The sequence below is a fragment of the Arachis ipaensis genome, chromosome B1, assembly GCF_059453495.1.
Source record: "Arachis ipaensis isolate K30076 ecotype BB chromosome B1, ASM5945349v1, whole genome shotgun sequence".
NCBI classification, from domain to species: Eukaryota; Viridiplantae; Streptophyta; class Magnoliopsida; order Fabales; family Fabaceae; genus Arachis; species Arachis ipaensis.
In genome coordinates, this window is record NC_142436.1 from 21,756,209 (window position 1) to 21,828,297 (window position 72,089).

General features: G+C 35.9%; 3 protein-coding genes across 10 annotated transcripts; all 3 read right to left on the minus strand.

The window, feature by feature from the left end:
* Positions 1–31,329: 31,329 nt before the first annotated feature.
* On the minus strand, positions 31,330–55,849 carry LOC107627172 (ADP-ribosylation factor 1). Of its 8 annotated transcripts, none has more exons than XM_016330034.3 (8): positions 55,734–55,849; positions 55,474–55,648; positions 54,824–54,894; positions 54,605–54,724; positions 54,419–54,537; positions 52,003–52,084; positions 50,944–51,029; positions 31,330–31,536 (listed from the first exon to the last, which is right to left on the minus strand). In XM_016330034.3, exons 2-8 carry the CDS (start codon positions 55,619–55,621, stop codon positions 31,491–31,493), a joined length of 672 nt encoding a protein of 223 aa, XP_016185520.1. In that variant the 5' UTR covers positions 55,622–55,648; positions 55,734–55,849; the 3' UTR covers positions 31,330–31,490. The 8 variants fall into 8 exon arrangements, with proteins under 8 accessions (XP_016185520.1, XP_088357359.1, XP_088357358.1 ...); XM_088501233.1 differs by having other exon boundaries at positions 50,917–51,029; XM_088501232.1 differs by having other exon boundaries at positions 50,913–51,029.
* A 392-nt stretch (positions 55,850–56,241) lies between these two features.
* LOC107647989 (uncharacterized) lies at positions 56,242–56,938 on the minus strand. Its single transcript, XM_021118885.2, has 2 exons — positions 56,795–56,938; positions 56,242–56,642 (listed from the first exon to the last, which is right to left on the minus strand). Exons 1-2 carry the CDS (start codon positions 56,807–56,809, stop codon positions 56,409–56,411), a joined length of 249 nt encoding a protein of 82 aa, XP_020974544.2. The 5' UTR covers positions 56,810–56,938; the 3' UTR covers positions 56,242–56,408.
* A 1,100-nt stretch (positions 56,939–58,038) lies between these two features.
* On the minus strand, positions 58,039–60,355 carry EB1C (end binding protein 1C). Its single transcript, XM_016330042.3, has 6 exons — positions 60,180–60,355; positions 59,912–60,067; positions 59,700–59,803; positions 58,799–59,012; positions 58,600–58,713; positions 58,039–58,513 (listed from the first exon to the last, which is right to left on the minus strand). The coding sequence occupies exons 1-6, from the start codon at positions 60,285–60,287 to the stop codon at positions 58,244–58,246; spliced, it is 966 nt and encodes a 321-aa protein (XP_016185528.1). The 5' UTR covers positions 60,288–60,355; the 3' UTR covers positions 58,039–58,243.
* Positions 60,356–72,089: the final 11,734 nt, after the last annotated feature.

Sequence of the window (72,089 nt, forward strand, 5' to 3'; positions counted from 1 at the left end):
TTAATTTAAGAATTTAATTTTAATATATTATTAATAAAAAATAATTTTACATATAAATTTAATTATATAATACTAAGTTAGTAAAATAAATATTTTATATTAAATATATAAATACTCATCTAAAAATAAATATAATTGATAATTGTATAAAATATTTTATATTATCAATAAATTAAAATTAAATTCTAAATTTAAAGATGGAAAAATAAGAGTATCAAATAACTAGTAATTTTAGTTATGCAAATAACAATGATCCAGTTATAATATTCAATATTGGTAAGGGTTTAAATGAATACCAACGTTTGAATTTAATATGCAAATATTATTATGATAATGTTAGAAAAATAAAAAAAATAGACAAAATTTATTTTATTTAATATTTATTAATTATTATAATAATTAATAAATATTAAATAAAATAAATTTTTGATTATTTTTAACAATTTCTTTTAATTACTAAATACTTTCGATACCCTTATTAGTTACCAGCATGGGGCATAATAAAGCCTTGGCATCCCTAACTTATTTTTACTTGTGTCCAAACTCCAAATAGAGCCTTGGCAACGGCATGAATAGGGGAGGGAAAAGGACTCATCTACAGTGAACTATTGTCTGATTATGCTGACCTACGTGGTAAGGTGCCAATGAATTGTCCACACCCAAGTGGTTATAATACCGTCACGTCAACCAAATACACAAGTAACAAACGAAATTGATAGGGAAAAAATTGGTAAAATATTATTTTAATTGTTAATATTTAAAATAAATTTTAATACAGTTGTTTAAATAGAAAAAATTTATCGAATTATTCTGTTTATCTATTTAAACAAATAATTTTTTTAAATTAAATTTATTTAAATTTTGAATTAAATTTAAAAGATAACAATTTAAACAAATTAGTTCGTAAATTAAATAAGTGATTCATTTATTTTCTTTTCATATTTTCTTAATAAATTAGCAATTTATTGTCAATATTTCTTTTCATTCAATATGAAAAATCGATTCATCAAATAAAAAAACTATTAAATACGATTTTAAGGTTAACTCAATTTTGATTCATATGGTTTAGTCTGAAAATAAAATCATCTATAAAATTTTTTTGCATCCAAATTTATTTCTAAGGTTTAGTTTGGTTTTAAAATTATCCTTTTTACCTAAATTTTAAAATTTTAAACCAAATTACTCCTAGCAAAAAAAAAAAAAAAAATAGAAAAAGAGAGAGAAGCACAGGAGAAGAAGGAGGAGAGAAAGACACTGTCCGACACCGTTGTCTCCTTGCCGCTCCTTTCGTTGTGCTCGTCCTGGAGCAAGAGAACGATGGGAGAGAGACCAAGATGAGAGATAGAGGAACGAAGTAAGAGATCTCCAGAATAGAAACAACGATGCCAACATCAAAAGGAGAGATACAGAGAATAGGAAGGTGGTGACGACGCCGATGAAGGAGGACGTCGCGCACTGCTGCGCGTTCATGAGCAGGCAGAAGAATGTAGCGGCGAACAACATCGTGAAGACAACATCGACGCATGTAGATCAGACGGTAGAGTCAGAGTCGCGTAGGCGGTTGAAGCATGATTGCGATCATCTTGGACAAAACTGGAGCTAGTGCGTTGTCGTGGAAGCACGTGAGGAGTTTTGAGGATGTTAACGCATTGCCTCCGGACTGGTGATTTGGAAGAAGAATCGGTGTTGTGGATGCAAGAGAGAAAGGAGGAGAAGGATTCAGGGATGAGAGTTCTGGTGATGGATGTAAGATCCGGTTAATTAACGGCTAATTAACCCATAAATGAGAATTTATTCTAGAAAGCCAAAAATGTTATTTTTATGGCTTAATATGATAGAGGAAATTGAGACGAGAATTTCGGTACCAATTTTATAGAAATCGGACCAAGATTGGACCGAACGGGCCAAACCGGGCCAACCGGACCCAAAGTGGGCCCTTGGCCCAACTAAACTAAACCAAAACCCTAGTTTTCAGCACTCTCTCTCCTCATTTGAGACACTAAACACGCTGAAATGGAGGCCATGGAGGGAAGAACACTCTCTCAACTTCCTTCTCTCACTTGATCTTCAAACCACCATAACTTTTGATCTAGAGCTCCGATTGCCGCTCCGTTTGCGGCCACGCGTTCACCGCGGAGAGCTCTACAAAACCCATACAATCAATCTTGAGGTAAGCCACGTTTTACTGTTCGAAATTCCAGCCCTTGATTTCGAGTTTCATGAGCAAAAATGTTGAGATTTTGGGTTCTTTGATGTTATAGGACCCAACTCTCTTGAAGGAGAAGGTTAATCTTGTCTCCTTGGACCTTGGGTGTGGTAAGATTCTCAACCCTAGTATAATTTGTTGTTCTATGATGTTTGGGTATTGAGATGTTGTGTATGGGTATGATGATTGTGGCTTAGGTTGTGTATATGTGAATATTGGAGCTTGATTGGTGATTTTGGAAAGCTTGGAAGAGGGTTTTGTGTGATAAAATCTGTTCTTGGAGGTGTTGATACCTTGAGAGCTTGTGGACAAGTGGTCTGGAAGTGCTCCGGTTGAGCTTGGGGAATCGGCTAAGGTATGGTTTTAGTTTCCCGTATCTAATATGTAATGTGGTAGGAAATACTTAGGCTAGAGGCCCTAAGATAGGCATTGAATTGTTGGTATTGTTGAATGGTTGAAATATATGATGTGTTCATATATGTGATTATGAATATTGATGCCTTGATTGTGTGAAATATGAGAAATGCATGTTGTGATATATGCTTGATGGATGATTGAGGTTGAATTGATGGGTGGTACCATGTTGATGGTGAGTATGATGTTGATTATGTATAATGATGGTTAATTGGAAATGGTATTATTGGAAATTGGGATGAGGAAGGATGTATGACATGATATTGTGTTTGTCCTTTAGCCATTTGATTGAGAAGTGTTAAAATGGTTGGATGTGGTTTTGGAAACCTTGGTAAAGTGTCAATGTGTGAGTTGAGGATGGCTTGTTGTTGATTTTGGTACATTTTGAATGATTTCAAAGAGAAGGATTGAAATTGGCATGTTTGATTGATTTTGAAAAGAGTTGAAAGTGGCTTGTTTTGAAAATGGCACCTTGTGGTTTTGTATGAAAACATGGTTTTTGGGCATACTTTGACGGGACATAACTTGAACTACGGATCTCTGATTTGTGCCAAATCTATTTAGAAATGAAATTGGATCCGGGATGTCCATGCCGTTCGAAGAACGAGTGAAAAACGATTTAAAATGAGGAAGTTATGTCCGTCGGAAGATTGGGGTTTGAATCTGTAAATTCTGCAGCTTTTAACTTAGAAAATTTTTAGCAGAATGACCCCTCGCGCATAGGCGCACTTGGTGCGTACGCGCCGTTCTTCGAGAAAGCGCCATCCACGCGTGCGCGTGGAGTGCGCGTACGCGTGGACCTGTTTTCATCCCAAAGTTGATTTTTGAGTTTTAAAAGCCAAATTTCATACTTCTAAGCCTCCGATCTCACCATTTATGTCTTAAATCATTATGACATGCCTAGCTATTAAAAAGGGGCTAGTGAATGAGGTAACTTGCGAGTGAAGCAAGGGAAAAATGAATGATCAATGAGGATCAAGATGATTATGTGAGATGCGGAGGATGGTGGTGGAAGTGCTTGTTAAGCCATGGGCCGAAAGACTATAATTGTTAATGAAACGGCTGGTTATGGATTTAACCGTGAGCCGGAAAGGCTGTGTATAATATGAATATTGGCTGGTTCTGGACTGAACCGTGAGCCGGATGGCTGATATGGATGTTGATCCATGGATGAGAATTCATGCATGCTTATGCTGAATTATTGATAATTGAGATTTGCACTTCCACTATCAGAGGCACGAGATCCCTGGGAGGAAGCAGTGGCTAGCCACCACGTGCTCCAGGTGGAGGCTCGAGACTCTGTTGACCCTATGTCGTAAGTGTGGCCGGGCACTGTGAAAGACCCGGATGAGCTCGCCCCCGAAATATTCACCAGTGAGGGTGATGGATATAGATCATGTTTATGATCAAGTTTATAACGAGTATAACTCGAGTTGGGGATGCGCGACAGAGGGACAGTCCAATGGTTAGCTACCAGGACTTGTCGGGTTGGCTCTATAACCGACAGATGATATCATCAGCCACTAGGGACAGGCATTCATCATATGCATACTATGTGAATTGTTTGAGATTGCCTATTTGACTGCATATTACTTGCTAATTGTCTAAATGTCTTAACTGCTCCTATTTGTATATTCTTTGTCTGATATAACTGTGTTTGCTATAATATACTCCTGCTGGTGGTTGGGAGGTTTGAAGGAATTGGAAAGGGAAGTATTAGTTAGACTGAAGAATCTTTAGTCAGATACCCTTATATGGTTTAGCTTGTTTATAAGCTTTGATATTATCTGGAGGAAGTTCTAGGATTGCCTTTGGCTTTCCTCTATTATTATGTATTATATATGTGGAAGCTGTTACCGTGCTGGGGACCTCTGGTTCTCACCCATGCGGATTTTGTGGTTTTCAGATGCAGGACGCGAGGCTTCTCGTTGAGGCATGCTGGAGACTTCTGGATTAGCGAAGATCCTTTGTTCTTGGGACTCTGTTTTGGGTTATATATCTTGTTTAGATACTTTTATCTCCATTAAATAATACAAACTGTGATGACTCTTTCTAGAGGGGATTTTGGAGAATAGGTTGTATGTATTTGTGTCCCTTTGGGTTTCCTTTGGGGTTTCCTTATTTTATTATATGTATATATTATTATGCTCGGACCGGTTATCTTCGCAGCCGGATTTTGAGTCTTGATATTCCCGTTTTTGACACTCTTTATATATATGATCTTGCGTTAGCTTATCCTTTGCTCGTTACGTTATCGATCGGAGTGTTGCGCGTTTGAGTTACGGTTTTTGTTTACCCCTTTTTCTTCAAAGGCTCCTAGTTATAATCAATCATTCATACTACTATACGTACTAAATTTTTGTTTTAGAGGTCGTAATACCTTGCCATCTCTGAATTATGACTTAAGCATAAGACTCTGTATGGTAGGGTGTTACATTATGGTATCAGAGCAGTTCGTTCCTGTAGAGCCTGAGGAATGGACTGACTATGCTTCTGTGCATTCTCTGTATGTGTGTTATGTGCTGTTAGTATATCTACTTGATATAGTTGGCATAAACGTTCATGAGCATGCATTTGGGACTTTGAAGCACTAAACTTCCGATATTGAGACTGATCAACTTAATATCGATTGTTTGGTGTGTATAGGAACCAGATGGCGCCTCGTGGACGCGGTAGAGGCCGTGGGAGAGGACATACGAATGCTCGTGCGCCGGAGACTAACCCTAATAACCCGGTGAACTTTATGACTGCGTTAGAGAACATGGCTGCTGCTATGCAAGCCACTGCTGAGGCTCTTGGTCAACAGATGAACAACCATGGTAATGACGGAGGTGGAGTTTAGGGTCCGATGACACTGGCGAACTTTTTGAAGGTTAATCCACCGAAGTTCAAGGGAACTACTAGCCCGACTGAAGCCGATACATGGTTTCAGGCCATGGAACGAGCATTGCAAGCGCAGGTGGTGCCTGAAAGGCAGCGTGTAGAGTTTGCTACCTATTTGCTCACTGGGGAAGCGTCGCATTGGTGGCAAGGAATCCGACGCCTTCTGCAGCAGGGTGATGATTATATCACCTGGGATGTCTTCCAAGAGGAGTTCTATAAGGAGTACTTTCCGACTTCTGCTAGGACGGCCAAGGAGCTTGAATTATTGTAGCTGAAGCAGGGTACTATGTCCGTATCTGAGTATACTGACAAGTTTGAGGAGCTGTTCAGATTCTCTTGTATGTGCCAAGGGACTCCGGTGGAATATGAGGAATGGAAGTGTGTTAAGTATGAAGGAGGACTCTGTAGTGATATCTTCAGTTCAGTAGGACCAATGGAGATTAGGACTTTCTCCGAATTAGTGAACAAGTGTAGGGTTGCTGAGGAGTGTGTGAAAAGGGCAACCGCTGAGAAAGGGAGTCACAAAGGTTCATTTCCACAGAACCGAGGGAAGGGCTTTGCACCTAGAGGTCCGTCTTTCAAGAGGGGAAGCTCTTTCAGGAGGCCCAACAACAACAACAATTTCCAAGGGAAGAAGTTTGGGAAGCAACCTCAGAATGAACAAGCTTGTACTAGGTGTGGGAGTCACCATCCGGGAGTACCATGCAAGGCCGGATGGGGTTTGTGCTACAATTGTGGAAAGGCGGGGCATAAAGCCGCAAGTTGTCCAGAGAAGCAAAAGCAAGGTGCTGGGAAAGCACAACAGACTGGTCGGGTGTTCACCACCTCAGCTGTGGGTGCAGAGGGATCCGAGACACTCATTCGAGGTAACTGTGAAATGGCTGGTCAAACTTTAAATGCTTTATTTGATTCGGGAGCATCGCATTCATTCGTTGCATTTGAGAAAGCCCATGAGTTAGGGTTGAAGATCGTAACCTTAGGTTATGACTTAAAAGTGTATAATGCTACCCATGAAGCCATGGTAACTAGACTAGGATGCCCGAAAGTTTCGTTTAGGTTCAAGCAGCGTGATTTTGTCCATAATCTAATCTGCTTACCGATGATCGGTCTTGATCTTATCTTGGGATTGGACTGGTTATCCGAAAACCATGTCATGCTTGATTGTTCTACCAAGTCGGTGTACTTTATGCCGGAGGATACAGAAGGGCCGGTTGTGGTGAATAATTATTACTTGAATTCAATGATGGTGAACTGTTCTGGAACCGAATGTCAGGGTATCCTGTTGTTAACCGCGGGTGTTTCGGGTGATGATCAAAGGTTGGATCAGATTCCGGTAGTGTGTGAGTTTCCGGAAGTGTTTCCCGATGATATTGAGGAATTTCCACCTAACCGAGAGGTCGAGTTTGCTATTGAATTGGTGCCTGGGGCGGGACCAATCTCAAGTGTTCCTTATAGGATGTCACCGTTAGAGATGGCCGAGCTAAAGTCTCAGTTAGAGGAATTGTTGGGTAAGAACTTTATTCGACCAAGTGTTTCCCCGTGGGGTGCTCCAGTGTTACTGGTAAAGAAGAAAGATGGAAGTATGCGACTCTGTGTGGATTACAGGCAGCTGAACAAGGTCACCATAAAGAATAAGTACCCATTGCCGAGGATTGATGATCTCATGGATCAGTTACAAGGAGCTGGGGTTTTCTCTAAGATTGATTTGCGATCCGGTTATCACCAGATAAGGGTGAGGGGTGAGGATACCCCTAAGACCGCTTTCAGGACTCGTTATGGTCATTACGAGTACACTGTAATGTCCTTTGGGTTGACGAACGCTCCTGCAGTATTCATGGATTACATGAATAGAGTGTTCCGTCCGTTTCTGGATAAATTCATGGTTGTCTTCATTGACGATATACTAATTTACTCCAAGACTAAAGAAGAGCATGCGGAACACTTGCGGACCGTGTTGCAGATTTTAAAGGAGAAGAAACTCTATGCGAAACTGTCTAAGTGTGAGTTCTGGAAGGGTGAGGTGAAGTTTTTGGGTCACGTGGTGAGTAAGAAGGGAATAGCCGTAGATCCAACCAAGGTAGAAGCTGTGATGGATTGGAAGCAACCAACCACAGTAACTGAGATAAGGAGTTTTCTGGGTTTAGCTGGCTATTACCGAAGGTTCATCAAAGGCTTTTCGCAATTAGCTTTGCCGTTGACAAAGTTAACTCGCAAAGACACTCTGTTTGTTTGGACTCCTGAGTGCGAGGAGAGCTTTCAGGCATTGAAGAAAAAGTTGACCACTGCACCTGTGTTAGTGTTACCTGAGCCGAACGAGCCTTTTGAGGTGTACTGTGATGCATCGTTGAAGGGTCTAGGGTGCGTGCTGATGCAGCATCATAATGTGGTGGCATATGCCTCACGACAGTTGAGACCTCATGAAGTTAGTTACCCTACGCACGATCTGGAACTCGCTGCGGTCGTATTTGCCTTGAAGGTGTGGAGGCATTATCTCTATGGGGTTAAGTTCCAAGTCTTTTCCGATCACAAGAGTTTGAAATACCTCTTTGATCAGAAAGAGCTTAATATGAGGCAAAGGAGGTGGATGGAATTATTGAAGGACTACGACTTTGAGTTGAATTACCATCCGGGAAAAGCGAATATAGTGGCAGATGCGTTAAGTCGGAAGTCGTTATATGCGTCTTGGATGATGCTTCAAGAGGAGAAGTTGCTCAAGGGATTCGAGAGTCTAAAAATTGGTGCTCGAGAAGTATCTGGAAACTTGTGTTTGAGCCGATTAGAAATCTCAAGTGACTTTAAGTCCGAACTCCTAAAGGCTCATGAAAATGATGAAGCATTATGGAAGGTGTTACCGGCTATCGAGCAAGGAAAACAGTGGAGAGTGTCGGAAGAAAAAGATGGGTTATGGAGATTCAAGGGTAGGATCATTGTGCCGGATGTTGGTACTTTGAGACAAGATATCTTAAGGGAGGCACACAAAAGTGGATTCTCCATTCACCCGGGAAGTACTAAGATGTACCATGATTTAAAGGTGATGTTTTGGTGGCCGGGTATGAAGAATGATGTGGCGGAATATGTTTCAAAGTGCTTAACTTGTCAAAAGGTAAAGATTGAACATCAAAGACCTTCCGGGATGTTGCAACCCTTAGAGGTTCCGCAATGGAAGTGGGAAAGTATTGCAATGGACTTTGTGTCGGGATTGCCAAGGACTAGGACTGGTTTTGATGCTATCTGGGTGATCGTGGACCGACTGACGAAGTCAGCTCACTTTTTGCCCATTCGGATGACTTACACCCTTGAGAAGCTAGCACGGTTATACATAAAGGAAATTGTGAGACTCCATGGTGTACCTGCTACTATAATCTCTGATAGAGATCCTCGTTTCACTTCGAGGTTCTGGGGTGCATTTCAGAAAGCTTTTGGAACCCGATTAAGCTTGAGTACAGCTTACAATCCTCAAACAGATGGTCAATCCGAGAGGACGATCCAAACACTAGAGGATATGTTGAGAGCTTGTGTTTTGGACCAACCGGCGAGTTGGGATCGGTATATGCCGTTAGTGGAGTTTGCATACAATAATAGTTACCATGCGAGCATCGGAATGGCTCCGTATGAGGCTTTGTATGGGAGAAAATGTCAATCTCCGCTATGTTGGTATGAAGCTGGAGAGAAAGGCTTGTTGGGGCCGGAGATGATAGCTGAGACCACTGAACAAGTGAAGAAAATCCGAGATAGGATGCTTACGGCGTAGAGTCGCCAAAAGAGTTACGCCGATCAGAGGCGGAAGCCCTTGGAATTTGAGGAAGGAGATCATGTTTTCCTTAAGGTTACTCCGACCACAGGAATAGGTAGAGCGATTAAAGCGAAGAAGTTGAATCCTCGATACATTGGTCCATTTCAGATCCTGGAGAGGATTGGACCGGTGGCATATCGGATGGCTCTACCACCTCATCTTTCGAACCTGCACGACGTGTTTCACGTGTCGCAGCTTCGGAAGTACACCCCTGATGCTAGCCATGTGTTAGAACCCGAATCGGTTCAGTTAAGGGAAGATTTGACGCTTCCCGTGGCTCCAGTCAGAATTGACGATACTAGTATCAAACGATTGCGTGGAAAAGAGGTTTCATTAGTCAAAGTGGCATGGAGTCGAGGCGGTGTTGAGAAACACACTTGGGAACTTGAGTCGGAGATGTGAACGGATTATCCGCACTTATTCTCAGGTAATTGAATTTGAATTTGAATTTTGTGGGCAAAATTCCCAATTAGGTGGGTAGAATGTAAGATCCGGTTAATTAACGGCTAATTAACCCATAAATGAGAATTTATTCTAGAAAGCCAAAAATGTTATTTTTATGGCTTAATATGATAGAGGAAATTGAGACGAGAATTTCGGTACCAATTTTATAGAAATCGGACCAAGATTGGACCGAACGGGCCAAACCGGGCCAACCGGACCCAAAGTGGGCCCTTGGCCCAACTAAACTAAACCAAAACCCTAGTTTTCAGCACTCTCTCTCCTCATTTGAGACACTAAACACGCTGAAATGGAGGCCATGGAGGGAAGAACACTCTCTCAACTTCCTTCTCTCACTTGATCTTCAAACCACCATAACTTTTGATCTAGAGCTCCGATTGCCGCTCCGTTTGCGGCCACGCGTTCACCGCGGAGAGCTCTACAAAACCCATACAATCAATCTTGAGGTAAGCCACGTTTTACTGTTCGAAATTCCAGCCCTTGATTTCGAGTTTCATGAGCAAAAATGTTGAGATTTTGGGTTCTTTGATGTTATAGGACCCAACTCTCTTGAAGGAGAAGGTTAATCTTGTCTCCTTGGACCTTGGGTGTGGTAAGATTCTCAACCCTAGTATAATTTGTTGTTCTATGATGTTTGGGTATTGAGATGTTGTGTATGGGTATGATGATTGTGGCTTAGGTTGTGTATATGTGAATATTGGAGCTTGATTGGTGATTTTGGAAAGCTTGGAAGAGGGTTTTGTGTGATAAAATCTGTTCTTGGAGGTGTTGATACCTTGAGAGCTTGTGGACAAGTGGTCTGGAAGTGCTCCGGTTGAGCTTGGGGAATCGGCTAAGGTATGGTTTTAGTTTCCCGTATCTAATATGTAATGTGGTAGGAAATACTTAGGCTAGAGGCCCTAAGATAGGCATTGAATTGTTGGTATTGTTGAATGGTTGAAATATATGATGTGTTCATATATGTGATTATGAATATTGATGCCTTGATTGTGTGAAATATGAGAAATGCATGTTGTGATATATGCTTGATGGATGATTGAGGTTGAATTGATGGGTGGTACCATGTTGATGGTGAGTATGATGTTGATTATGTATAATGATGGTTAATTGGAAATGGTATTATTGGAAATTGGGATGAGGAAGGATGTATGACATGATATTGTGTTTGTCCTTTAGCCATTTGATTGAGAAGTGTTAAAATGGTTGGATGTGGTTTTGGAAACCTTGGTAAAGTGTCAATGTGTGAGTTGAGGATGGCTTGTTGTTGATTTTGGTACATTTTGAATGATTTCAAAGAGAAGGATTGAAATTGGCATGTTTGATTGATTTTGAAAAGAGTTGAAAGTGGCTTGTTTTGAAAATGGCACCTTGTGGTTTTGTATGAAAACATGGTTTTTGGGCATACTTTGACGGGACATAACTTGAACTACGGATCTCTGATTTGTGCCAAATCTGTTTAGAAATGAAATTGGATCCGGGATGTCCATGCCGTTCGAAGAACGAGTGAAAAACGATTTAAAATGAGGAAGTTATGTCCGTCGGAAGATTGGGGTTTGAATCTGTAAATTCTGCAGCTTTTAACTTAGAAAATTTTTAGCAGAATGACCCCTCGCGCATAGGCGCACTTGGTGCGTACGCGCCGTTCTTCGAGAAAGCGCCATCCACGCGTGCGCGTGGAGTGCGCGTACGCGTGGACCTGTTTTCATCCCAAAGTTGATTTTTGAGTTTTAAAAGCCAAATTTCATACTTCTAAGCCTCCGATCTCACCATTTATGTCTTAAATCATTATGACATGCCTAGCTATTAAAAAGGGGCTAGTGAATGAGGTAACTTGCGAGTGAAGCAAGGGAAAAATGAATGATCAATGAGGATCAAGATGATTATGTGAGATGCGGAGGATGGTGGTGGAAGTGCTTGTTAAGCCATGGGCCGAAAGACTATAATTGTTAATGAAACGGCTGGTTATGGATTTAACCGTGAGCCGGAAAGGCTGTGTATAATATGAATATTGGCTGGTTCTGGACTGAACCGTGAGCCGGATGGCTGATATGGATGTTGATCCATGGATGAGAATTCATGCATGCTTATGCTGAATTATTGATAATTGAGATTTGCACTTCCACTATCAGAGGCACGAGATCCCTGGGAGGAAGCAGTGGCTAGCCACCACGTGCTCCAGGTGGAGGCTCGAGACTCTGTTGACCCTATGTCGTAAGTGTGGCCGGGCACTGTGAAAGACCCGGATGAGCTCGCCCCCGAAATATTCACCAGTGAGGGTGATGGATATAGATCATGTTTATGATCAAGTTTATAACGAGTATAACTCGAGTTGGGGATGCGCGACAGAGGGACAGTCCAATGGTTAGCTACCAGGACTTGTCGGGTTGGCTCTATAACCGACAGATGATATCATCAGCCACTAGGGACAGGCATTCATCATATGCATACTATGTGAATTGTTTGAGATTGCCTATTTGACTGCATATTACTTGCTAATTGTCTAAATGTCTTAACTGCTCCTATTTGTATATTCTTTGTCTGATATAACTGTGTTTGCTATAATATACTCCTGCTGGTGGTTGGGAGGTTTGAAGGAATTGGAAAGGGAAGTATTAGTTAGACTGAAGAATCTTTAGTCAGATACCCTTATATGGTTTAGCTTGTTTATAAGCTTTGATATTATCTGGAGGAAGTTCTAGGATTGCCTTTGGCTTTCCTCTATTATTATGTATTATATATGTGGAAGCTGTTACCGTGCTGGGGACCTCTGGTTCTCACCCATGCGGATTTTGTGGTTTTCAGATGCAGGACGCGAGGCTTCTCGTTGAGGCATGCTGGAGACTTCTGGATTAGCGAAGATCCTTTGTTCTTGGGACTCTGTTTTGGGTTATATATCTTGTTTAGATACTTTTATCTCCATTAAATAATACAAACTGTGATGACTCTTTCTAGAGGGGATTTTGGAGAATAGGTTGTATGTATTTGTGTCCCTTTGGGTTTCCTTTGGGGTTTCCTTATTTTATTATATGTATATATTATTATGCTCGGACCGGTTATCTTCGCAGCCGGATTTTGAGTCTTGATATTCCCGTTTTTGACACTCTTTATATATATGATCTTGCGTTAGCTTATCCTTTGCTCGTTACGTTATCGATCGGAGTGTTGCGCGTTTGAGTTACGGTTTTTGTTTACCCCTTTTTCTTCAAAGGCTCCTAGTTATAATCAATCATTCATACTACTATACGTACTAAATTTTTGTTTTAGAGGTCGTAATACCTTGCCATCTCTGAATTATGACTTAAGCATAAGACTCTGTATGGTAGGGTGTTACAATGGACTCGAGCTCTACTGTGGCAATGGCGAGCGTCTCAAATGATATGGAAAAAGGGTGGTGGTAGCGGTAAAGATGATGGTGAAGAGGTTTGTTAGAGAATGGTGGTGATGTTGGATGAAGACGAAGAAGAAAAAAAAAAGAAATACTGGGTATTTTGACGAAAAAGGTTGTTTGAGAAGAGTATTTTGGTCCAAAATATTATTTTGAAACAAAATTGAACATTACAAATGTATATTGTGAATAACGTAAACAACAGTTTAAAAAAAAGATAAATTTAAATTTAAAATTCAAATTCTTAATTAATTAAATAATTATTAACAGATTCTCTTTTTTATTCATCTCCTTCTTCTCCTCTCACCTAATCCTCAAATCCCTCTCTCTCTCTCTCTTTCTTTTCCAATCCAATGAGCCATTCTCTCCTCTTTTTGCTCTCAGCCTTCCTCGCCATCCTTGTCTCTGCCGTCCGGGACCCCGATGAAAAAGTTATTTTCACCTTCCTTCCAAAGCTTCCAAATTTTTCAAAGTGCCTTTTGACGACAGTGACAATGTAGAGGAAAGAACTCGTTGGGCCATTTTAATCGCTAGTTCCAATGGCTACTGGAATTACAGACATCAGATATTGTCATTCTGATACTTCTGTTCTTTCAGGCTTCATTTTTTTTATGCTTTCCTTTTCTCAACGCTTTCCCTTGTCAATATTTTGTTCCTTCTTTATTTGACTGTTTAGTATGAAATTGATAAACTATTATTGAATGTTCATTTTATTAGGTATGTAGATGGTTATTTTTCATTCTAAAGTGGACGTTTATTTAATTTGAATTGGATTTAAGTAGATATAATAAAATTTGATGGATGTTCATTTTACTAGATATGTGGATTGTTATTTTCATTTTAAACTGACGGCTTGATAGAGAAAAAGCTCGGCGGCGCTGAGACTGGCTAGTGAGGGAGGGACCGACGGCACAATGAGGGTTTGGAGAGAGGTATGCGGTGGTAAAAAGGTTAGAAGGTATATGGTAAAATGTAAAATGTGAAAGTAGAATTTTTAAAAGGGTAATTTGTGATGGGCTGTTTTTTTTTTCACCTTCTATAGACCAGAAGTACAGCCCATTGTTCACGTTGTTCAAATTTTCCGTTGTCCACCTAGCGGAATCGTACGATGAATTTAAACAAAAAAAAATTGTAGAAACGATTTTGATTTTTTGACTAAACCATAAGAACTAAAATCATACTTAACTCTAGATTTTAATTTAGTCTCTAATATTTATAATATTTTAATTTTATTCTAAAAATCTTATTTCGTCCTATTTAGTCTAATAAAAAATAATTTTCGTCCTATTGTTAAATGTTACACACTAATTGTCTCCTTAGACATGAATGGTATTGTCTTGTCTTTTCGTCTGTCTCCATTGGGTCATACTTGACAGATTTTTCGTTTGAGGGGGAAGATAAAGGGAAAATGAGAATAATATTTAATTTAAGAGTACCATTAATTAGCGCATGGTTCACAAGGTTTAAGGGAGATATTATATATTATTTAACATTTAACATTTAACACACGAAAGGCAGAAAGAAAGAAAGAAAAGAGGAGTTCACATGTGAAATATAACAGATGAAAGTGAGTAGTGGTTGAGCAACAGCTATAAGAAATTTGTTTCCTATGCATTAAGAGACAAAATGTCAAAGAAGCTAGTACTTCTCTTTTTTGCAATGGGTGTGAACTGAAACAGGGAAGGTCCTGAGAGTATGAACAGAGCAGGAAATTTCGTAAAAACTTGTCTTGACTCTTCATCATCAGCCATCACTGTGTATTTGTTGCGTACTCGCTTCAAGCCAAAAGTAAATACTTCATTAAGTATCAATAAATTCTCAACTTTTAAGTATTTAAATTGATTAAAGAAATTATAGAAAAAACATTAAAATTGTACATTTTCTATTTTAAAATTGTCACTTTCAAAATCTTGTATATATTAAGATTGTGAAAATCTAATTGATCATGAAATTGGTGAAATTAAAGTTTCAAAAATTTAAAAGTTTAATTTAAATTGAACTGAATATGATAGAATATATGGTATATTTGTAAAATATAATTTTTTTTAAAAGTAATTTTATATTATTTTTAGAACAATGTTCCACAATTAAATTAATTATTCAACTAAATCCAATCAAGTTCGTATAATTTAATTGACATCCACCTGTCATTATTTCTAATTGTCTTTTGACTAAACATACCACTATGACGGTTTCGTTCTGCATTCTTTTTCTTTTTGCTGTAGTGCTGCTGTTTTTTCTCCTCCTTCTTTTCTCTCATCTTTCTCTTTTATTATTGTTATTATCATCATCACCACGCCACCACTTCCATCTCTTCCTCCTCTTTTTTTTCTCATTTGAATTTCTTCGATATCCTCTTTCTTTTTCCTCCTCCTCCACCTCCTCTATTATCATTATTGATATTGTCATTATCGTTGTCTTCTTTTATATTTATATATATATATATATATATATAACAATTTAAATCCAGAATATATTGAAATTCCTTAACGATGATAACGGACAAACTCAATTTAAAACAAGTTAAGACTAGAATGCACCAAAATTAATTCTAGAATGCACTAAACTCAAAACTCATCCTCCTCTTTCTTCTTCCTCTTCATTATTATCATTATCTTCTTCTTTCTTGTTTATCATCTTCTTCTTGTTTTACACTTTTACCTTCTCATTATTCTTCTGGTTTTACTCTTTTAACAAAAATAAAAACAAAAAAAATTAAACAAAAAAGAAACGCATAATGTTGCAAAATCACTAGAAAGAAAAGGAGGAAAAGAAAAAAAAATGCAGCAACAATAACAACAATAAAAGAACAACGATGAGAAAGGAACACACGAAGAAAAAGAAATGTGAAAAAGGAGGAGAATTGCAAAGAAGGAGGAGGAGAGGAACATGGGAACATTCACGTAGTTAGAACGTGTATTCACGTTCTCACTAATGAAACTGATTTTTATTAGATTTGGACCAACTTAGTTAGACTTGTTGCCAAAAAAATTTGAATATATAATATGACTCTTATTTTGAACTAATTAGGGCAAATCACAATAATAAGTCAAGGGGAGCAAAATTTTACACAAATCAGCCAAAACGAAAATTGCTTCATGAATTCACCAATGCACGTTTATATGTAGTTCGAACCAGCTAAATTCGAACTCCATTTCTACATAATTCGAACCAGCTGGGTTCGAATTATACACAAACACACGCACACACCAATTCGAACCAGGTGGGTTCGAATTATACACAAACACACGCACTCACTAATTCGAACCAGCTGGGTTCGAATTACACACAGTAATTTCTACACCCACGCACGCGTTTCCAAGTAATTCGAATTTGACTGGTTCGAATTATTCATGGTATAATTCGAATTATGCTGTTAAAAAATTAATAATTTATTAAAAAAAATTTATTAAAAAAGTTAATAATTTAAAAATTAAAAAAATATATATTTTATTTCATACATTAAAAAAAAGCTAACAAAATATTTAATTACGAGACTTCTTTAAAATATTTGTGATCTATCAATTCGAATTTCATACAATACTCTTTTGTCCATTTTTAATAGCTCATGAATATTTTTTAATAAATTTTTAAAATAAATTTATTTAAATTATACTACAAAAAATATTTTATCCTATGCAAAATAATTTAAAAAACAGGCTTAAAAAATGTTAGGAGTACTATAAAAATTTGTAATATTTTAATAATTTAGGTAAATACATGCATGTACTCAAATTTTAAATAAAATACTCTACATAGTCAATAATAATTTAGAAATGAAAGAAAATATTTTATTCCATACAAAATAATTAAAAAATATATTTTATTCTAATACAAAATAATTTTAAAAAAATGGCTTAAAAGATGTTATGAGTACAATAAAAGTTTGTAATATTTTAGTGATTTAGGTAAATACATGATAAAAATATTTTTTCTTTAATTTCTAAATTATTATTGACTATGTAGAGTATTTCTTTATTGTCCTAAGTCATTAGGATATTACAAATTTTTATAGTACTCCTAAATTATATGGTGATTCGAATTATACTCTACATAAAAATTTGTAATATCCTAATGACTTAGGACATTAAAGAAATACTCTACATAGTCAATAATAATTTAGAAATTAAAGAAAAAATATTTTTATCATGTATTTACCTAAATCACTAAAATATTACAAACTTTTATTGTACTTATAACATCTTTTAAGCCATTTTTTTAAAATTATTTTGTATTAGAATAAAATATATTTTTTAGATATTTTGTATAGAATAAAATATTTTCTTTCATTTCTAAATTATTATTGACTATGTAGAGTATTTTATTTAAAATTTGAGTACATGCATGTATTTACCTAAGTTATTAGAATATTACAAATTTTTATAGTACTCCTAACAGTTTTATAGCCATTTTTTTTAAATTGTTTTGCATAGGATAAAATATTTTTTGTAGTATAATTTAAATAAATTTATTAAAAAAATTTATTAAAAAATATTCATAAGCTATTAAAAATGGACAAAAGAGTATTGTATGAAATTTGAATTGATAGATCACAAATATTTAAAGAAGTCTCGTAATTAAATATTTTGTTAACTTTTTTTTAATGTATGAAATAAAATATATATTTTTTAAATTTTTAAATTATTAATTTTTTAATAAATTTTTTAATAAAATTTTTTTAATAAATTATTAATTTTTTAACAGCATAATTCGAATTCGAATCAGTCAAATTCGAATTACTTGAAAACGCGTGTGTGGGTGTAGAAATTACTGTGTGTAATTCGAACCCAGCTTGTTCGAATTAGTGTGTGCATGTGTTTGTATATAATTCGAACCCAGCTGGTTCGAATTATGTAGAAATAGAGTTCAAATTTAGCTGGTTCGAACTAAATATAAACATGCATTGGTAGATTCATGAAACAGTTTTCGTTTTGGCTGATTCGTGTAAAATTTTACTCCCCTTGATTTATTATTGTGATTTGCCCTAAAAATTACTATTGCTTTACTGATTTTTAGTCTATTTGATAAATATTTTGAAACAAGTTTTTATACTTGAACCAGTTAACCATAAAAATATTGTACTGACTCTTGAAACATAAATCATGCTATGCAATGTGTTTTAAGAAACACACAAGCAGTGATACAATTTGCTCATGAAACTAACACTATCTATAGCACATAAATCATGAGCTTTTAAAATTGTACATAAATCCCACTAACTTGAGCACGCTTTGTGTAGAAAGAAGCAAACATTCAATATCATTTTATGATTTATGTTCAATAATTAGACACCTAACATATGGAATTTTATTCAGTAAAAAACAAAAGAAACATATAAAATATAAATTATCAATAATATTATGTTAGTTCTACAGTATTTGAAAAGTTTTGATGATTAATAAGTATAAATATAATTTAAAAATTTTATTAATTGTTATCTATCGGTTGCTCAAGTATATATATTGTACTAAGAAATTGTTTCTTAAGGTAGTATTTGGTGGAGAGACCGAAACAGAAAGACTGAGACAGAGAGACAGAGATTAAGAGACAAAGATTGAAATAAATCTCAATATTCTATTTGGTGCAAAGTGGGAGACAAAAATTGAAATAAGAATAAAATTCTAATTTAATTTGCACAAAAAATAAAATTGAAATTAATTAATTGAAATGAGGGTATTTTAGGTATAAAATATTATTAAAATTTCAGTTTCCATCTCTAAAAATTTTAGTCCCCTATGTCCCTACTTTTTGAAGGTACTGAAATACTGAAGTTTTGGGAATAGAGACAAAAAATTTAGTATCAATTTCTGAACCAACAAACATGATACTGAATTTCAAGTCTCAGTACCTCAAAACAAACACTACCTATGTGATACAAGCAAACTACATGAAATTTGAACTCGGAAAAGTGTCAAACAACTTTAGAAATTGAATATAACTAAAGAGATAAGATCACCTCAAAAACAACATCAATGTTCTATAAGTAAAAAAGTCTTAGACCATCTCTACTAGGAAACTCATCCCAATCTTTATTTATGGTCCATTTGTCATAAAAAGTAACTTCACATTAGTTTTTGCATCATAAACAGTAAATAGAAACTCAAATCATCTCTCTCTTCTTCATTAAGAAGAATTAAGTTTAGTTCCTATTGTGATCCTACTTAATTAATTAATTAAAATAATTAAAATTAATATAATTATTTTTTTTACAATAACATTATTAAAATTTATAAATTCAGAAATAATTCACTATTAAAAATATTAATATTCGAAAAAAAGTAATAACTTCATAAATAACAATAATACACAATATATAATTTGAGATTAAACTAATCTATAAAATGACTTAATAAAAAAATATAGTTAAATTCTATAGTTGATGACAAGTATTGTGAAATTGCCATATGTGTTCAATCAAGTCATCTTTCAATTGTTGATACTGTTGCCTATTTTGAAGTTGGGCATTTTGTTTGGAGAAATTAATGGCATGGTGCAAAATTTTTCTCTCTCAACTGAGGTTATGATAAGCCATTTTTGACATTGTCATACTCTAGCCCTTGAGTAAAATTTCCTACATAAGTGTCTCTTTCATTCTCAAGATCATATTATGCAATATAATACAAGCTCTCATTATGTTTGCAAACTTCTTTTTCTAAAAGTGCGCTGGATCACATATAATTATAAAGCGTGCTTGTAACACTCTGAATGCTCACTCCACATCTCTTCTTTGCCCTTCTTGGTATTGTGCAAATAACTTGCGTTTCTCTCCTTGTGGCTTTGATATTGATTTGACAAATATGACTCATTTAAGATCAATATCATATGTTAAATAGCTCCCATAGTATAATTATTACTATTGTTAGTTTAATTTACCTCTGAAGCATAGTCATTTAGAATATCATTGAACATTTGTTGAGTTAAGAAATTAACTAAATTAATTAATGATGACAAATATTATTTTTGGGCAATTATCTAATTAATGTTAATTATTTGTGATTAAGTGTTGCAGGCTAAAATTCATTGTTGCAGCAGCCCAACACAAAGCAAGCTGAATCTATTCTAGTGGGCCACAAAAATAATAGAAGCCCAAAGGTGATGAATAGAAGGCAAACGGGTTGCATGAATAAAAAGAACGGATCCAAGCCCGATAGCAAGCTAATCCCTCAATTTTGCTTCCAAAGCAGCGTTCACTTTTTCCTGTCTCAGTCAGAACTCAGAGAAAGAGAGAAAGAAAGAGAAGGTTAAGCAAGAAAGGTTGAGGTCTAATAAACCAAATCAAACTAAATCAAGCTAAGACAGAGGTCAAAGGTATCATATTTCCTCTTGCATGCATATTGCTTTCTTCTTCTCTTTCCAACTCTCTGCCAGTCCAAAATGGGATACATGGGAAAGATGATCTCTGTTCAACACTGCTGTGTATCTACGGTCAAAAGTGTATCTTGGGGACCAAGTAGTATTTCAATGGCTAAGATCTGGGTTTTTGAAAACATTTTCTTCCTGGCTGTCATGAGGCTTTCGGTCAAGAAAGAAGGTTAGAACCAAAGTTTCTATTTTGAGGATTAACGGAAAAAAGTGAGATGGTGAGTTGGTGAAGCACACAGCTCGAGAGTTGACCTAGGAGAGAGCAACTCAGCAACATGCAAGGAGATACAAAAGAAGATTTTTCATCATTCTGAAGTCAATGAGAGATAACCAATGTTTTGAGGTTTATGTTCTGAGAAGAGTTCTCTGAAGAAGTTCATCAACTTGGACAGTGCTTCCTAGTCAAAGGGGCATTCTGCCAAAATGAGGAACTAAATCAGAGAAAAGCAAATCTGGTTTATCACATAACAAAGAGGCTGTTGAAGCATCAATCTCCTTCATGTTTTACAGATTGTAATTTTCTTTCTAATGTTTATCTTTCTGTAATTTCTTGAGGTAAAAAGCTGAATGAGAGAGTCATTGAAAGAGCCTAAGAGTGGAAAGAGGCAGAGAGATACACATGAGTGAAAAGTCTGGAGTGATTTCAGATTTCTTTAGGTTGATTTTATGTCTTGTATCTTGTACCAGTGAGGTACCCCTTTCTTAGTTGGGTGAGCACTAAGAGTGAATAGTTAGGTATTAGCATAACCAAGTCAAGTTAGGTTAGAACTTGAGTGTGAAAGGATTGGGTCAATCCTGTGGAATTGGTGTATGTAATACTGTAACTATAGTGAAAATTCCACCACTGTTGTGGTGGAGACTGGATGTAGGTTGCATTGCACAAGGCAACTGAACCAGGATACATGATGGTGTCGGCTTCTCTCTTCCCTGCTCTGTTCTGTTTTCTGATATTCATGAGACAAAATAAAATTGTCTCATAAATTTTCTGCTGCTGAGTTCAAACAGATTCAGATTAAAATTTTGTTTTAAAAGGGTTATTACAGTAACTTAAAAGAAGGTCATAGACTCAACCCCCCTTCTCTAAACCTTCTACAACCTTCAATTGGTATCAGAGCCTTGGTCTCAAGAATCAAACTTCACCGCTTGGAGCAAAGGTCCAATGGCGAACAACTTGGGCACAACCACGGTTGCCTACACTCTAACTGAAGGCCAGTCAAATAATAGGCCTCCATTCTTCAATGGGAAGAACTATGCTTACTGGAAAGAGAGGATGAGGATCTTCATCCAATCCATTTACTACAACATATGGAAGATTATTGTGAGCGGTCCCAAGATTCCAACAAAAACAAGTGCTGATGGAGTGGTGACTCCAAAAGAAGAAGCTGAATGGAATGAAGACGATAAGAAGAAGATGGAGCTGAATGTTAAAGCCATCAACCTTCTTCACTGTGTTATCAGCTTTGAAGAGTACCGAAAGGTGTCTAGATGCAAGACAGCCAAAGAAATCTAGGAAAAACTCCAGGTTACACACGAAGGCACTAAACAGGTAAAAAAAATGAGGATTGATATGCTGCGAAAAGAGTACGAGATGTTTAATATGAAGGATGGAGAAAGCATTGATGAAGTGTTTGAGAGATTTCGATCATAATCAACAACCTTGATGCTATGGGTACAAACTACTCAGAACACACCCTAGTGAAAAAACTCCTTAGAAGCCTCACAAAGGAATGGGAAACCACTGCCACTATCCTAGTTGAGAGCAATAACCTAAGCCCTATAACCTATGATGAGCTGAGAGGAAAATTCCTTGCCTATGAAACCACACACACAAACCCGGACTCAAAGAAAAAGGGAATAGCCCTCAAGTCAAAAATAGAATCAAAAGAGAGTAAGTCTAGTGATGGTATTTCAGATGATGAGCTTATGTTTTTTGTTAGGAGACTTAGAAGGATGATAAAGAACAAGGGCAAGTACAAAGGTTCAAGCTCAAAGGAACACAAGGTGGACTTAAGCAAGGTGACTTGTCATCATTTCAAGGAGGCTGGACATTTCAAGCTAAATTATCCGAAGCTCAAAAAGGAGGACAAAGGGAAGAAAGAAAAGAAGAGAGTGCTCATGGAATCTTGGGAAAAAGCTTGAGAATGATTCGAATGAGGAAGAAGATTCTGAAGGTGAAGACAAAATCTGCTTTATGGCTGGTAATGATCATCTTGATGAGATTTGCCTAGCATCCAAGAACAAAAAGGATATGTGGTACTTAGATAGTGGATGCTCAAGGCACATGACTGGAAAGTCAACTTACTTCATCAAACTAGACAAGTATGATGGAGATTTTGTGACCTTTGGAGATGATGAAAAAGGTAAAATAGTTGCCGTTGGAAAAGTAGGTAATAATCACTCTACTTTCATTGATGATGTCTTTTTGGTAAATGGCTTGAGGCACAATATTTTGAGTATAAGTCAGCTGTGTGACTTAGGATATTTAGTGACTTTCAAATTACTTGAATGTTGTGTGGTGAATGAAAAGACCAATGAAGTGCTTTTTATTGCTAAGCGTTGTAATAATGTGTATGGACTTACCCTTGATGAACTAAAGGATTAAAATGTAGCCTGTTTTCATTCTAAAGAATCTGAAAAGTGGCTATGGCACAAGAGATTGGGTCATGCAAGTATGTTTCAAATAAACAAACTTGTAAAAAAAGGTTTAGTAAGAGGTCTTCCTTTGATAAAGTTTGACAAAGACATCACTTGTGATGCTTACCAAATGGGAAAACAAACAAAAAGTTCATTTAAATCAAAGGAAGATGTCTCCACTAAAAGGCCACTTGAATTGCTACATATTGATTTATTTGGTCCAACAAGAACTCAAAGTCTAGGTGGTAAACATTATGGTTTAGTGATTGTGGATGACTATTCTAGGTTTGGTTGGGTTTTATTTTTTGCACACAAAAATGAAGCCTTTTCGGCCTTTGAAATCTTTTGCAAGAAAATTCAAAATGAAAAGGATTCAAAGATCTCTTCTATAAGAAGTGATCATGGAACCGAATTTGAAAACCATTTATTCGAATCCTTTTGTGAGGAATTTAAAATATCTCACAATTTCTCTTGTCCAAAGATACCATAACAAAATGTTGTTGTGGAAAGAAGAAATAGAAGTATTCAAGAAATGACAAGAGCTATGCTTTGTGAGAGCAATGTTCCAAAATTTCTTTGGGCTGAAGCGGTAAACACAGCTTGCCACATTTTGAATAAAACTATCATAAGGAAATTTTTGAAGAAAATCCCTTATGAACTTTGGAAAGGTTACCCACCAAACTTGGACTACTTGCACATCTTTGGATGCAAATGTCTTGTTCTTAATAACAAAGAAAATTTAGAAAAATTTGATCCAAAAGCATATGAGTGTTTATTTGTAGGATATTCCACAACTAGTAAAGCATATAGAGTTTATCATCAAGATGCTAGAATAATTGAGGAGTCCATACATGTTACTTCTTGCGATAATAACTTGGTTCAAAGTATTTTGGAAGACTGTGATGCAGGGAATCAAGCTCAGAAGGATGATGAAACTGCACAAAATCATGAAGTTGAAAATTCTGGACAAGCTAAACTAGAAACTGCAGTTGTTGAAAATTTAAGAGACAATTCTGTTTTATCTCATGAATTTGAAGGAAATCCTGAAACCAGCAGTTCCCTAAATCCCTCGGTGACTGAATCTGCCCCCAAGTCCACCAGACCTCGTGAATGGAGATTCTTGAAGAATTATCCTGAGAATTTTGTCATTGGGGACGTCTCTCATGGTGTTAAAACTCGGTATTCAACTAGAAAGGCAAGTGAAGAGTCAAACATAGCTCTTCTCTCTTAAATGGAACCTAAGAATGTCAAGGAAGCCCTTGATGACCCCTCGTGGGTAAAGACAATAGAAGATGAGTTTCATGAGTTTGAGAAGAACCAAGTTTGGACATTGGTTCCAAGGCCAAATGGAAGGAAAGTGACCGACACCAAGTGGATATTTCGAAACAAGCTAGGAGAGGATGGTAGCATTGCAAGAAACAAAGCGAGGCTAGTGGCACAAGGATATGACCAAAAAGAAGGAATATACTTTGATGAATTCTTTGCCCCTGTTGCCCAAATGGAAGCCATAAGACTTCTTTTAGCTTATGCTACCTTTTGTGGTTTTAAATTATATCAAATGGATGTGAAATGTGCATTCTTAAATGGTGTGATAGATAGAGAAGTGTATGTGGAGCAGCCACCTAGTTTTAAAAATAAAGAATTTTCTAACCATATTTTCAAATTATCAAAAGCTCTTTATGGTTTGAGACAAGCTCCTAGAGCTTGGTAAGAGAGACTTAGCTCTTTTCTTTTGAAAACTGGTTTTCAAAGAGGCACCACAGATACAACTCTATTTATCAAGAATTCTAATGATTCTTTCATTCTAGTCCAAATTTATGTTGACGACATTATTTTTGGATCAGCCAATGAATCCCTTTGTTCTAAATTTGGAAAACTCATGACAAGTGAATTTGACATGAGTATGATGGGTGAACTTAATTTTTTTTCTTGGGCTTCAAATTAAGCAAATAGAAAATGTTATTTTTATTCATCAAGAGAAGTATGTCAAGGAACTAGTTAAGAAATTTGGTATGAAAAATGCCAAACCCATGGAAACTTCCATGCACCCTAACTCAAAATTAGATAAGGGAGAAACTGAGAAAGATGTAGATGAAACTAGGTATAAAGGATATTGGCTCTCTTATGTACTTAACTTCCTCTAGACCTGATATTGTGCAAAGTGTTGCAATGTGTTCAAGATTCTAATCTAAACCAAAAGAGTCTCATTTTTCTGTAGTTAAGAGGATCATTAGATATGTTCATATCCCATCCAATTTTGGTCTTTGGTATCCTAAGATTGATGATTTTTCTGCAGTTGGTTATTATGATGCAGATTTTCCGGTGATAGAATTGATAGAATGAGCACATCAGGCTTATGTTGCTTCCTTGGAAAGTTCTTGAATGTTTGGTCAAGTAAGAAATAGCCAATAGTGGCTTTATCCACTGCAGAGGTTGAGTATATAGCTGCTTCTTCTTGTTGTTCTTAGTTTATGTGGTTAAAAATACAGCTTGTTGATTACAAATTAAATGCTGAAAATATTTTCTTGTTGTGTGATAATATGAGTACCATTAATATTTCTAAAAATCCAGTTTTGCACTCTATGACTAAACATATTGAAGTGAGATTTCACTCAATAAGAGAACATGTTCAAAAGGGGGATATTAACATTCAATTTGTTAAATCAGAGGAGCAATTACCAAATATTTTTACTAAACCACTAGCTGAGGATAGATTTTGCATGCTTAGGACTAGTCTAGGGATTTTAAGCTATGATTCATTATTTGAAAGTTGCTGATGTGTTTGTTGGAGTTTTGTCTTATAAACAGGTATAAGACAATTATGGACAAATGAAGAACCCTCTCTCCAATCAGCGTTCTCTGGCCTTGCCACACGTGCAGAATCATTTGGGCCAACCTAAAAAATCAGAACATGGGTGGTCCTTTATGTTTCTTTAATTCAAACCACCTCTTGGCCCAATATGGATGCTACATTTTTTTGTTGTTTTTGTTGGCTTGTATATTTCAGTTTATTTCTTTTTGTCCTTATGTCCAAAAAGATTTCAAATTTTAAAATTAATTTTCATTTTAATTTTTAAATAAAATCAAATCTTTCTTTTTGTAATGTCAAGTCCTTTCAAGTCAAATCAGAGGTGATGCAGTTGCATGGTTTAAGAAAATTTTTTTGGGTACGGTTACCAATACTTCTTTTTCTCCCTCCATAACTCCTCAAACTCTTCGGTTTCCTCCACTACCTTTATTGCTTCTCTTTGTTCAAAGCCAGAAACCACCCAAATGAGGAAGAAAACTGTCTCACGAAAGCCACCACGTAAAAAGATATACAAGCTTCCTGCAAAACCAAAACCTTCAATTCGCTCTCAAGACTGAACCTTTACTCCATCTCCTTCTCCGCCTACCTCACCTCCTCGGTTTGATCCTATGGCTAAAAACCCCTCAAGGTTTCCACATTCAGCTAAGCAGACGCCTTCACCACCGAAGGAACCTCCATCTAAACTTGGTTCGTCGAAGCCAAGTTCATCAAAGGGGAAATGCCCAGCTGCTACCGAACCTACCTCTGAGTCCACTCAACTTAAGACAAAGTCTGTTCCCTTGCGTTCTCAGAGAGGTAAACCTCAACTCCCTATTAAATCTGTTAGAGAACCAGACATTGATCTCTTTGCTCATAAATCCCACTTCATGACATCTCATTCCAACTATAACCCTTACAGATTTAAGTCTGCCATAAATAATGACTTTTATGAAAGAGTTATTAAGTATCGTACCCTGTGTCCCTCTTTTCTTGCTGATTTACCAACTTTGAAAAAGAAAGGTTTTTCATTTGTTGAAAATTTGAAATTTTTAGACTGGAATCCCTTTTTTAACATAAAAAAAACCAATGTATCCTCTTTTGGTCAAAGAGTTTTATGCTAACATGACATATCATGAGGGCAGTGTTCATTCTTATGTCAAGGGTCGAGACATTGTGCCGAACAATGAAACCATCAGTGATTCATTGAAATACACTGATGTTGGGGCTTGTGCTTATACTTCTATTAAGTGGGATGAAGGAGTTGGTATTTCTTTCAATGATGCTTTGGCTCATATTTGTGAACATGTTTCCTTGATTGATGGCATTACCCCCACACACAAAGCCCTGGGATATGAACGTGCTCAGTTGCACCGAATTGTAAATCACGTTTTACTTCCTCAAAGTAGTTCATATCAAAGGGTATCTTATACTGACACTCTTGTGTTGTATGCCCTGCTCATTAAAACAGAAATTTCTTTTGCTTATTTGATGGTAAGATACATGTTTGACTCTGTTAGAAGTGAGAAAGACAAAGCCCTTCCTTATGGCATGTTTCTAACTTGCATTTTTGAGCATTTTGGTGTTGACTTGTCTAATGAGGATTATAAAAATAGACATTCATATCTAAAGGGAAGTGGTGCAGTGAAATAGCAAAAAAGACCTACTCGTTCTGAGAGAGTGGTTCTAGATGATGAAGATGATGAGTTCATTCCTGAGGAATCTCCTCCTCCTTCCACTGAAGGCACTTCCATCTCTATTGGACAAAAATCTGCTCTGTTTAATGCTGTTCGAGATGTGGTTCAAGAATTTGTCTCCCAATCAAATCATATGATTGCCATGAGTAAGGAACAAAAGGTAGCTAGCAAGCAAGCATGAGAATTTCTTCCGAAAATCAAGAGATCGAGTGGCTGTGTTTATGAAGTTCATTGATAATCTTCAACAAGATGAAGATCATGCCACTGATGCTGAAAAGGAAGCTGATTCGAAGGGAAATAGTTCATATGTCTAGATTTGTCTCATAAAGCTGCTCCTGTTTCTTCACTTTTGTCTCATGAATATTGTTTCTCTTATGTTTTTTGAACTACTTTTTTTTTATTCCGGATGACTGTAATACTTTAACAACTGCTGCATTTAATTTCAATTAATTTGATGTTTTAGACTGTGCATTAACACTTTTTTGCAAGTTTTAAGGTGCGAATTTTATTTGATTTTGACTATACTCCACTTTTGATGACAAAAGGAGGAGTAATAGCATGAGCAGCATGAATATGTGAACTTTTAGGATGAATTTAATTGCTGCTACTGAATTTTTGTGAATTTGATTTTTATTGTGTTTTTTGACAGCTGCTGCTACAATGTTTTGGTATGAAGATTTGATTTGCTTATTTCTGCAAATTTTGCTACTGCTGTGATTTTTTGCATGAAAACTGGAACTTACTTTTTATGACCTGTTGTTTTGCCCTTGTTAAACTTAATGCTCTGTTTTGATGTTAACATGTAGGGGTGGCAAAACGGGTTGAACTTGTCGGGCTGACCCGCTAAACCCGCTAAAAAGGGCAGGTCGGGCTAGGATTTGGAGCCCACCAAATTAAAAAAATCCGTCAAACCCGCACCGCCAAATTGGCGGATTTTGGCCAGACGGGATGGGCCGGTCCGCCGGGCCGAAGATTTTTATTTTTTATTTTTTATTAAATAAAAGAGTGATTACTATTATAAAATTAATAATTGTAGAATTTTCAAACACTTTTTTTTTTGTTTTTGTTTTTATTCTTCTTTTAGTTATTAACTTTATTTATTTTATTTTACAATTTCGTATATTTGTTTGAATTATGTGACTTATTTTTTAAAATAAAGATAGTTCTATTAACAGATATTATTTTGAACAATTTTATTGAAGTTAAAAATTAAAAAAAAGATGATAAAAAAATTATATTATAATTTGACTTTTTTATTTGTATTTGATTTTTTAATTATTATTTTTTAGTTAATTTTAATGAATTTTATTTTTCAAAAAAAAAAAAAAGAGTCAAGCGGGCTAGCCCGCCGACCCGCCAATCCGCCATAAAGTGGGGCAGGCTAGCATTTTGAACCCATTTTAGTTGGCGGGGCGGGGCGGGGCGGGCCGGCCCGCTTTTCCACCCCTATTAACATGATATGTTATACTGGGATGGATCTGTGTTACTGGTTATGCAATATCCCTTAGTCAAATTGAATTGTGTGTAGCTCTTTTTTGTATTCTCTATAAGAATAATAAACAGGAAGGAAGAAAAGAGCATAAATCTAGGGGAGGTACTCTTAAAAAGGAAAGGGGGAGCAACATAAAAGCAAATGACAACAATCAAAGAGAGTTCCTAAACCTTACTCAAATTCATTTCCTTTTTTGATCATTGTTTCAATTATGTTTGTCATCAATGGGGAGATTGTTGAGTTAAGAAATTAACTAAATTAATTAATGATGACAAACATTATTTTTTGGCAATTATCTAATTAATGTTAATTATTTGTGATTAAGTGTTGTAGGCTAAAATTCATTGTTGCAGCAGCCTAACACAAAGCAAGCTGAATCTATTCTAGTGGGCCACAAAAATAATAGAAGTCCAAAGGTGATGAATAGAAAGCAAACGGGTAGCATGAATGAAAAGAACCGATCCTATCCCAATAGCAAGCTAATCCCTCCATTTTGCTTCCAAAGCAACGTTCACTTTTTCCTGTCTCAGTCAGAACTCAGAGAAAAAGAGAGATAAAGCTTAGTTCCTAAGCTAGTCACTAAAGAAGAAAGAAAGAGAAGGTTAAGCAAGAAAGGTTGAGGTCTAATTAACCAAATCAAATCAAATCAAGCTAAGGTAGAGGTCAAAGGTAACATATTTCCTCTTGCATGCATATTGCTTTCTTCTCCTCTTCCCAACTCTCTGCCAGTCCAAAATAGGATACATAGGAAAGATGATCTCTGTTCAACACTATTGTGTATCTACGGTCAAAAGTGTATCTTGGGGACCAAGTAGTGTTTCAATGGCTAAGATTTGGGTTTACCATTGAAAACATTTTCTTCCTGGTTGTCATGAGGCTTTCGGTCAAGAAAGAAGGTCAGAACCAAAGTTCCTATTTTGAGGCTTAACGGAAAAAAGTGAGATGATGAGTTGGTGAAGCACATAGCTCGAGAGTTGGCCTAGGAGAGAGCAACTCAGCAACATGTAACGAGATACAAAAGAAGATTTTTCATCATTCTAAAGCCAAGGAGAGATAACCAGTGTTTTGAGGTCTATGTTCTGAGAAGAGTTCTCTGAAGAAGTTCATCAACTTGGACAGTGCTTCCTAGTCAAAGGGGGCATTCTGCCAGAATGAGGAACTAAATCAGAGAAAAGCAAATCTGGTTTATCACATAGCAAAGAGGCTGTTGAAGCATCAATCTCTTTCATGTTTTACAAATTGTAATTTTCTTTTTAATTTTTATCTTTATGTAATTTCTTGAGGTAAAAGACTGAATGAGAGAGTCATTGAAAGAGCCTAAGAATGGAAAGAGGCAGAGAGATACACATGAGTGAAAAGCCTAGAGTAATTTCATATTTCTTTAGGTTGATTGTGTCTTGTATCTTGTACCAGTGAGGTACCCCTTTCTTAGTTGGGTGAGCACTAAGAGTGAATAGTTAGGTATTAGCATAACCAAGTCAAGTTAGGTTAGAACTTGAGTGTGAAAGGATTGGGTCAATCCTGTGGAATTGGTGTATGTAATACTGTAACTATAGTGAAAATTTCACCACAATTGCATAAGGCAACTGAACCAGAATACATGATGGTGTCAGTTTCTCTCTTCCCTGCTCTGTTTTGTTTTCTGATATTTATGAGACAAAATGAATTGTCTCGTAAACTTTTCGCTGCTGAGTTCAAACAGATTCAGATTGCAAATTTGTTTTAAAAGGGTTATTACAGTAACTTAAAACAAGGTTATAGATTCAACTCCCATTCTCTAAGCATTCTACAACCTTCAACATAAATGAATGATATAACATATTTATATCATTATTTCAACCAAAAACTCTAATAAATGCATGCCAAATTCAAAGGTCTAAAGATGATACAACCTCAAGTACTATGGTTGTAACCCCACAATAACTACTCATATACATACCTTTTCAGGCCTTTAGAGAATTTTTCATTGACAATGCTTGCAGTCAATGCTACACAACATACCATAAAAGCCACAACCTTTGCCATTTGTAGCAGACATCGTACATGTAACACCCTAACTTTTAGTACGTCATGATCGTATCAAAAGTAAGGCGTTGCACTAATCTATTTTCCTTATTTAATATTTAATATTGATCCTTTAGTTCGATATCACGTTTCAATTTTATAGAAAGTAACTGAAAATTTTGTTTTTATTAATTAAAATCACATATCAAAGATCTCCAAATAATAATAATCACATAAATATTAATAATAGATATTATACACAAGAAATCAAAACAAAACTCAGTTATAACATCTATCCCTCTGTATAAAATAAAAATCCTAAGCAACAAAGGCGAGGGAATTCTATAAAAGCAACATAAATCATAAATAAAATCTAAACTGATTGCCCGCAGCTTCGTATTGAGCCTTTGAACCTGTCACTGAAAAGGTAGAAAATTTTGGGGTGAGAACAAACCACACGTTCTCAGTAGGAAATGGAAATGCCGTAAAAGTAATGAAATAAAATGCAAATAATTATCTTACTCAATAAAACCATTTTTATCAAATCCCTCAATATACTTTCAGTTTTAATTTAGATAATTAATTACTTTTTTTTAAATTTCTATATTCAAACAGATTTTAATCACAGAATTAATCCTATTAACCATCTCTCAGCCACATAATCATTTCTCAATCACAAGATTTCACCTTAATACACCCGTGAACTAATAGCACAAGAGATCCAAACCAACACACAAACAAGTCAAACAACACAAATATAAAGAAGTAATACAAACACAACCAAATGCAAATGTGCAAACAACATGATGCATGTCTATCCCTAACGCAGATAATGAGCTCATTTCTTGGTTTTGACCCACACCCGACGCAATCCAACTCGCAAGTCAGATAAGGAATTCCAGCAGCATAACCTCTGCAAGGTCCCAAACCTTTGCAGGCGCTGATTCTCCAGCTGAAGTATACCGAACATGACCTCTGCAAGTACTTGCAGGCGCTGATTCTCCAGTTGAAGCATGTGTCCCTTTCTCCTGGAAGCCATTTCATATACACGGGCATTCCCGCACAATCATTCATATATAAAGCCCACGGCTTAACATTTTCACATCGACACCACAAGTAATTACTTTCGTCATCTTCTCGTGACCTCTTAATCATTTCATAACAAACGCTTCGTGTTCTCTTTTCTCTTTCTTTCTCTGGCTTAACAAACCGAACTCATATCGTAACTTAAAACAAAATCTCTCTTCAAAAGATTGGATTTAAGACATTATACTTTTCTTAATAAATCGAATTCAAAATAGAATAAATCTTTTCTTAACTAAATAAATCTCAAATAATTTAATTTTCCGAAACCAAATCTTTTAAAATAGCATGTCAAACAAAGTGTCAAATTTTATAAAAATTTGGGTAGCACCTCGCTTAAAACTCGGACTTAGCCACCCATTACGGGTTCCCTCTATCTCAACAATCCATCAACCCTTTTATCAGCAATTATCACTACAACAGATTCTCAATAATCATCTCTTCATAATTCAGTTTAACAACTAACATCCTATCATCAATTAAATTCAGAATTTCCATCAACCATTCTTTAAAAAAAATAAACCAGTCCAACTTCAAAAATTCATAACTAATTTCCCAAAACCAATTCTCAATCAGTCACCAATCAAGTCCACTACCGTTACCATATATCGAATGACTAGCTCATCAACAACCAATTCAATATAATTCATCAAAGATCAAGATTTCAATTCATTCATCACAACTAACTTTTCTCAAATATGTTTCATTCAATAATTAACTTATCATATTTCAATTTAATAACAATTAAGCACCCTTACACTCCCAATTTTGTATCTAAGCCTAGAACTCTTCCAATATCACAATTCCAACTTCCATTTCATTAAACAAAGTTATTAAAAAATTAGTAGTATAGCCCCAAGAACTCGGAATAAATAATTCACAAAATTACACATACATATTCACAATGATTCATCAACTTCCAACAGCATTTTCAAGCATACCCTCATCATCATCAAATCACATAACCAACAGAAATCATCATCCTCAAACACAGCCACAAATCAATCTCATCACAATTTTATCACATTCAACCATATCCACAATCACCAACAATCTCAATTTAATCAATTTTCATCAATTAATCAAACAAGACATTTATAAATTATTTGCGGTTACTCACTAACCTTCAATGGCATTCATAAATTAAAACAGCTAATTTTAAAATAAATCCCCTACCTTAGTCGAAACCCAAAAGTTAAATGCGACAACCCTTTTTATTCTTTAATTCGCAGCAGCGACGGTGACATCAGTTCTCTCGGAGCAGAACAACAGCAACCTCAGCATCAATTATAGCTTTTTCGAATGATAAACCGGCATCGATCGATTAAAACGGAGAGATAATATATACATACACTGATGAAATTAGAACAACTTGGCAGAGATCAACAAAATTGGAATAAAACAAAGGTAAAAGCATGATAGGTTTAGGAATTACAGAATTGAGACCAAGACAAGAAAGTGATGCTAGTGGTGGCATTCATGGCAGGAACCCCTAACAGAACCGGAAGCTCTAACAACGGCTAACTATGGCGGCAGCAGGACGCGACGGAGCCAAACCCTAGCAGTGGCGGTGGTGGTTCGACGTCGTGAAGGCATGGGCGGCGCAGAACAGGGCCTCGCTCCTACCCCAGACTTCGGTTAGTCTCTCTTTCTTCGTGAAGCCGCATACCGCGATAACAACGGCGGCGCTCCTCGCGACTCTATGGACGGAGATGGGCTCAAACGGTGGCGGCGTCTTCCTTCCCCTAGCCCTTGGCTGGCGTCCTCAGTAGCTCCCTCACGAGCTCTCTCCCTCTCTGCCCGGTCTCTCTCTCATCGCAGCGCTGGCAGCGGCAGCGGGACGGCTCGACGGCGGCTCCAAGATAGATCGGCAGCAGCACAATGGTGAGCTGGGCGGCGGGGCGAGGTCACCGTCCCTCCTTTCGCGATTCTCTTCTCCATGCATGTGTGAGCGCCACTGTGGGTGTGTTTGTGTTTGTGAGTGGTGTGATTGTGTGTGTATATGCGTTGGGGGAGGGATGGGTTAGGATTTGTATCAATTAGGGTTTTAATTTGGGAATTAGGATTTTGTGTATGAAATTGAGAATTTTGGGTAGTTTAATAATTTTAATAAAATTATGAGATAATAGAATAATTAAAAATTAATTTTAAATCTAATAATAATATCTATAAAATTATCATTTAATCATCAATTTATAAATTATTTTCAACTCAATATTCTAATTCAATATTTAGAGATAATCAAATTAATTTTTTTTAAATTATAAAATAGAGCTAAAAATTTAATTATTCAAATTAAAGTATATAAAATTCTCATTATTTTTAAATTATTAAAATTTTAAATCATGAATAAGAAAATACCCAATTGGTATAAATATCTCACAAAATATATTCTTGAATAAATAAAATAAATCATAATTAATTTTATTATCTAATTTTCAAAAATTCGGAGTCTTACAGTACATCATTTGAATTTAGTTTTCGCAAGAATTTATCTTTAAACACCAAAATGACACCTTCAACAAATTTTTTCAAGCATTTAATTGTGGTGCCCTTATCTATGCAAACATAATCATCAACAACATCAGCTGCTATACCATATGCTAACATCCGTATCACAGTAGTGTATTTTTGCAGTGGTGACAAGTCATTTCTTCCGGTTGCATCATCCTTCTATTAGAAATACGGATAGACATTTGAGAGGACGTCTACTATTCAAAGGAACACGTGTCTTCTCATTCGAAACCTCCATCGAAAAATGCCAGCATTATACATTGGCTCATCTGCAAAGTAATATTTGAAAAAGCGATCATGTCCTGCTTCTCGATCTCTGTTCATCCATCTATGAGGAGTTTGGAAAGAGCTTCTCTCGATCCAATTATCCATGAGTGTGTTATCTCGCCTTCTTTTTTTTACCATTCAAAACCTCATTAAACATATCATCAAAATTTTTAGTCATTTCTTGAAATATAATATTTAGTATTTTTTTTAGGTAAGAAACTAGCTTTGAAATGTAGTTTGTGCTTGTAAATGTTTAATAACTAATATTTATAAGTGTATCTGCAACAAGTAGTTACTCTTCAACGGCTAGTTTTACAATGTCTATTTCACAACAACTAGGCTTTTTTCTTGTCTAATTTTAAAACTGCTAGTTTTGCAATGGTTACTTTCATAAACAATAACACATAATAATATTGACTAATTTTAAAAGTTACATCACAAATGAATAAAATATACTACATCACATACGATAATACACAATAAAAATAAAACAGACTACTTAACTCCATGAATATAAGAAACGATTAAGTAAACTACTTATTAATTATTTTTTCATATGCAATCTCATGAAAAGCTCGTCTTTTTTCACTCATTGTAGATATGTCAACATTAAGTATTTGCATATCCGTTTCTCTTTCCCTTTCCTTAATTTGTGGAACAAAGTTTATAGACCAACTTCTTTATATCATCAGCATTTGAACCACTCCTTATGTTTCGACTAGCTTGATCATAGCAACCAACAACTACCTTGTTGATCTTATACCATCGTTTCTTACATGCAACTGCCCCTTTTTATATTTGTGCTAAATTCTACACATTAGCCGTGAATTCGATTCCAAAATGTTTGTCCTTTTGGTCGTTCAACCATGCACTGATCAACATCTCATCTTCTTTTCATTGCCAGTGTTGAATACTATCTTGCCTACAATTTTCAATGTCATCATCATTGAGGTTGATAGCATTTAATCCATGAAGGTTGGGAAAATCTGAATATTGCGAATTTTGCCTAGATTGTATTGGAGTCTGAAGGGATGGGTTAGAGAGTCACCATACTAGATGAGTCATGTCTCGATGCACTGAATTGAGTTGAAAACGGCAAGAATGTTGGAGTAACATTTTCGATAGAGGGGATAAATATGGATAAAAATGGATAATATGGTGTTTGTGAATTTTGATTATATGGTTGGAGAATAGGACATTAATTATTATAAGGAACTTGAAAATTGAAATTAGAAAGATTTTGTGGATTTGGACTTTGAAAAGTATTTGGTAGTGTGAAGTTTTGATTTAAATTTTGAGAGTTTGAAGTTTGAGATTGTTAGGTATTTAGAGTTTGAGAAAATTTTGTAAGTAATTGAAAAAAGAATTGAATTAGTTTGGGTCCATTTTTTGAACAAAAAATATCAATAGAATTTAGATTTTGTAATTTTGAAAGAAAAATGAAAAAGAGTAGAAGACATTGTGAGAAAAGAAGTATATGTAAGTAGTATATATAAAGTAATAAAATATTAATTTATTAATAATAACGGTAATATAGTAACGGTCACATATACATCCTTAATATATATATATATATATATATATATATATATATATATATATATATATATATATATGCAATGGTCAAAATAAACAACTTAAATTTAGTTAGCACTTTAGATTTTATAAATAAAAAAACAACTTATTTAAAAATTATTTTATAATGTGTAAAAATTAAATTTATTTTTTTATTCAAACAAGTTTAATTAATTATGATTTAATATAATATAAATAATGTTCAAAGTGTTCCTTAGAATCCTCTCCAATCTTCTTCTATTATATGTCTATTTAATTAATTATAATTTAATATAATTATTTATTTTTAAAATAACTTCCACATGGTAAGTTATTATTAGTTACTCTAAATCCCTATAAACTGGAAGTTTCTCTTCTTGATGTATGAGTAGAGACTCTCTATTTCTCTTTTTCAATAGTTGGTCCTCATCTTTTGACAGAAAAAATTAAAATGAAACCGATTTAGTAGCATTGAAGTTGCTCTTAAAGACTCAAAAGTACTCACCTAAAAAATGTGTAAAGTAAAATGTACTTTTTAACCAATGTTTTAAAATGAGCTTGTCCATCAAGCTAAACCTTTTAAAAGTAGCTTTTCTTTAACTATTTGCAGAGTATAGTATAAAACTACTTTAAAAAAATGATGTAGATATAAGCAAAAAGCATTTGTCTTTTGCACATTTTAATGACGTATATAATATATATAATGATCCCAAACCTTAGAAAAAACAAGTAGAAAGATTGCTAAAAGAAAGTTCTGTAAAAAAATTTTTAAAGTTTCTTTTTTGCTTTTCATTCTATTCTGTAACTCCTTTCTTAGGAGAAATTCTAAAGATAATTTTAGTAGTTTTAATTTCATATCTTAGTCCGGACTACATTCTTATAAATCTAAGAATAGTTTGTGTTCATTTGAAATTATCTTTGAATTACTCAAAACTAGGATAAGTTTTTGAATTTCTCAATACTACTTAGAAAATATTGTGAGTTATTGAACTTCACAAATCTTTTTCGTAAAGTGATCTAAGAGTAATTTTTAGTCTTGAGAAGGGTTAAGGAAAGAATATCCAAAATTTTTAGATGGATGGAGTATCCAATTTGAGGCACTGCTTAGTCCTAAAAAAGTTTGAAGAAATAATATCTGAAATTTTTAGGTTAGTGAAGAGCCAATATGAGTTATTTCGTAAACCTAAGAAGGCTTGAGAAAATAATACCTCATGTTCTAATGTTGATGGGTTACCCAGTTAGGGTCTTACTTAAAAAGGTTAGGAAAATACCTAAAGCTTTTAGATTGAGTTAAAATGCAATTTGAGTTAAGACTTATAACACCATTACTGTCAACGATCTATACTACATGCCTACAATCATGGATTTTATTATGGATAAGAATAATATATCAAGGATCCGATTAAATGATCTTCATACATTACTAGCTTGACACAAGGATAACGCATATTAGAGAAATGATGGAGTCATAACTCGAAAATCTAATAAATCACGATACCGAAACGTATACCCAAGGCTATAAATGCCTAAAGGTCTCATAGTAACAGTATAATAAAGGGATAGGAAACCTCGAGGAAAGACACTTTTCATCACTACAATCACCATAAGTACACTACTGACTTAAGTTTCAGAGTACCTTTGTAGGTATCCTCCTGGTCTGGTGTCCACACAACTCATGTCAGGTCCCAAAAACTCATGAGTTCGTAATATCCAAAGGTACAAACATTTGGCACCGTCTATAGGAATCCTGAGAAGTGCTTCACGAGGATGGGCATGAAACTGATCCCAATACCATGGATGAACATCAAGTTCCTCCAGGTTTTGGGAAACATCTAGACCACAATACCAGAGCTCGGCACTTTGTTGGCCTAGGATCGGTAGATTTCATTCATGCAATGAGGAAATGCGTCATAAGAGGCAAGGCGTTCCCATTTACCTTATCTCGGCCAGCGATGACATGGTTTAATACTTTATCTTCTGGTTCTATCTCCTCGTTTTATGATATCAAGGTAAAGTTTCTTGCTCACTTCACCACAAGGCGAACTTAAGCCAAGCACCCTATCTCATTAATTAGTGTGGAGCAAAGAATTGGAAAAAGCATCTAAGATTACCTAGACCGCTTTAATAAAGCATTTTTGGAGGTTAATACACGAACTCCCGAGGTCGTGTGTCTTTTTCTCATTGTTGGATTACTCCAAGGGGATTTTAGGAGGCATTTCACTTCTAAAGATGTCAAATTCATGGAAGAAATTCATCAGATTGCTCTAAAATACATGAGGGATGAAGATGTTTACAGAATAGTTTTGACGAAACGAAATAATCTAGCCCCCTCACTTAATAAGGCAGGGAGCTTGGGTCAGACTACTCCGAAGTCATTAGTTCCTCGTGTAGGAAAGTTCTCCATGTATACCCCTCTAGTTGAATCATTAGTAGAAGTTTATCAACAAGTATCACATAGGGGTATACTTCCCAAAGAAAGATAAATATGACCAAGGACTTCCTTGAACAAATCACAGTATTGTGATTATCACAATTCCTATGGTCACAGAACACAGAACTGCATAGATTTAAAGGATGTTTTGGAACAGGCTATTCAAGATGGGAAGTTTCTCGAGATTATTGTTAGGCCGCCTCGATGGCATAAAGATGATGCTCGTTTTTTCAATTATGAAGCATGGCTAAGTGATCCAACTCACATTGGACCTAGTGCCCAAGTGGTTTGGCCAATAGTGGGCCAAGAAATATTAAATGGTGATGTTGGTGGGGGTTTCCAAGGAATACAAATAACCTCCAATTTTTTTTCAGATTTGGTGAGCCTCTGAAGACGGGGAAGCCAAGAACCCTAAAAATGCTAAACCCAGTGAAAACCAGGATGGCACTGCTCAAGTAGTGGTAAACTTGGTGGTAGGAAAGAATGGATTGGCAAAGTCCAGGAATGCAGTTAAGAAGGACATTAAGATTGCGAGTTCCAAAGTGCTGAAGGTGCAAACTTTCCCAAATGTTTAATTTATTTTAGAAGACTTCTAACACATCACATTTGATGATGATGAGCCTTTAGTGATCACAGCTAAGTTGGGAAATAGAATTTCCAAAAGGATCTTTGTTGATACGGGACAGATTCAAAATTGCTTTTCAGAAATGCATTTGATGCGTTGGATTTAATCGACCAGCACCTAAAGCCACATCTTCCCCGTGTGGTAGATTTGGGAGATCATTTCCATCAAGTCCGAAAATGTGGTAAACCTCCTCTTTACTTTGGGGGAAGGAACTAACGTTCATATGGTACATGCTAAATTTGTTATTTTAAAGGATTCTACAGCTTACAATGTGATCCTCGAAAGAAAGACGCTCAATAATCTCTGTGCATTTATCTCAACAAAATTTTCTGCCATGAAGTATTTGACCTTTGAAGGTCGTGTGGCTACAATTCGCAAAGATCAGATAGCCGCTGTCAGATGTAATAAGGCAAGCTTGACTTTGAAGGATAAGGCCAAAAACCCTACTAGAGTATTTCTAGTGGACTTGGACTCTCGTGTTCAGAAAAAGCCAAGGCCAGAGCCTAATGGAAATCTGGATAAATTTTCAGATAAACAGAACGGTTATCCACCTATAAAGGTGGAACTACTCCAACAAAAGTGGTTATGAGTCCTACTATAAATACAATGACACTCCTCAAGTATATTTGACGTTCTAATCTACTAAAAACCCTACTTAAATCCCTTACTAACTTAAGCATCGAAGTGTCTTGCAGGTACCACCCCTCACCTCCTCACAAGAAACTCGGATGGTGGCTCCATTCTGTAAGAACAAGTTGGAGGCTGCCTCAGAAGAAGTCTGGACCTTATGTTCAGGCCCAAAATCAATGTTTCTAGTAACTTTCGGAACATTGGCACCGTTGTCGGGGACCTGGAGCTCGACCCTTGTCAACGGCAAATAATCTGTATAAAGACGGTCATACGGCATCTGAATCAGAACCCGAACCTCAACGGGACAACCTCCCACTTTCAATACCCCCACCACGCAAGAGGACGCACATTTCTCATGGAGAAGGAACGTCCTAAAACCCCCAGCTGAGGTGGATTCAATCAGAGATACATCCACCAGAAGAGGAAGAACCACCAAATCCCACGAAGATACTAGGTCTGGTCCACGGTCACAATGGACGACTGGACAACGGGAAGCAGAATGAGAACTACAAAGGGACGTGCGACAACGAAAGTCGAAAGGAGTTAGAAGAAAAGCTCTTAAAATTGGAAGCCGATCTCCAAAAGCGAAGCAACTGAGTAGATCGAGAAGAAAAGTTCATGCGGGACAAAGTTTTAAGGAATTTCAAAACTCCCGATATGGATCTTTACAACGAACAACCGATCCAAGACACCATATCAGCAATTTTAAGAATCGGATGTATCTAACCGACGCCTTTGACGTTACTCGTTACAAAGCATTCCCAACAACCTTTACTAAAGCTGCGATGAAGTGGTTTGATAACTTACCCCCCCAGGTCGGTAACTTGCTTCGACGACCTGGCAAGAAAATTCTTTTCTAGATTCTCTATTCAAAAGGATAAAGTAAAACATGCCCCGAGTTTGTTGGGAGTTAAGCAAGAGGTCGGGGAGACACTCCGAGATTACATGAAAAGATTCAACAAAGCATGCTTGGAGATTCAAAACCTACCCACTAAAGCAGTAATAATAGGATTAGTGTGGCCTTAAAGAAGGGCTGTTTTCTCAATCATATCCAAGCAACACGTAGCCTCCTTGTATGAAGTATAAGAATGGGCAGAGAAGTATATCAACATAGAGGAGAACTCACGACTGAGAGAACCACTTCCGAGACCTAGCCTGCCTTATCCATCTCGGGAAAAAGATAAAAAAGCTAAGAATAAAGAAAAATACAACTCGGAAAAACCTCAAAGATATCATAACTACACCCCCCTCCGGGTCTCTCTTGTAGATGTTTATAGAGATATGTCACACTAAGAAGCTTTCACCTCCTCGTCCAATTAAACACAAAAAGGTAGGAAGTCAGACAGAATACTGTGAGTACCACAAACTCTATGGGTATTCTACCAACGACTGTTATGATTTAAAGAATGTCATAGAAAAAAGTTGGCCAGAGAAGGCTGACTAGATAGGTACTTGGCGAGTAGGTCAGACGACCCGAGGAAGAAAAAAAGAGATGAAGAAGGGGGACGAACAGAACGTCCACCTCAAACCCCCGAGCGCCACATACACGTGATTAATGGGGGATTTGCTGGAGGAGGAATATCTAAATCATCACGAAAAAGGCAACTTAATGAAGTGTATCAACTCGAGGAAGATAGCAAATCTCCCGACTTGCCAACAATCTCTTCCACTAAAGAAGATGCTCAAGGGGTAACACCTAGCCATGATGACCCTGTGGTGATAACTATGATCCTCGCCAATGCAAATCTCTATAGAACACTAATAAATCAGGGCAGATCGGCGAATATACTATTTAAACCCCCTTTTGACAAGCTCAGACTAGAAGAAAAGGATCTAAAAGCATATCCGGATAGTCTCTTCAGACTAGAGGATATGCCAATCCGACCTCTTGGGTACATTTCTCTATACACCACTTTTGGAAAGGGTGCAAAGTCAAAGACCTTGAGCATCAACTACATTGTGATTGACGTCACCTCAGCATACAATGTCTTAATAGGACAGACAACCTTGAACCGACTTGCAGCTGTTGTCTCTACACTTGACCTATGCATGAAATTTCCCATAGCAGAAGGGATTGCCACCATAAAGGGAGATTAGAAACTAGCACGCAAGTACTACAATGAAAGCTTAATTTAAAGGGCAATCCTGGAGGGAAATATGTCAACACCATCAAGCTTGGAGGTGTTCGAACTCGGGAGGAACTGCGTCCCCAACCCGGAGGTCAAGTGGAAGAAGTGCAAATTGGAGATCACCTTGAAAAAATAATGAATATAAGGGCTAACTTGGAAGAAGGTCTAAAAAAGCAACTCATTGACCTTCTAAGAAAGAATTCCAACCCCTTCGCTTGGAAAGCATCCGATATTCCTGGCAGAGATTCTGACCTGATGTCTCACAAACTCGTTGTCTACCTGGATTCTAGGCCTATCCAGCAAAAGTGGTGAAAGCCCAAACCCGAAAAGACACAGGTCGTGGAGGAACAAGTTCAAGCCCTATTAGAAGCAGGCTTCATAAGAGAAGTAAAGTATCCGTTGTGGCTGGCTAACGTAGTTTTGGTAAAGAAACAAAACGGAAGGTGGAGGATGTGTGTTGATTACACCGACGTCAACAAGACTTATCTCAAGGATCCATACCCTCTTTCCAGCATCAATGCCCTGGTCAACTCAGCCTCCGGCTATCGATACGTATCCTTCATGGATGCTTACTTGGGATACAACCAAATCCCGATGCATAAGCCAGACCAAGAAAAGACCTCGTTCATAACTCCAAAAGCTAGCTATTGCTATGTGGTAATGCCTTTTGGGTTAAAGAATATCGATGCCACATACCAGCAACTAATGAACAAAGTATTTTTCCCTCATATCGGAAAACTTATGGAAGTATATGTGGACGACATGCTTGTAAAAACCAAAGTCGACTCAATACTCTTGTCCGATCTCGCCGAGGTATTCTCTACAATAAGAAAGCATGGAATGAGGCTAAATCCCTCAAAATACACCTTCACAGTAGAGGCAGAAAAATTCTTAGGCTTTATGCTAACACAAAGAGGCATAGAAGCAAACTCGGACAACTGCAGAGCCATAATAGATATGAAGAGTCCGACCTGTCTTAAAAAAGTTTAACTAAATGGAAGGTTTCTAGCACTATCCAGATTCCTAGTAGGGTCAGCATTGAAATCATTACCCCTGTACTCAATTCTCAGAAAGGGGAAGCAATTTGAATGGACCTCAGAGTGCGACAAAGTCTTCCAAGACTTCAAAACCTTCCTAGGACAATCCCTATACTTACCCGATCCATAGCAGGAGAAGAACTCATCCTCTACCTAGTAGTAGCAAGTCGAGCTATAGCTTCAGCTCTGGTAAGAGAATATAAGGATGGACAACAGCTTATCTACTTTATCAACAAGGAGCAGAACTGAACTATAAAAATAGAAAAGTTTGCATATACCCTTATACTCGCCTCTCGAAGGCTCCGATCTTATTTCCAAGCTCATACCATAAAAGTCCACACTAATCAACCAATGAAACACATTCTACAAAAAACGGGCCTAGCAGGACGTATGCTGCAATGGGCTGTGGAGCTCTGACGGAGGAAAATTGTCAGTTAGAAATTTTCACAAAAATAATATCATTGAAGTATAGATCCAAACCAACAAACAACCCTCAATCAAAGTTTAATTTGTTTGTCACAAGTGCAAACCCCATAAAAACCGAGAGTATTTAAACATTGATTTTCTCTTAAGAAATTGCAGGAAATTATGCATATTATTGGTTATGAGATATTTTGGGGTTTTTATAATGATGAACAAGAAATGTAAATAGCAATAAAGCAAAGCTAGCAACTAAGATAATATAAGTGCTAAAAGATACTCATGGCAAGGATTAAGAGTCAAAGTTTCCCATCTTGTATCATTGACCACAACATGGTAGTTATAAAGAGTTAATTCCACTTAGTTTTTCTCTAACATCAGAGGGTTAAGTCAAGTGGACATAGTTCATCCTAAAACCAACTAACAACCCTAAATTACCAATGACACTGGATACCAATGATATCAAGGCACCTAAGTCCTCAATCTCAAGCCAAGAGTATAAAAATCTACTCTAAAATCTAACCAAGCATGTTATCAAACACTTGGAAGGTATAAAAATGAAAGCATGGTAAAAATGCAATAATAATAAAATATAAAACTACCAAATGTAAGATAACAATAATAACAACTCAATTAAACATCAATAAACATAAGAACATCAAATTGTATTAAATGGAAATTAAAATCAACAAGAGAGCATGAACATAAAAGTGACAAAATAAAGGAAATAACAAGTAAAACTAAGAAAGCAAGTATGTAGTAACAAGAAATTGCAATAAAACTAAATTAAGGCAAGATCAAAGCTTAAATCTAAGGAGAAATTAAACTATTCTACCCTAAATTCTACATAGAAGAGAGAGCTTCTCTCTCTAGAATGTGACCTAAAGCATGTTTCTAACTAAACCTCATTGCTCTCCCCCTTATCCTTCTTGAATTTGGCCTCTAATAGCTTTAGAAATGAGTTGGATTGGGCTTTGGCAGGTCCAGAAATCGCCCTCAGCATGTTTTCTTTAATGAGGCACGTGATCGCATTCGTGCATACGCATGACTGACCATGCGTACGCATGGTTGTGAAAAATTCAATCGTGCATACGCATCAATTTTCGTGTGTAAAACATGTAGTTGTACGTACGCATGAATGCTTGTGAGTACGCATGGCTATAAAACACTCCAAACTTCATTTCTTCATGAATTCTCCACTTTTGCATGCTTTCTTCTCACTCCTTCAATCTATACTTGCCTTGGAACCGTGGAAATCACTTCATCAAATACATCAAGGCATTGAATGGAATTAAAGTGAATTAAAATTATCAATTTAAGGGTCTAAAAAGCATGTTTTTACTCTTAAGCACAATTTAGGAAGAATTTACAAAACCATACTATTTTAGTGAATAAATGCAAGAGAAGTTAATAAATTCCACCCAATTAAAGCAAATAAATACTATGAAATGTGGATTTATCAAGCTGCTGGAGTTCGACCTATAGTATGAAGCTCGAACAGCAATCAAATCTCAATATCTCGCCGACTTCATTGATGAATAAACTGAAAGTCAAGGAAGCCCAACAACATGGAGTCTATATGTAGATGGGTCATCTAATAAAGCCAGTAGTGGGGCCAGCATTATCCTAGAAAGCGAACAAGGAACACGGACAGAACTCTCGCTAAAGTTCAAGTTTCTCACTTCTAATAACCAAGCAGAGTATGAAGCCTTACTTGCTGGCTTGAAGCTGGCTAAAAAAGTAGGGACAGAAAGACTAATAGTATTCAGTGACTCTTAAGTGGTAACTTCACATATTAACTGTACCTATCAAGCTAAGGACTCCAACATGAAGAAATACTTAGAAAGAAGCACGAGAGCAATTAGCACAGTTCTCACAAGGAGAAGTCCGACATAAAACCCGGGAATCCAACGCCCGAGCTGATGCCCTCTCAAAATTATCCAGCACCAAGCTAGGGGGCAACAATAGAAGCCTCATCCAGGAGACTCTCCATGCACCATCAATATCAAAAGGAGGTGACAGCACAGAGGTGATGACTATATCTAATCAACATTTAGGATGGATGACCCCTATAGTCAACTATCTTAAATTTGATATCCTCTCTGAAAATGAAAAAGAACCCCGAAGACTTATAAGGAAGGCACAAAATTACACGTTGGTTCACAACGTCCTGTACAAAAGAGGAATATCAACACCTCTCCTAAAGTGCATCCCAACCTCTAACACAAAGGAAGTCCTAGATGAGGTATACAATGATATATGTGGGAACCACCTGGGATCCCGATCACTAGCCAAAAAGGTCATCCGGGCCGGCTTCTTCTGGCCAACCTTACAAAGAAAAGTGCCGAGTTTGTTAAAAAATGTCCACCTTGCTAGAAGCATGCCAATTTTCATGTAGCGTCATCTCCCCCTGGCTATTTGCAAAATGGGGACTCGATCTTCTCAGACCATTTTTCCCAGCTCCAGGACAAGTTAAATATCTCATAGTGGAGATTGACTACTTCGCTAAGTGGATCGAGGAAAAATCACTAGCAACTATCACTACACAGAGAAGTCGGAAATTTCTATACAGGAACATCGTCACAAGATTTGGAGTTCCCCACTCCATCGCCACGGACAATGGAACCCAATTTTATGACTTAACCTTCAGGAATCTGGTGGCCGACTTCAAAATAAAATACCAATTCACATCGGTGGAACATACCCAGGCCAATGGAAAAGCTGAAGGTACCAATAAAGTCATACTGGCCAGGTTAAAACGCCGATTGCAGGTAACAAAAGGGGGGGGGCATGGACAGACGAGCTTCTCCAAGTCTTATGGGCATATCGGACAACCCCTCATTCAACGACAGGGGAGTCACCTTTCCGACTTGCTTACGGAATGGACGCCATGATTCCCATAGAAATCACTGAAGAGTTACCCAGAGTTATATTCTACAATGAAGGGGCCAATACCTAGGCACAAAAAGAAGAGCTCAACTTCCTCCCAGAAGTCCGAGAATGGGTCCGGATTAGAGAGGAAGTACTAAAACAAAGGATGACCCTAAGGTAATCAAAATGTGATCAAAAGAAGCTTTGCCACTAACGATCTCATACTGATCCGAAACGACATCGGAGTTCAAAATTCGGGTGAAGGGAAGCTAGCAGCAAATTGAAAAGTACCCTAAAAAATTGTCGAGGTCTTAGGAAAGAGTTATTATAAAGTGTCTCACCTACAAGGACGGGAGCTCCCGAGGTCTAGGCACGCATGCAACCTAAAAGAGTACTACAGTTGAGAAGTAAACTTTGCTCCCTAGCTAGTGTACTCTTTTTCCCAACCTTAAGATTTTTTTTCCCTAAAAAGAGTTTTTTCAAAAGGGGGTTTTAACGAGGCATCACAGTAAGGGCTAAGGGCAGTCAAAACCCTTAGTAGTAGGTTTCATGTAAAGGAATTTCTTATCCATTAATAAAAATTCCATTTACTCTTCAAAAAGTTTCTTATAAAACGCATTAATTTAAACTCGACAAATCGTGAAAATCATTGCCCGACCTAAAATGGTCGGCAATATGAAGCGACGAGGTACAAATTAATGTAAGAAGTTATATAAACAACTCGTAAAAACCGACCTCAATTATAAGGCAGAACAAAAACAAAGTGTAGAAGTAACTTAACAAAGTCTGACTACACGAAGTCGGAACTTAAAAAAGGAAATCTGCTCATTGTTTGGGTTCAGTAAATGAGCAGCATTGAAAAAGGTTGCTAAGACATAATAACAAACTAAGCAACTATATAAAAGCTAAATTCCAAAAAAAAAGGCTTAGCTTCATTTAAAAGAGCAAAAAGGCTTTCTAAATTTCAAAGTTGTTTGAATGCAACTACAAAAAGTTGTTAAAACTACAACCGATAAAAAATAAAGTGTCTAAGAAACTACCCACTATTATAAAATAAATCGTTTGCCAAAGGCCCACAAGTCAGGTCATTCAACAAAAAGAAAAATCACGAAAAACTACAAAGAGGGGCCAAAAAGAGGGTTAAGATCCTCCCTCGTCACGACGTCTTGACCTCAGGCAGGAGGGGTCGGAGGATGAACAGAGATCGGCACGGCCGGGATAGCACTAGGAGGCGAAGGAGGGAGTTCAGCATTAACAACCTCGGGCTGGACCTCGGGGGTTTGAAAAGCTTGACCGCCTTGCGCTCTCGAAGACTTCGGGTCGGGCAAAGGATCCTCCTCCTTGTCCTCGGGGGCCAGGACGATTTTTCCATCAATCACTTTGTTGTCTTGACTGAACAAGAAAAGATCGACCCCGGGGGCAAGGACCTGGACTTGAGCTTTCAGATTGTTAAACATTTCGTCCATCCCCTCAACCACAGACTCTTGAAGAGCAGCATATTCCTCTCTGACATTTTTTAACTTCTCCTGAAGGTCAATTTTCTCCCCATAAAGACGAGTATAACTTTCATCCGCTTTCTTCTTTATCCCCTCCGCCATGGCTGCAGCCGCTTCTGCCTTCTTTATCCGAGACCGAGCTTTCTCTAAGTCAGAGGTCAACCCATCTTTTTCCTCCTCCAGCTCCTTCTTTATCTCTTTAAGCCTTTCCACCTCAGCTCGGGAAGCCACCAAAGAGTTGTGGGTGGCACTAAGGGGAGTCTTCTACAACTCCTTGACCAAGGATGTACATACCCCAGCTATCCGAATTCCATTTTGGGCCATAAGCTGGAGATGGTTCTGAATAGCCGCATTGTCCATGCTAATGTGGCTATGGAGAAAGATGCTTTTCTCACTCCAAGCAATCTCGTCGAACTTTGTATCATAAATGCTCCTCTCCAGCAGTTTTTTGCCTTTTTGGAGGAGGCTCTGAAGATGAAGGAGAAGCAGGGACTGTCGCCTCTTTGACAGAGAATCAGGAGAAATGAATCAAATGGAAGGGGTGGGGATGACCTTCTTCTGGGCTGAAGAACCCGAATCTGTCTTCTTCGGGAAAGGTCAGACAGAAGCACCCCCGGCTTCTTTTTCCTGAATACCTCGGGCCACTTAGCTAAACAAGTTACAACAGAGAGGTTATAAAAGCTAAAGCTCGAAAATCTACCTAGCTCGAACCGAAATTGACTGGGGTTTCCTAAGAATCTTTTAGTATCCAAGTAAAGAGTTCGGCCCCAACACTCTTTAAACACGTCCACCACACACTTTTCAATATCATCTAAGGCATTTACGTTGTACTTAGCTATTATGGATTTTTCCTCCCATTACAGTGGAAAAGAAGGCTCATCATTTTCATCTAGATAGAAAGGCCAAGCACCCTCTACAGCTCGAATTTTAAAGAAATAGTTTTTAAAATCGTGGAAGAATTCATCGTAAATGTAAAAAACATTTCTACCTTGAATAATGCGAAAGGAAAACCAAGAAGAATTCCCTTTTGAAGATCCAGGTTTTGTCAAGACAAAAAGGTGAAAGAAGACCTTAAGGGAAGGTCAGACCTCGAGCTCTTGACATAAAAGTTGGTAGATTTTCAAAAAAGCCCAAAAATTTGCGTAAAGTTGGGAAAGAGCGACATTATAGGTCCAGAGGATGTTCGTTTCAAAATCGGAAAAAGAAAATGTAATGCCTAGTTTTGTAAAGAAGCAGTCATATGCATAGGAAAAGGGACGTTTCGAGTCGTCTAAGGGAGGAAAACACACCTTCTCCTCAGGATCGGGTACTATTATCTCGTAATTTCGCTCATCCTCTCTATTTTCACATAACCTATTATGCCTACGGAATACCTCACAGTACTCTTTATCAACTACAGGGACAGCGATAAGGACGGGAGTATCTACCCAAGTCAAAAGAGAGGAGGACTTTTGTCGGCATGTCTTTTATGACTAACCGAGACATAAAATCTACACATACAAATACAACAAAGAAATCATCACTACAGAACTTAGGTATCATTCAAAAGAAGTCGGACAAAAGAAACAAAATGCAAAATGCGATTTGAAAAACATCTTTTCAAAACAAGAATAAACAGAAATGGCATCTCTCCTGTGCCGATAGCAGCGACACCATTGGGGGTAACACGAACATAACCAACGAGTCACAAAGGACCACAATCCCTCAAAACACCAGAAACGTAGTTCAAACACATCACAAATGGCAAAAAGCAGTTTCAACAAGGCAGTTTCGAAAGAATTTTTCATTAGTAGACAAAGCGACAGCAACCAACAAATTTTCAGAGAAAAGTTTCAAAGATAGAACAAAACCAACATTATGAAGAACCTCTACTGCTACCTAAAAGGTTGCCTCAATGCAAACAGATTCAACAAGACCAACAAACAGTTACACGAAAAGAAGTCAAAAGTCAACAGTACCAACCTTGATGAAGAATTCGAATAAGGAAAGAGGCACGTCAAGTGGCAAAGACACGAACGATCTTCTTCACTAAATGCTCTCTCAAACAAATCAAGATAGAGAAAATCTTGAAAAACGAAAAATGATCGCGAAGCAAACAAAGAGATGGAATTTTTGCGAAGAAGAGAGCAACGGAAGCTCTTTTAGAAATGGGGAATAAGAAAAACGTGGAGCATTTTATAAGAAAGAAGGAGCAAAATAGTCCTTTCATCCCCCATTAAAGATGTGCGCGAATCTCAAGGGAAGTGTCGCAAAACGTTCACCCTTCATTTAAAGAGGCAATGTTCAAATTTTCAAAAACATGTCGAGTACCCGATCTCTTGAAGACGGCGTACCCGACGTCGAGACTAGAGCCACGAAATGCTTGAACCCAATCTCATATAAAGCTCGGATTCAAGCAGGGACACTGTTCATACTCAGGCCCAATAAAGGTAGAAGGCCCAATCTAAAGAGGAGGCCTATGCCGTATATCCAACCTCTTTGAAGAGGTCAGACGCAACGAAAGGAGCTCAGTGCTACTTGTCCAAACAAGTAACTGCCTCCGCAAATCTCTCTAACTATCTCTATCTTTCCTAAAAGATAGATTCCAACAAACTCCTCAGATAAAGGGAACGGTTATCCACCAATAAATGTGGAACTACTCCAACAAAGATGGTTATGAGCCCTACTATAAGTACACTGACACCCCTCAGATATATTTTACATTCTAATTTACTAAAGATCCTGCTTAAAATCCTTACTAACTTAAGCATTGGAGTCTCTTACACGTACCACCCCCACTTCATCACAAAGAACTCGGACGTCAGCTCCATTCCGTAAGAACAAGTCGGACGCTGTCTCAGAAGGAGTCTAGACCACTACAAGAAAATAGAGTTATTTTAACACTTTATTTTTTAACACTATAATTAAATGTCAAAATTAATATATATTTTTGACAAATATCATAAATGTCAAATTTTCTATGTTTTCTTGATGAATAATTTGACCGTAGAAAATTACTCATCAATTTTGACACTTATTTGTTTTCAATTTACTCCACTATTTTTCTTCTTCTTTGGCTCTGTTAATTTTGACATCACACTGCTTTCAGTTTAGGATTATACTACTCATTCTTTATCTTCAAAATCTCAAGTTATTCTTTAGTTTCAAGATCTCATCTCATTCTTTGTTAAAATTTTTTGTTGAGAATATTTTATAGTCAATAAGTGTCAAAATAAATAGTATTTTTGACAATTAATAAGTATCACAGAAAATATGTTCTCAAAATTTTCTAACAAATTATTTTTGACAGTCAATATTTATCAAAATAAGATTTAAATTTTTTTCACAATCACTTATACGTTAAAAATACTATTTTTGACAAAACTTTTATTAACATATTTTCATAGTTAAAATAATGTCAAAATTTATTTTTTTGACAAATTTTAATTTTCTTTTACACATTACAACCCTCAAAAATAATCTATATTGTTGTAGTGGACCTCACGTTCAAGCACAAAATCAATGTTTCAGATATCCCTTGGAACAATTATATGCCTAAATATATTACATATGTCCATAAAAAATTAAAATATTTTAGATTAACCATACTAAATATATACTAATATCAGTTATTAATATAAAATATATATTAAAATATAAAATATATATTATAAATAAATTAAAAATACATATTTATATATAAATAGATAATAACTAATTTTAGTGTATATATATAACCATTTTTGTTTTAGATTACATTACACCGTATATTTATGTACCGATCTTGTTTTCTTCATAGTTGAGAGAAAGATCAGAAACGATGATAGCTTGGATTGTAAATTATATGACCTTGGTGGATATGTTACTGGATAACCAATCAAGCCCTTCGTATAGTCCTTGGCCAGATGGAGCACAAGTTGCCTGAATGTACCTGCACTTATCAATAACCGCAATAATAACTACATGAAAATATCAATATCAGCTTCGAATTTTGGTGTTCATACTACTTTTTAGACGTACAAATTAGATAGCATAGCTCTAAGTACTTTATGCTTAGAGATTCTACTGTGGAGACAAGTCTAACAACTTATTCTTCTTATATGCAATCTCAAACTTTTTCCCTCAACCAAGCACTTTCAGTTTGTTACAACTTATCTGTTAACTTTTGAGTTATCTCGTTTATACTTTACGCATATGCATATTCCACCTATTCCAAAATATCTATGACGTTAAATTTTTTTATATATATTTATAAGAGTTAATATTTAATTTAGCCTTTAAATTTATATACGAATTTTAATTTAGTCCTGAAGTTTTAATTACCTCTATTTAGAACCTGTTTGAAAATGCTTTTGATTCATGAAAAGTCATATTAATGATGTTTGGTACAGTTTTTTATATATGTTTTTAACTTTTCGAAAAGTTATTTAAAAAAAGCTTTTGAAGAAGTAAAAAAATTTTATTTTTCTCATTCTCAAAAGCTTTATCACTCCTATTTATTAAACAACTTTAAATTAAATATTTCTATGATAACTTTTCGAATACAAAATAACTTATGTACAAGATGTCTCTAGTACGGGTTGAAAGATGGATTGAGAACTTGGGTTGAGGCAGATGCCGGATCACTTGACTGGAGCAATGGGGGAGGTACCCGCAAAGACACTCCGACGCTCAAGTCAGAATGGATCTAAGAAATATAAGGTGTGAAGAATGAATGAATACCTGGAGGGACCTGGGTCCTCTATTTATAGGTGATGGTGAATATCTTATCTTATCTTATTTGGCTAAGATAAGGGAGACGTTTGAATTCGAAAGTTGGTTAGGAGCTCTAGTGGGCTAGTTCCGGGCCTTCTGGAAGGGCGAAGCGGGTCAGACCCTGGTAACCGGGTTCGAGGACCGTTCCGGGTGTAGGATCGGTGGGCCGGATCCGTAACAGTTGCCCCCGGAGCGAGAGAGTGAGGGTGCTCGGTCTCATCGCTGGAGGAACCTTTTCCTCGCCATTGTGGTTTGGCAAGGAGATCGTTGTTTGGTTTTTCCGACCAAGGTCGAGAATTTTGGGGAGTTTCTAGTCGTTTCATGGTCAGGCGAGGACTGCGTTTTTTGTGCGTCTCATCACATGCCGGGTTTGATGACCGTTCCGAGGAAGGGCCCGGAGATCGGGTCTGGAACAGTTGCCCCTGGAGCATGAGAGCATGCTTACTTGGTCTCAATGGTAAGTTGTTTGGAGAGTCCAATTCTCTGTAGTTCGGGAGGCTGTGAGGAATGAATGAATACCTGGAGGGACCTGGGTCCTCTATTTATAGGTGATGGTGAATATCTTATCTTATCTTATCTTATCTTATCTTATTTGGTTAAGATAAGGGAGACGTTTGAATTATCTTATCTTATCTTATTTTATTTGGCTAAGATAAGGGAGACGTTTGAATTCGAAAGTTGGTTAGGAGCTCTAGTGGGCTAGTTCCGGGCCTTCTGGAAGGGCGAAGCGGGTCAGACCCTGGTAACCGGGTTCGGGGACCGTTTCGGGTGTAGGATCCGTGGGCCGGATCCGTAACAACTTATTTATAAGATACTTTTAATGTAAGTCATTATGTTTTAAACTCTTTTTTTAAAAGAACTTAATTAAGTTGTTTATCCAAACTGGCCATTAATCTCAAAATTTTGCAAACGTGACTCACATTATTAGTATCTGAGACAATTTTCGACACACAAACGTTAGTGAAGCATTGACATATATAGTCAGATGCCACTAGCAATTTGTAAATTGATATAGTTTTGGTTTTGGTTCTTAAATAACTCAAAAATCACGTCATATCACTAATTTTTGAAGAAAGCTTTTAATAAACAGCACTTACAATGTTTTTAGGCTATTTGAGTACCAAAACCAAAATGACGTCGTTTTCTTGACAGCATTCTGTTAACATCTATGCGTTAAAAATTATTTTCAAGAACTAATATGAAACACGTTCGTAAAATTTTGGGATTAAATAGAGGCACTTGAAACTTTAGAAACTAAATTGAGATTCGCTTATGAATTTAAAGACCAAATTATATATTATCTTAATTTTTAATAATTTAATGTATCTATCTGATATAATTGCAACTCGATACGTGGAGATATAAATGAAGCAAGGTTTTAAATTAACGGATATTTTGAAATTTAGGGAGTACTGTATATAAGGGATGTAAAAAAATTGAATTAGTTAGATTGATAATTTCATTTTAGCTGGAGCTCTTGCTTCTACTCTCTAATTAAATTGTGACTTACCAGCGGCGCTGGCGAAGCGAATGCAAACCGAGTTTATCTGTTATTTCTGAAACACTCATGGCATTTGGAAGGTCTTGCTTATTGGCAAAAACTAGCAATGTTGCGTCGCGAAGTTCAATCTGCAAGGAACGATATGGTTTCAATCACATATTTCCTTTTAATTCAAATTAGGATTTCATTACTGACCTCACTTAGCATCCTATGGAGTTCATCTCTGGCTTCAGAAATTCTTTCTCTGTCATTGCTATCTACCACAAAGATAAGCCCTTGTGTGTTCTGAAAATAATGTCTCCACAGTGGTCGAATCTACATAGAATTTGGCAAAATAATTATATCATACATAAATCTTTGACAAAGCACTTTGACGCATCAATCTAGGATTAATGGTCATAAATCATGTTGTACCTTGTCTTGTCCTCCAACATCCCAAACTGTGAAGCTAACATTCTTGTACTCAACAGTCTCAACATTGAAACCTGTTTCATTAAGAAAGTAATTAACAAATATATTATTTGTTGTTATAATGAACTAATGACAGACAATCTATAAACTTCTTTAGTGAAGAGTAAAATTGGATAGAAAGTGAAAATTGCAACTAAATTTTTTAGGAGAATGTGCATTGTACATGTCTTTTTTTAAATATTTTTCTCTTGTAATAAGAAGAATCGTTATTTTTCGTTAAAAACACTCTTCACCATAGCATTATTCGACAATCATAAACTTGGAAGTTGGAAGTTGGAACAACTGTGCAATCAGTGATATTACATCAAGTGCAGAACAAATAATATATAACTGCAACTTCAATGAACATTGAAGTGCAGAACAAATATTTCAATGTTTTTATTTAACAAATTTTGCTAAGAAAATATTGGAAACAGGAAAAACAACAAAATCTCTTGGTCTTCCTAAAATCCTGAAAATAGAACACTAAAAATAAACACAGGAAATAGAACAGAAACCAAACAGACTTTAATTTCAATTTTTCATCCTCTTCCAACACCAAGCAAACAAAGACATAAACACTTAATCATGGGATGAAGTAAGTAGTGGATCACCTATGGTTGGTATGGTAGTGACAATTTCTCCAAGTTTCAGCTTATAGAGTATGGTGGTTTTGCCAGCAGCATCAAGACCCACCATGAGAATCCTCATTTCTTTCTTTGAATACAGCATTCTGAATAGCCGTGATATCATCAAACCCATTGTACCTATTAGGAACTGAATCTGAGGCTGAAAAAACAGAAAAGTAAGACCAACAGAATTCTCCAGAGTCAATTAAACAATTTATGACAAAGAAAAGGAAGAAATAATTTACCTGCTTAGATGATATCTTATAGCAAAATATCTTTTAAGTACTTCACACTAGCAGATGGCGTATTATATAATCATCAAAAAGAGAAATTACCATTAAGAATTGATAGGAATAAGATTCAAATGTGGATTGATGAAAGCATAAAGGAGGCCCAAGTTGGGTAAAAGAGAATGTGGATTGTTCCAGCTGTAACATTCTCATATTGTGCTTGACATAAATAAAAGCATTCGAATATGTCTTTAATTTTAGCACAATCATTTTGTGCGGGATTTTTTAAAGAAAAATAAAAGGCAGCGGTTCATGCAGAAAGCATCATTCTAATAATCATTTTTTAAATAAAAAAATCTCTTTTTGTTTATTTCCCTGCTTCCACAATTAGGTCATTTATTAGAATTACAAGTATCTGTATAATGCTGTTGTTGAGAAATGAAAGAAGGAATCTGTTGAACTAGACATTTTGACCAAAAATATCTTAACAAAGGAATAGTAGAATATGGATCAGGCACAAAGAAAATTGACAAATTAAAAAAAATGATCATAATAATAATAAAAGGTGCAGCTAGCCATAGCAAAAACAGAAGATACAAATGAAACATAAACCAAGCCAAATTTACATGGCCTAAACAAACTTGTTTAGATGCTGAATTATCTATGGGAATGGGACATCCTGAGTTGACATTAATTCTTGGACAAGGCATCCTTTGCAGACTCCAGAGTAGACGACACGGCAGCTGCGGCTTCAGTAAGAATGCCACCGCTGGTTTTGGTTTTGGTGGTGGTGTTGGGATGGTGCTGGTGCTGGTGAATCACCTCCACCTTCCTCTGTTCTTGCGGTTGCCCGGCCGAGGATCGATATTCCACCGTCTCCACCCTTGTTTGAGTGGCACTTGCTTCTGCGTTCATGGTCTCATTCTGACATAGGAACTCATCATGCAAGTTTCAATCAACTTTGGAAACAGAGGAAATAAGGATATAGATTCTCTAGTGTGAGAATTTACATAACAACACATTGATTAACGACAATTAACATAGAAACAGAGGAATTAAGGATATAGATTCTTTACTTGTTGTGCATTCATCTTAACAAAGGACTTTGATCTAGATACTGCTTCTTCCTTGAGGAAATTTAATTTGGTATTACTCTTTAGATGCTTCAGTTTTAAGATTTCTTTTTGTTTTTAGTCTTCTTTTATTTAAAAATTGCTATTCAAACAAAATATTTCAGGTAATAACGGATGTTGGGAGTTGATTACTACTTCAAAGACGATTATATAGGCATAGGAAGAGGGTCTGCTCACACGCAAACCCAAGTCCACGTGTCACCAAAGCAAAATGCTACATTTTGGGTCATTGGACCACCCAATAAGATTTTGTCACGTGTTTATTTGATTTTTATGATGCTATTAGGATAGGACATTTCTAATAGATAAAGGTGATTTGTAACGGATACTTTTTTTTTTTAGAACAACCGGACTAAACGCTAAAAAAAACGATATCGAAATTATTCAAGAAAGAGTAATTCCAACTTAATTTGCATGGACACACAGAGAAATACAAGTTAATAATATAAAGTAAATATGACAACCATAAGATAAATTATGAGTAAAATGCAAATTTATCTGCACAAGTATTAGTCTCCCTATACTCAGGATGAAGAATTGAGTTACAAAATCCGCTACAAATGATATTGAAGAATACAACTACCAAGATCTTGTAGCAGCAAATCTAGACCAAATAAAATAGTCCAAAGCTCAGCTGAGGTTACCGAATAGCAACCAAGGTTCGCATTATAGCAACCAATGAACCTCCCATGGTGATCCCTCAAAATTCCTCCACCAGCCGCCCTTCCCTATTTGTCAACCGAGTTGTCCGAGTTCAGATTGATGTAGGACGAAATGGGTGGATGCCAGCGAAGTAATCTCTCCTAAAATGTACTGACTCTCTTTTTCACCTTTGCAAACACTCAGAGTTAGGCAGTTAGCTATATGATAGTCCTTTACCATATGAAACACGAGCTCATCAATTTTTCCTTCCTCAGGCTCTCAAGTCCTATGGAAGATGTATTTATTTCTTCAAAACCAAAGAGCATTCAAAGTCCTAGCAAAAAGCAGAGACCGTTATACCCCCTTTATAGTGATTAGCAAGATAAGTTTTGTAAGTTTTGATTTTTTTTTTAAAATTAATATGATATAATCACCCAATAAGATTTCTCAATTCTCATGTCTTGGTAAATACTAAATACTAAACAAAATAAGATTTTTTATATTCTCTCTTCTTAACCTTCACTTTAAAATAAATGAAAAAACAGAAAAAAAACTTGTCCTGATAAAATATTTGATTCCTGTAATCATATAGCATATCAGATACACGAGTATTCATATAGAAGCAGAACAATACTAATCATTGCACATAATTCACCCAACACAACACATAATTCACCCAACACTACACATTCACCCAGAGCAATACAGGCTCATAGTTGAAGAAAAAAATAGTCATTTTCTTTTAGCAAGTCATACAAGAGGTGACTCGCTGCAGTGAACATTGGAAATGTCCGAAAGCCTTTGTCTCGGAGTTGTGATGCCAGCAGCATCAAACTCTGGATTCACAATATTCTTTCTCTTCTGGTTTTCAGAAGCGCTTCTCTCGTCTGAAACCTCCGCGATGGGGCTCAATCCAGCAGCATCCTCGTAGTGATCAGAAGAAATCATAGCTTGAGCTTCGGCCATGGCTGTTCCATCATTCCCAGCATCATACAATATCTTCTGTATTGCTGCAACAACCTGAAGAAAATGATAAAAAGAACCTCATAATCAGTATTGGAGTCCATATTCAGTTACAAAACCAAAGGAAAAAAAGAGTGCAATACCGGTAAGCGTTCTATCTCTGGTGTTTGGCAGAGTATCTCAATATCCCTCAATTTTGCAAAGTAGAAATCGCGCTCCTTCTCGAGGCTATCGATGGATAGCTTCAGCTCAGTTATCTGCATTGATTTTGGATTAGTCAAGATAAATGCACTTTACTATTGCTTTCATAAATTTTAGATTGAAAAAAAAAAAAAGACACACCTTTTCGTCATAAGCAGGGCCACCAGAAGAAGAGGGCCTCTTTGCAGCTTGGCTTGCAGCAGCATTTGCAGATGGCACTTCATTTCTTCGAGTAGGATGAGAAGAGTGAGATTTCGGTGCTGAAGAAGCCTTGGTGGAGGCTTGTGATTGTGCTGATTTCTTGCCACCTTCTCTTCCTCCCTTGCAAACCTCTCTCCTTTCAAGAGGATTATAACTGCAGCATTCAAATTCAAATTGAGATATCAAACAAAAGCCTATATACAAATCCATGGAAAACCAAACTTCACGAAATTCAAAACTAGAAATATCAAGGCATTTAATATATCTGTAGCCAATTTTATTCAAAAATCACTTTTTAAGCTCAAAAGCAACACAACCTTTTTAATTGCAATTTATTTTGAAGCATACAGTTGAAGTTTCAATTTTGCATATTTCATGATTATAAATTATAAGCTAAGAAAAACATCTCCTAAAAGAAGATGATACTGTTAAACGAAACTACAAATCAAAACAGATTAAATAACAAAACAGAAAGCAATTCAAAATTTCAGATACCATTATATTATAACAAAAACGTAAAGCAATTTAGACTTTCAGATAACCTTAAAAACATAACCCCCAAATCAATTCAGATACCATTAAACCAAGAGCCTAAAAACCAATACATCGAGAATCACCTATCCTTTTTGTCCCATCTAAAAGGGACACATGCTTTAAGTTACAAATCATTTCGAACACAGTACATAAGATAATTCAAACATGCACTTGAACCTGTTCAACTTCTTAGATTTGAAATTGATAACTAACAACAACGGTTCACCTTAGGATTAGAAATCTCAAAATTATGACAAAATCTTTAAATCTTAATAACTAAGCGTCACACAGAACGTTAAGAAATTACTTGTGGGCGCCGGCATTGACTGAATCACAGTATCGCTTCATCCATTGCATGAACTCCAAATTATCGAGAGGGCGTCCCTTCACAAGCTTACTAACCTCAATGTGCTGAAAAAACAAAACAAAACAAAACAAAACAAAACCACAAAATCAATTAGAAATTTGAATTTATCAACCACATAAATAGAAGAGAATATTCATGAAATTCGAACCGACCTTGGTGATTTTGAGCTTGTTGAAAACGTCTTGAAGAACTTTGTAGTTCTGTATCATTTCGTACTCGTTCTTGGCATCGAAATTGACCTTGTGCATCGGCACGATCCCTGGATGAGCCGCATCCATCAATTGGCAATGAACCGCGCCCGAACATGCCTATCAATTTTGCAAAATACAAGAACCAGACGGAATTCTTAATTTTTTTTTAGGGTTTAGTGTGACAGAAAGAAAGAGAAAGAGAAAGAGAGAGAGAGAATCTTTTACTTACCTCTTCAACTTTGGAGAGACTGAGTTGGAGAGTGGAGTTGATCCATGTAAGAATCTCAGATCTACCGACGAAGTAAGCCGAATCCATGATGCCGATGTTGGTCGCCATTTTCTTTTTCTTTCTCTGATTATTTCTCTCTCGTTCTGAGTTCTAAGTTCTAACGGCTATCTGGATATGGAGAGAGAATGTGGGGAGCGTTGAAATTTAAATAGAGAGAAGAGCGGGAATCTCACGAATTTCAAATCAGAACGTTGATTGACGCTGTTTGGGCCTCTAGGTGGGCCTTCGTGACTCAAATACTACTGTGCTAAGTCCAAATAAAATACTACTGTGCTACCAATTTTAGGGTTTCTTTTATCTAAATAAAAAATTAATTATTTTATTTTGTGCAAAAATAAGAAAATTTACGGCTTTATATATTACTTTACTTTACTAGCTAATCTGGTAGGCACAGTTTACGAATTACATAACAAATAGATTTTCACACATATTTCTTTTTCTTTTTTACCGTAGATATAGACACTCGAACATGCGATCTTTTAGATGAATAAAAAAAAATTATCTCATTTGAATTTGTTGGTGATTTTTAAACATATTTCTCAAACGCTGTTAGCAAAAAATAAATTAGTTAGTTACATATAGTGTATATATAGTTTTTATCTTCTCTAAAATATGGCCTCTAAGCTGTATAGGAGCAGAAATTTGAATTTTCTAGCTAGTCGTAATAAAAAAAACATAAAGATATCAACTAAATCTACATAATATATTATTTAAAAGATAATTAAAATATTATATCAATCAATTTATTATTCAATTTGTAAAATAAATAGTGTATAATAAATGTCTTGATCGAATTGTTTCTTAGTTTAAAATCTAAAAATTTTAAGTTTTGAAATCCTATGTCATTTTAAAGATTATATGTTACATTTATTTTTTTTAAGGGTTAAATACGATTTTGGTCCTTAAGTTATAAGTCGAAAATTTTGTTTGTTTCCAACCTTTTTTTGCATACAAAATTATCCTTAAGGTTTAGCTTAGTTTTAAAATCGTCCTTTCTCTAATTTTCGGACAAAATTAGCTTTCCCCAATTTTACACACATTGACTCCCACTCTCTCAGATCCAACATTATTGAAAGATAACCAAGTTCTCATACTCAGCAACACCAACCAAGTTCTCATACTCAACAACCCCAATTTTCACAATTTCTCACATATACTCCGAAAATTCAAGAATCAGCAACACCAATTTCTCACACAAATGTCACAATTTCTTAAAGACCGAACCAGAAAAAGAGAAGGATGAACAAAGAGAATCAACAACAAGAACAAAAAACTAACAGAAGAAAAATCAGTCACAAATAACAACAAAAATCATCACCAAATACTCAAAAATTTATGTGATGAAAGGCTGAAGATTAGAACTTGAGGGAGTACGAATGGGGGTGACCACCGCAATGAGAAGAAGACGACTCAGACCACCGCGAGCATCTATGCCTACCCACGTTGCTGTCGTGAGAGTCTGTGCCTACCCAAGTCGCTGCCGCCTACGTCCGTACCCGCCTGCGTTGCTGCCGCCTGCATCTTTTCCCACCCGTGTCGCTGCCGTTTGTGTGGCTGTCGCATGCTTCTCTTCCCGTCTGGTTCGCTGCCGCTAACGTGTCTTCCCGCTCGCATTGCTACCGCCTGCATCTCTACTCACCCACGTTGCTACTGCCAGTGTCTTTATCTCTCTGCCCTCCTTTCATTGCAATGAAGAAAGAAGATGAGGGATTAGGATAAATTAGGGAAGAAAGGTATTTTTGTCCAAAAGGATGATTTTAAAATCAAGCTGAACCTTAGGGACAATTTTGTATGCAAAAAAAGTTAGGGACGAATAAAATTTTTGGCATATACCTTAGGGATCAAAATCGTACTTAATCCCTTTTTTTAACATTAAAAGTTCTAACAATGGCTCTTAGTAGTGGTATTTAAATCTAAAGTAATCCAAATTAAATCATTTATCTAATTTAATCCAAATCGAAAATCAATTAAAACTGTACTAATTTAAATTTGATCGGATTTTATTTTTGACAAACCGCATGAATTAGATCGAATTTCGAATCTACTTTTTAAAATCGATCCAATTCAATTAAAATCGCACAATGTAATATAATACACGCTAAATCCTAGAAGTTTTACTTATAATAGATTCAATATTTTATACCTTTTTATCTTTATTATTTAGTGAATATTTTATAAATTCAAAATAAATTTTATTTTTTTATTTATTTTAACTAACATATAATTTTATTTCTATTATTATTATTATTATTATTATTATTATCTTTTTTTAAAAATAAAAAATATAAAATCATAAAAATCACAAAAATAATTTTATATTTTTTTATAGTAGTATAAAAAAATAAAAATAAAAATAAAAAATATGAAAAATCATAAATAATAAGCTAACAACAGAATAAAGTTAGAGATAGAAACCTTTAAAAAAATTAACAGCACCAAAATTTTGTAAAACAAAGCAGTCATCTTATCTACAAGCTGTTATTAAAAATACTGACCAAAATATATACAGATGATAAAATTTTTTCTTCAATTTATATTAATAGAGGAGCATTTTTTTATAAATATCACAAACAAATCAGTGCAGAGGGGAGAGAGAAAAAAAGGTTAAAAAAATTCAGGAAAAAAAACCTAAAATAAAAGGAAAAAAAGATTCAGAAAATAAAATCTAAAAAAGAGAGTTTTCAAACAAAAAAAAAAAGAGAGAATAAAAGTGAGAAAAATTACAAAAAATTGTTTAAAGAGATTGATGGTTATCAGTGGCTAAGAGACGGGGAGTTGAATCTTAGCTATCGTTTCTGTTGAATATTGCTTTTTCTTTCTTAAGGGAACTTAGGAGATATTTTCACTTTTGTCTCGTGGTCAACTGAGAGACATTTTTGTTTTTGTCTCCTGAGTTACAGAAAAAGAAAAGTAGAAGGGAAGAAGAAATAATACCTAGATATATCCTGGTTCTGTTACAAGGTGCAATGTTGTAACACCCTAACTTTTAGCACCTCATGATTAAACTAAAAGTCTGGGTGTCACCTACCTCTACTAATTTAATTTTATACTATATTTATTTAATATTGAACCTTTGTAAATACGAACCGAAACCTTTAATTAAGAAAACGAAAATCCTTAATTTTAAACCACTGAATCACAAAGGTTTCGGTTCGTATTTGCAAAGGCTCAATATTAAATAAATATAGTATAAAATTAAATTAGTAGAGGTAGGTGACACCCGGACTTTTAGTGCAATCATGAGGTGCTAAAAGTTAGGGTGTTACAACATTGCACCTTGTAACATTAATATATATATTCACATAGCATTAATACATAGACTTATTTCAAGATTCTCAGAAACAAATCCTGCCCCTCTAAAAACTAAAAACAATAAACGACGAGGGAAAAATAAAATCTAACAACTTAACTCATAAACATAATCTTCTATGCTCCTGTAGCTCTGCAGTAAACCTTCACACATGTAACTGAAAGGGATGGAAATTGTAACAACCCTAATTTTCGAGTACGTGAGATCTTTTCTGAAGACACGGATTTCTCCGAAATATCAGTAAAGAGAACACCTCTTCTGTATCATCAAGCATCTCAATCCTCATTGTCATTATATTATCTTTAACTCAGGACGTTAGTTGAGACAAGCCCGACAACGCAATCGCGAAGAACCTTGTTTTTGAACCGTATCGGTTAGGAGTTTTGATTCTAGTTTTCGTAAATAGTCTCTGTTTGATGAACCGGACTCGATTCATGATAGAAGAGAGATAATAGTATAATATTATCATTATATTAGTATCAGAAGGTGATTGAATGATATTATAAGGTTATCCGGTCTGTTTTAGTTAAAAATAAGAAATCGGTTTAACCGGGTTCACAGTTTACTGGTGCAACTTAGCACCAGCACTCTCTGATGACTTTAGCAATGCTAAGGTCTCATCATACATGTTCTATTCTCATAATAAATATGTTACTAGTGTCATTTATGCTAGTAGCTCAGAAAATAATTTTTAGAAATGTTTTTACAAGTATTCTGATACACCTAGTTTTAGTAGTTATACACCTGAGATATTTTAATATTATTTTAATCCACCTCCAAGCCAACCAATCACAACTCACCTTACACCTCCAAGACACTCCAAGGCTGGTCATTTATTCCCTTTGGCCGAAATTGAAAGGAGAAAAAAGAGAGAAAACTTCATGAACACTTAATCTTCAAAGCTTGATTTCTTCTTAACTAAAACTCAAATCAAAACTCCGATTTTACCAAAATGACCCTCTCTTCTTCCTCTACATAACCATGTAACTTATCAAGGCTGGAAATAAGGTGAGATGGCTGTTCCTTTCCCATTTCAATTCGGTTTTCAAGGAAATATGCTTAAACATGTATTTTCTTGATGTTCTTCCTTAGGAATCATGCTTAACTTGACTTGAGGGCCAAGAAACGTTAATTTCCAGCAAGTCTAATGTGAGATATCCCTTTATAATGTGCTGAGAAAGATTTGGTCAGTTGAGGGTTTGTGAATTTAAAGTTGTTCTTGATGTGATTTAGGAGGAAAAAGTGCTTAAGGACCACCTAAGGACATAACCGAATTAGGAGCAGCAAAACCAGGTAGGGTTTGACGAATTTAATCTTGATTGATTGTGTTTGAGTTGTATGATTATGATATGGTTTAGCTGTGCTTGAAATTGATTGTTTATATGAGTAATTCTTGTTGAAATTTTGGTGAAAATTTGATGAAATTTGATGAAATTCAAGCTATGAACTTGTGTTCTTCATGGCTGCTGGAAAATGAAACCCTAAGCCCTAAATTAAGGTTTAATTTGTGTTGAAATCATGTGGAAAAGATGGAGCTTTAGTGGCTGCAATTTTATTTTGAATTTTGGTAAAAATCGGTTGCTGAAAAGATTGAAAAACGGGTTAAAACAGAGAAAGAATCTGAAGAATTTATGAAGAACACAAAGAACACTTTGAGTGTGATGAAGAACATTGAAGAACACCTTTTAGATCTTAAAAAGGGTAAGGAAGTAAATATTTTGGTGTTTGGGGGGGTTATTTTATAATTTCTGAAAGTTAGGGTGGTTAAAGTAGAAATATTAAAAGTTACGGGTGGTAAAAAGTGAATTTAAATAACTTTTAGGGTAAGAAAGGGTAAATCTCAAAAATATATTAATAAAATAATAAAAAATAATAAAATATTAAATAATAATATTTAATTAAAAATAATTGTTCATACCCTGGCCCAACGCTAAGGCCCAGGTCTAGACGAAAGGTCTAATCCAAAGGATTAAGCCTCACCCTACACCGACCTTCATTCTACAAAGTCGGTTCTTACCACGGCTTGCTCTAAAGAAGTCGGGAACGACGATTAGCTGGCAGATAAACACTCATTCAAATGGGTAACTGCCCCTAAAATTTCTCAACCCACTTCCAGGAGCCATATCTCAACTTCGCTAAGATAAAGGGACGATTATTCATCTTAAAAGGTGGAACTACTTCAGCGGTGGTTATTGGTTCACCGCTATAAATACCCTGATACCCCTCAGGTATCTCTAAGTCCCAATACTCTCTAGACCTGCTCACACCCTTGCTGACTTAGGCATCGGAGTGTCTTTGCAGGTACCACCCCCATTCGTTCATACTCACAAGTCGGACGGAGGCCCCCAAGGTGCAAACCCGCTAGAAGGCTTCCTTCCTCAAACGATTGGGCTAATCCAGCGAGTCCAGCCCAATAATCTCCGGTTACCCAACGTAACAATAATATTATAATAAAAATAATAAAATAATGCAAAAAAGACAGTTTTCTGTAAAAGCTTTAGAAAAACAACTTTAAGCGCAGAATCTCATAATTACCTTCATAAAACACTTAGGAAGTGGTAATAACATGATATTGAGGCAAAGATAAAGGAAAGACAAGAAGTTAAAGAAAAGATAAAAACCAAAGAAAATTCTGTAAAGTTTTAATGATAGAAAAACAGACAGGGATTAGTGAACGAACTAGGGCAACATAGTTAGTCCTTGAGTTGCGACTAGGGTTAGGTATTATATGAAAAGTTAAAGTATTTCAGTATAGACTTAATGAACCTATACTTGGGACAGACTAACTATTCATACCGAAATTTACATAAGCTTTAAATACATATGTTAAGCAGAGAAATCAGAGCAAAGTAACCAGAGCAAAGTAAAGAGATACAGAGAAAAGAGAAACCAGAATAGAGAACAAGCAGAGGGCCTATTGAAAGGTCATTTGTTGCATTAAGTCAACTCCAGAGTTATTTGTATGATCATCTACTGCACTGAGGCAGTTAGATAGATGGTGGTACAACCACTGAGAGTGCTTTCCTGGGATACCTTGCTATAATACTTTGCTGTAAGACAGAGGTTGCTTACAGTGAGTGTGTTGTTACTCCTGTAAGACAGAGGTTGCTTATAGTGAGTGTGTTGTTGTTCCTGTAAGACAGAGGTTGCTTACAATGAGTGTGTTGAGCATATATCGGCTAATAAGTGCCGCCCTGCAAGACAAAGGCTGCTTGCAGTGGATACCCTGTAAGACAAAGGTTGCTTGCAGTGGGTATTGCCAACAGGAAAGCCTTATCCAGACAGAGGTTGCTGGATAAAGTCGGGAGCGGGTATGTAACCGACAAATGAGCTCATTACCTGCGCTAGGGCTAGACATGCAACATACTTGGTTGTGCATTTCCTTTGTATGATTGTGGTATGAATGTATGCTTTCCTTGTTTGTATTCTATTCTCTGTGTCTGTGTTGTATTTTCTTGTATTCTTCTGTTTGTGTTCTATTTTCTATTTTCTCTATTTCCTCTATTTATCTTCATCTTCTATTTACTGCTTTCTGTATTTTGCTATTCGTTTGCAAAATAACATATAATTAATGAACTTAACTAATAACCCCGGCCCTACTAAGAACTCCCAAGTTCTTACCCCTTCTCTCTCCCTTCCCCTTCAGATGGAAGCATGAGTACCCTTCCGTAGTTCACTGACGACTGTTCGTAAAAAGGATTCCACTCTAGGTAGTCTTCTGGGTCTATGGTGAATCTCGTTTTCTGTTTATATGTATATACTGTGAGACTAGCCAATGTCTGCACCCCGTTTGTACGTGAACTTTAACCTAAATCCTGTGTACAAGACTCCTGTTGTGTGGCTACTTGATGAGGTACCAGAGCGACGTTATATGGCAATGTATGATCGTGCAGAGGAGTAACAAATGATGTTCTACCTTTTGATGATGTTCCACCTGACTTGAGTTTTGAAGACTTAGAACGTACTTTCCCTCGCTTTAGTAGTTTAGAGGGACTAGGTGAGTATAGAGTCTAGGCTAGCCTGGGTGCCAGCTTAGGGACTTCTTAAACAGGTCAGGGCCTGGGATGTTGTATGTATATATATGTATATAGTTATTATCTAGCTATATCTAGGGGTGTTCTAACTAACAGTCTATACTCTAACAAAGGCTAAATCACCGAATGTTGTCAACTACTTGTGATGTATTTATGTGTGGTTATTTATAACTGTTTTATCTGTTATTATTTGTGAATTGATTATAAATGATTCTGTTTATTAATTCAAACATTTTCAAAAAAAAAGTGCCTTGCAAACTAACTACGCTTTTAACAACGAATCATGCTCATATAATAAATAATAGATAATAATTAGGACGAAAAATTGGTAGCACTCAGTTTCCGGTATGTCCTAGGCGTACTGAAAATTGGGTCATTACAGAAATAGGGGGTAAGAACTGAGGAGTTCTTAGTAGGGTCGGAGTAGTTAGTTAAGTCAGAATTATCACAGCTCAACTTAATTCATAGTCCAACACAAGGACCCAGAATAATAACCAGTCATAGAAGTTCAAATTAACAAGAAAAGAAAATCACAAACACACTCAAACAATCACAAACAATTCACACACCGAACCAAATACAAAATATGCAAACAAGGATGATGCATGCCTATTCCTATCGCAGGTAATGAACTCAATTGTCGGTTTCGACCTGCACCCGACACAACCCAACTCACAAGTTGGATAAGGCATTCCAGCGACATAACTTCTGCAAGTTTTCACTCCTTGCAGGTGCTGATTCTCTAGCTGAAGTATGTCGAACATGACCTCTGCAAGTACTTGCAGGCGCTGATTCTCCAGCTGAAGCATGTGACTCCTTTTCTTGGAAGTCATTCCATATTTACGGGCATCCCCGCAATATCACAAACAAAACCCCGAATTATTAACATCTATCTTTCGGCACCTTAACCATATTATTGTCACCCTCTTGTGACCTTCCCATAATCATACGTGCTGATTTATCTTCTCGTTTTCTTTTAAAACCAAAACCACCTTTTTATGACATTCTCCAAAATCTTTAAAATAATTTCACTTAAAACCAATTCTTCTTTCAAAAGACAAAGAGAAACCATTTATTAGTTAAACCCCTCAACAATGCCTCCAAATTAAACTTTAGGGGAGCGAGAACCAATCTCATTTTCTTAAGTTCATTAGAAATCCTTAACAATCATTGTTTCCTTAAATTGAATTAATCAAATAAAGTTTCTAAATCAAATCAAAACCAAATCATACAAATCAGAGGTTCGAACCAATGTCAAAACCAACACCAATCCGAGTTCCATCCTTAAAATTAATTCTTTAACTTTTTCCAAGACGTCGCAAAACAAAATCATTCAATCGAAATTCAATTACTTTTAAAATTTGTTAAAACTTCTCCAAATAAAATTTTTAAGTCAAATTAAAAATATAAGCCCTTTCTATATTTAAATCAACCTTAAAATATAATACTTCTCTTAAATAATTTAAAATCATAAAATAATTCTTTTCTAAATAAATCGAACTCAAAACATATACTTTTCTTAAATGAATTAAACTCGAAACATAACTATTTTCTTAATAAATCAAAAATCAAATAATACAACTTTTTAAACCCAATCTTTTTCTAAATAACATTTCAAACAAAGTTTTAAATTTAATAACAAAATTTTGGCAGCATCTTCCCTAAAACTCGGACATTGCCACCCTTTTCGGGTCCCATCCAAACCATTTCTCAAATTCTTTCAAATAATTTTCAATAAATCAAAATCATTTCTAATATCCAAAACATTTATAAAATTAAACCAATTAAAAATTCAGCCGCTTCCAAAATCAAACCATTTCCATATCTCAAAGCATGTCATCAATTTATTTCTTATTAAATCTCATTGTCATAATCAAATCTTTCACTTGATTACCAACAACATTCCAGCCCCAAATTTATCAAAATAATTCAGTTCTTGGCTGCACTTAAACTGACCGAACCCCAAACTATTCACAAATATCAATATATCACAAAAATTCAACATAAATTCAGTCAAATTCAATCAATAATCAATCACAAGAATATTCACTTATCAAATTCACATTCAATTATTATAAAACTACCAAATCCTACCTCCGTATAGAAATCACAACACCAGAAATTCCAGAGAAGCTTTCTGACCGAGTTGCTGAAGAAGAAAACGTTAGAAATCGTCTGTGCCTCCTAGAATTCTAATTGGCCGAACTCAAGGGAAGGGGAGCTATGTCACCGTCAACTTCTACTAAACAAAAGTAACGTCAAAGTGAAGAGGAAGAAGATACGAACACTTTTATCTGATTAGATTTTTTATTAGAGTTACAGATCTCAAGAAATCGAACGCCGAAGGTTTGTGGCTTCCATGGAGTTTCTCGTGCTCTCTCTCTCTCTTCCTTTCTTGGCTTCGGTCAAAATGAAGGGAAGGATGAGATTAATGTGATTATATGTGTTATAGGGGCATGGGTCACATTAGGAGAGACGTGTCATGTTCTTAAACTGCTGAGTCAGCGATTCAAGTTATAAATATCTTAAACGGATAACTATGAAAATTAGATATATTAAAATACAAGTAATAATATATATGAGTTACTAATATAAATAACATTAGTAACATAATAATAAAAGATATACGATAAAGCATAGGCAAAGCTAAGTTCACCGAAAAGTACTGATATTTACTCATATCGGTGGATATCTAGCTCGATAATAAATTATTAACTAAACTTTATTTTTAAATTAAAAATATCAATTACTCAAATTAATATATATATATATATATATATATATATATATATATATATATATAATTTTTATTATTTATAAATTACTAAAATTATAGTTTTAATTTTGTAAAATATTTCATCATAACAAAAATATATATAAGAATATAAATTTGATTGAATTCAAACAGTTATAAAATTAATTCAATTACTTATAATAAAATAATTTCTAAAAATAAGAAACTCCAATTTATAAAATAAATTATAACTTATTTATATTTATATTTCCAAAAATGTGGGTCGTTACATTCTACCCACCTTACAAAAATTTTCGCCCTCGAAATTTGATATAATAAAATAAATTCAAACTCTACTAAAAGAAAACAGGAATCAAGAAGAATGATACAGGCAATGTCAAGAATGAATATTCGAAAAAATTCAAGTAAACAGATAGGATCATAATCAGGCAAAGATATACATGAGTGATAAGGTGTGGTTGAAAGAAACATTCAAATCACATTTTAAGGATGGAATCCGAAATAAAGAATTCCAATGAAAACAATGAAAGAAGAGATGACACCAAGTCACACAGCACGAACAAAGAGTATACGTGAAAATGAATCATTAAAAGTTAACTTCTAATATTCCCAAACCCCAAGATTCGCATAACCTATTACTTCTATTTTGTCTATGATAATTTATTAGTGTTTTCGTATACAAAAATTATCAGTATTAAGTTGGCCAGACTTAATACCATGAGAAATACAACGGTCGACTAACAGTATCAGTCAATAGACAGTCATGCATCTAAAATCTAAACTTTTGTCATTAGGACAAGTCCTATCGCATGACAGACACTCAGAGTATGCAGTGAAGCATAGTCAGTCCATTCCCAAGGCTCTAACAGGAACGAACTTCTCTGATACCATAATGTAACACCCTAACTTTTAGCACCTCATGATCGCACTAAAAGTCCGGGTGTCACCTCCCTCTACTTTTTTAATTTTATACTATATTTATTTAATATTGAGCCTTTGCAAATACGAACCGAAACTTTTAATTAAGAAAACGAAAATTCTTTATTTTAAACCACTAAACCACAAAGGTATATATATAGCATTAATACATAGACTTATTCCAAGATTCTCAAAAACAAATATTGCCCCTCTAAAAACTAAAAACAATAAACGACGAGGGAAAAATAAAATCTAACAGCTTAAATCATAAACATAATCTTTTATGCTCCTTTAGCTCCGCACTAAACCTTCGCACCTGTAACTGAAAGGGATGGAAATAGGGGGTAAGAACTAGGGAGTTCTTAATAGGACCGGAGTAGTTAGTTAAGTCGGAATTATCATAGCTCAACTTAATTCACAGTCCAACACAAGGACCCAGAACAATAACCAGTCATAGAAGTTCAAATTAACAAGCAAAGAAAATCACAAACACACTCAAACAATTACAAACAATTTACAACACCGAACCAAATGCAAAATATGCAAACAAGGATGATGTATGCCTATTCCTATCGTAGGTAATGAGCTCATTTGTCGGTTTCGACCCGCACCCGACGCAATCCAACTCGCAAGTCGGATAAGGCATTCCAGCGACATAACCTCTACAAGTTTTCACTCCTTGCAGGCATTGATTCTCCAGCTGAAGTATGTCGAACATGACCTCTGCAAGTACTTGCAGGCACTGATTCTCCAACTGAAGCATGTGACCCCTTCTCCTGGAAGCCATTCCATATTTATGGGCATCCCCGCAAAATCACAAACAAAACCCACGG

Bases quoted from the DNA above. Each gene is read 5' to 3' on its own strand.
- LOC107627172 (XM_016330034.3), bottom strand. From the start codon at position 55,621: ATGGGTTTGATGATATCACGGCTATTCAGAATGCTGTATTCAAAGAAA. The intron at 54,538-54,604 runs GTCAGTAATGAA...CGTTCCTTGCAG, and splicing joins TCCATAGGATGCTAAGTGAG to ATTGAACTTCGCGACGCAAC. The intron at 51,030-52,002 runs GTCATATAATTT...ATTTTCTTGTAG, and splicing joins CCAGTAACATATCCACCAAG to TGGTCTAGACTCCTTCTGAG.
- EB1C (XM_016330042.3), bottom strand. From the start codon at position 60,287: ATGGCGACCAACATCGGCATCATGGATTCGGCTTACTTCGTCGGTAGA. The intron at 59,804-59,911 runs GTCGGTTCGAAT...TTGTTTTTTCAG, and splicing joins ACAAGCTCAAAATCACCAAG to CACATTGAGGTTAGTAAGCT. The intron at 58,714-58,798 runs GTGTGTCTTTTT...AAATCAATGCAG, and splicing joins GCCCTGCTTATGACGAAAAG to ATAACTGAGCTGAAGCTATC.